Source organism: Solea senegalensis, linkage group LG1 (assembly GCF_019176455.1).
Source record: "Solea senegalensis isolate Sse05_10M linkage group LG1, IFAPA_SoseM_1, whole genome shotgun sequence".
NCBI lineage: Eukaryota > Metazoa > Chordata > Actinopteri > Pleuronectiformes > Soleidae > Solea > Solea senegalensis.
Window position 1 is genome coordinate 31142672 of NC_058021.1, and position 71474 is coordinate 31214145.

The following is a 71474-nucleotide window of genomic DNA, read 5'->3' on the forward strand; positions in this document are numbered from 1 at the left end:
TCATCTACCTAAGCATTAAACACAGATGAAACGATAAAAGTTGTGCTCACCCTGCTCATAATCGCTGATGTTGTCCTCCTCACATCAACAGAGCAGCTGTTTGTGTTCAGCCATAGTGAAGACGTCTGTGTTTCTCCCACGACTCTCTGTCCTCTTGTCGCCAAAACATGTCAGAAGAGGAAACGCAAACAAGTGCGCAGCCTGTGCTAACTAGCTGTTACCCCGCAACATATTGCGACAAATAGCTGGCTTCTTGGACACACTGGGGCTAGCAACTTGAGCTAGCTCACGGGCTCTCGCGGAGAAACTTCTCTCCCAGTTGCGCAAGCTCCGCGGTTTGTAATTTCCCTTTCGCCGACCGGCAAAACCTGTTGTTTAGTCAAACAAGCGCAGAGGATTCGTGCTCATTAGTGTCCTATCTTCCGCGTTTTCTCGAGAAAAAGCCGTGGGTTTCCTTGTGTTTCCAGTTAAAGAAGAAGGTCCGAAACACTCAAGCATCTTCAATGCACTTGTTGCAGTGTTTGCAAAGGGGGGCGGGGCCTAGAGAGGTTACGATAGAGGTGAGTGGATGACCATAGCGTGACCAGTCTCCTGACAGCCAATGACAGCTCAGGAGATTAGTCCTTGACCGGGAGGCCACGCCCACTGTGGAACGCGCTCCATTGAAGACGAAGAAGAAGAAAAAACAACAGGTTAAGACGAGACAATACAGCTCGTCTTCACTTCCTGCGCCTCTGAGACAAAAAAAGACTGGGCATTCCAGTTGTCTCCCACGTGTCACGTCTCTGTGACATCACGCCTTAATGTTTTGGATATTTCTGTTGAGCAATGCCCATCCCAAAATACCAGGAAGACAGCATGATTTAAAGAGTGCTGCTGGTCTTTACTGTCAGACAAACAGACAAGAAGACACTCAGAAAGAAAACATGACACATGTAAGTGACATATGTGTATGTATGAACACACACACACACGTTTTGTACCAAAGTGAGGACATAATGTATACACTAACCTCTTATTCTAACCTTAACCATCTCAACTAAGTGCCTTGCCCTAAACCTAAAACCAGGTCTTAATCCACAAAAAAGCCTGTTGAAGTTATGTGGACCAGCCAAAATGTCCTCACAAAGATAGGTTTGTTTGACAATTGGTCCACACAGCCTACTACAGACATGTACACACACGTACTTGTATTTGTTACCTCTGGCATAAACAGTGAGCTAACCAGGACCCCATGGAGACCAAGACCTGGTATCAATGAGGCAGAACTTCAGTTTTGAAGAATTGGTTTAAGTTTAGGGCTAGGTTAAGGTTAGGATTAGGCATTGACTGGTTAGGGTTAAGGTCGGGGATAATTCTTTGTTTAGGCTGTCAGTCAGTGCAGTGTCCTAAGAAGAATAGCTGCACAAACCTGTGTGTGTCATAGTATCTGTGAAGACATTTAAAGGGCTCCTGAATTTAAAGACATTTCAGGATTAGGTATTAGGTATTTAGGGAATGAAGCTAGGGAATGCATTTATGTCTATTAGTGTCCTCACTAAGAATGCTCTACAAGAATGTGTGTGTGTGAGTGTGCACACATACATACATTCATACATTCATACACAGACAGCTCTTATTTTGTTATTGGCATTTTAATGACATGTGTTTCTCAGTTATAGTCAAAATGTTACTCACAGTTACGTTTGAGCTCATGAATATTTATGACAATTATTCATCTGTAATAAGAGCAAAATATATTTTAGTTGTTGTCTACATATACATGCATATATACAATCTAGGCTACATTCCATATAAATGTGTATATACTAAAAACTATTGTGCTGCAAAGATTAAAAATCCAGAGAAGGTCGTGTCATCATCTTCGTCAGCGAAGAGCCCGTTGAACAGCTCTCCTCCAGCCACCTGCAGCCACACCTTATCACCCACCTCCAGGTGCAGCACAGCGCCCCCTGAGGCCTGGTCCTCGCTGCTCTGATAGTTGTCCATGGTGTGGATGATCCTCACGCCGTTCTTCATGAGAACCACCTTCACGTTTCTGGAGAACACGGTGATGTGGTAGGTGAAATAGTAGGCGCCCGTTACAGCACACGTGAACCTCCCCGTTAGTGGGTCGTAGTGATTCTGCTGGTTGTAAATGATCTTGTCAAAGCGGATCGGTGCACTGGCTGCTGGGAGTTTAGTCACCGCCGTGAGTCCCACAGAAAAAGCACTCTTATACAAAACAGACAAGTCTCCCTTCTCACCCTTATCGCCCTGTTCCCCTCGAGGTCCCCTTTCCCCGCGATACCCAATGTTGCCCTTGTGACCTGGGACACCCATGTCCCCCTTAGGGCCTGGCCTACCAGAGGGGCCCTGTGGTCCCTGAATTCCCCTGTCACCTCTAAGACCAATCTCTCCCTTTAGACCCACTGGCCCCAGATCACCTTTAGGCCCTTGAGGTCCAGGCAGTCCAAGCTCTCCCTTATTTCCTTTCAGACCCAAGGGTCCTTGGACTCCTTGGGGTCCCAATTTCCCAGGAGGGCCCCGTTCTCCATTATCTCCCCTTTTTCCTTTGAGCCCCACTGGGCCAACGGTACCTGGAAATGACACACATGTTTATGATTTATAAATACAACATCATCATATCTACCTACCTACCGTTCTTCACCACTGGACTTAAGTACTAAAATGCTGTCGCTGTACTTTACTGTAGTATTTTTTTTCCTCTTACTTCCACTTGTACTTCACTGCATATTTTCGATGAGTTTAATACTTTTACATTTTCACGTTTTGTGAAATCTATCTATCTATCTATCTATCTATCTATCTATCTATCTATCTATCTATCTATCTATCTATCTATCTATCTATCTATCAGTATTGTCAGGTACTTACCAGGTTCCCCTTTGTCGCCCTTGTGTCCATTACTGCCTGCTGGACCAGCTTGACCCCTTTCACCTTTTTGTGGATCATTGATAATCATAGTGTTATAAAAATGTGAAGCTGAAGGTTAAGATGTTGTGGTGGAATCTCTTTAAACTCACCTCCATCACCTTTGTCACCTCTCATTCCATCCCGTCCATCTCTACCGGGGCTGCCATTGTGCCCGGGGTCCCCCGGTATGCCAGGGTGTCCGCAAATACACGGTTTTGTTTGGGCTTGTTCCTGCGCAACGCACCAGACCACCAACAGAAGGAGTAAAAGAGCAGCCCTGAACATGATTTGCAGCATTGTCTGTCTCAAAAAGAACCCTCTTAAATCCCTCAATGCAAAAGCGTTTACACTCAAAGTTAAAGCAAGGGCATGACTAGCGTCGTGACCAGGTGCCGCAGTTTATCCTCAAAGAGTCGAGAGGCAGTGGAACAAAACACGACAAGCAAAAAAACACGAATAAGATGGACAAGGACTTTGGACGAGGCTGACGTCAGTTCTGTCTCAGCCGTCTCATTGGTCTGTGTTTTCCGGCTTACTTATTGAGTGTGTGTCAGTTAGACATCTGGACACTTTGCCAGTTTGGTCGAGGCTAATAATAAGCTGAGTCAAAGTGTATGTGAGGGGTCAGACATGCGAAAAGGTCAAAAAGTAGTTTCTCATGTTTTACCTTCCTGTACAGAGAAAAAAAGCCTTGAGCCAATGATTATTACAGGCTGTCACAGCAGGATGCTTCATTTTCAAGGTGTTTTACACTGAATGTCGTATTCATCCATTCACACCATGATGATGCTGCATCAGGATTAGTCAGACGTTCAGTTTCTCGCTCTACGACACTTGACAGAAATGAAATCCGGCATTGTAATGTGCTCTCTTTACAACAACGAGTTTTAGGGCCAAACTTAAGGTTGTTTTTATTTGAATCTTTTGAGAATAAAGTCATAATATTATGAGAATAAAGTTGTAATATTATAAGAATAAAGTCTTAATCTTTCGAGAATAAAGTCATAGTTATTATTCAAGCAAAATCTCAGATGATCAGCTGCAAACCTGTGTCAAGATGAGAAACGTGCAGCATTTTGTGAAGTTACATTTTGATTGGGGGCTTCACAAATAAAGAAAAAGCTTAATATTTTTCTCACATCAGCGCCACATTATCTTTAGCATCAGAGACTTTGAAAAGATTGTGAATGAAACTGAGTCTGTTTGGAAGAAAGAATCACACAAGACCTGAAGAAAATCATCTCTTGTGGACTGGAGGAGGAAATGTCTGGTAGTGGTCGACTGCAAGGATAACGCTGGTTACATCTGCGTGCTGCTGCTATTTAATAACAATCTCTTCTCTTTGGCCCTAATACTCCGTCACACTTTACTTGCTGGATGCTAATGAAATGTTAATTCATGCATGCTTTTCTCATGCGTCCCTTCAAATTGTCAACACTAGTGACCCCATAAACTGGATCGCTGACATCAAACGTGACCTTTCATGGTCTGGAGCTCAGCTCGCTCTTACCAGAGTGACTTTGACAAACATTTCTGCTCACCTCGCAGATGTTGAAAAAATGATTTAATTTTAAAAGCAGGTATAAAGTTGTATGGATGAAAATCAAGTGTCCAGTCACTTTTAAGTGGAAGCTTTTGTGGCTCTTCATTGCAGAACAAATGCAAGCGTACAGATGTTAGATTAACCATTAAACAGCCAGACTTAATACCTTACTCAAGGTCACTTCAGAGAGCCAGAGGTGATCTGGCTTCAGTAAAGCCTCTCTGGTTGATGAACTGTCATCATTAAGCCACACTGCTGCCTCTTTATTAGATTGTGTGTACAGTGAGTAGAGGCAGGAGGGATGGGCACATCATGGGAGGAGCTGGGACACTAAATCAAGATAGTAAGTAAACACCAGACACCCGTGACTCCCCAGCTCTCAAGACACACCATGTTTTACACAGACACCATGTGAATACTGTATATGCTCACTTCATTTATTTTTTATACATAATTCCTCTCACAAGCCTCCAGATATAAATATATTCAAAAATATAAACATGACAATACATAAATGTGCACATTCAAGCAATGTCTTCATACATGTTGGCTACTGCACATGGGGTTTTGCACAAAACGGACACGTAACGGAACGACGTCAACTCACAAATAACCGAAACTCATTTGTAATTTGAGGCCAATGTGTCAGGACCCGGTCTCTCTAGTCCCAAAAACCAGGCACAAACGTGAGGTTGATTTGGTTACAGAAGATACTGCGACGAGTCTTCACACAGGACGGTGGAGACGTCGTCAGAGTTTTTGTTAAGTTTAAGGCAAAAATAATGACAGAGTAACAGGAAAAAAACGGCTGAAACGATGACCTACGATGTAAAGAATATGTACATACAAATCATTAGCATACAACATGCTCTAACAGCGGCGTACAGTATTCAGATTTAAAGTATGTATAACACGGATGGCTTGTTTTTGTGAGGACATTTAGATCTACAGTTTTCCCGTAAGACTAAAGTGATGTTGAATGACGTTAAGCTCCACATACTAAAGTGAATAGAGAAAGTCGGGAAACAGTCAACAAAGTTAGAGGGCTTGAAGAAGGCGATCTACAGCATCTGACATCATTATTTTAGGGAAAAGCAGCAATTCCAGGGAGGTTGAGGTTAACATGGCAGGTGCTACAAAGGACAGGAAGGTTTTTTTTGGGGGCTACAACACTCGTGGTATTAGTAGAAAATAAGGTGTGGAAGCAGAGGAGCGAGTTAGGCAGGAAGTGGTCTACATGATCTGACGGTGCATACCGTAGCCCGTCATACCAGCCTGAGAAGCACCGCGATTGCTGCCCATCTGAAGACCGATCAGACTCTGTCCTTGGCGCAACTGCTCGTCGGTGAACTCCCTTCGATAGCCCTGGGCTTTCCTGCAGATTTTAGACAATGAAAATGTGAGGAATAGGAAATAAAGTTGACACAATTATGTTCTGTCGTCTTTGTTTTTACCTATTGAACCAGTCTCTGTCCCCTCTGTAATGACCATCGTCCTTAGTGACCGCCACACTCCCAAGAGCCATGAGAGTCCTTTGCACTGCAGCCATGTCCTTACCTATGGCCAAAGTAAAAAAGGTTTATGAATGCAGTGATGACTGCTTACCTCTGCAGAAGATACTGTGACAACTCTTTACCCTCCCACAGGTCCACGGTTTGAAAGATGTCAGTGGTTGTCACTCCATACGCTTCTGCTGCTTGCAGGAAGTGAGAGATCTTCTCCATTTGCTTGAAGGCCATTTGAGTTTCTGGAATCTTCTTGATCGGTTCCTTTCCCCTTGCATGCAGGCTGTTGATGAGTCTGCAGAGGATCTAGACAAAGACAAAGGGGAACAGGGAAAAAGTGAAGCCAAGGTTTTATTGTCGACAGCTCAGATCTGAGGAGAATTGAGACAACGGCTGACATCTGAAAAGTTAAGGCATCATCGCAGGTTTTGGCAAGCTCTGATACACACAGTATAGGTAGTAAGACTTGAGAGAGCGTATCCGGTCCAGATGCCTGGCAGCCTTGGTATCTCGGGAGGGAACCTTGAAAGGCGCCTAGTTTGGGTCTTATCCTATATTATGTCTGTTAATAATATATAGCAGGTCTGGGTATAAGAATATGTGAGAAATTAAACTTAAAGATGGCTGAAGGTTTAAAAAATGGGAGCTAATGTGCAAAAGTCACATAATAGACTGTTCTTTAATTTTGTTCCTAAAAACAAGTGGAGCTAACTCTGTGGTATATACGGGGTTATATGGTTATGTAGTTGGTGAACATGAAAATACAGAATTGTCTGTAGTTTGTGCTGGAAGAAAATGATATAAGGCACTCTATACTGCACATTCTCTGTTTAAAGCAGGCTTAATACAATTTAAGTCACACAATGGCCACACCTACTGGCAAAGCTTGAACATGCACATTTTCCAGTCTGCCCTTCTTCCTTTATCATTATAAAAAACATTTATTAGAGTAATTAATGCAATGCCAGGAGAAATTACAGACACACTCAGAGTCACACATGTTAGGAGTTCAAACTTCAGTGTCTGCTACAAATATTAATCCAGTAAAATGGAACATAGACTTCTATTTATCTATCAATAACTCCTCTGCTTCAATGCATTACACTTCAATAATTACTAGGCACATGAATGTGTTTGCTTATTTTATGACCCCCTCATGTGGAGGATAAATCAGTAAAAGATGATGATGATAAATTATAGTCTCTTTAAATCTAACACAGTTGTTTGGTCTGCACTGATGCACTTTAAATTATTCATATATATATATATATATATATATATATATATATATATATATATATATATATATATATGTAACAGCAGCTGCAATATTAAAAAGAGTCTCTGCAGCCCCTCACCGTTCCATCCATCAGCCACTTCTGGAAGTTCTGTTTGCCCGACTGTGGTCTCTCCAGGTTTCCTCCACACTGTGCCACGATCCAGTCCACCAGCTTCTGCTCCAGGTCGGGGTCGTACTTCTGGTCGATCTTCTCCTGCACCTCCCGGCTCAGGCCATAGCTGGGCCCCCTGTTCGCCATGGCAGCTTCAGCGACACGAGCAGACCTACAGAGAACAATAATGAGATGCTGAAACAGCACAATTCTGACAAAAAAACAACAGGAGAATGAATTAAGAAGAATAGAAAAAATAATAATAAACTATTTTATTATTCTAAATAATAAAAAACAAACAAAAAGCCAGGATGTCCACCTGTCTCTCTCTGGCTATAGAAGCATCTTTGGAGGCTATGGTGAGAGAGAAGGGTGTGGTCTCTGGCAGCTGTCCCGAGCAGGGACAAGCCCCCTTTTATTGCTATGGTAACAATTAAAACCGTTTCCGGCAGCCTGGTTCCATGTGATAACTGTTTAACCTACACTAGGCATAAGTCACAAGGACAAACATTAAATAATCAGATATCCTTTTTAAAAAAAGTTTAAACCTCTTGCAGTGGAGACCACACTGTTGTTCTATATTTAGCTCTGCGTTCATTAAATTACGTCAGTCTTCTTTGCCGCATATAAAGCTCTTTCTGTCCCTTGTTTTGCTTTTGTAAAAATCAAATCAAACAAATTCTAAAATGAAGTAGCGACAATAAATAATGTTGCGTCACGACGCATTCTGCAACGTGAGCGTTTTTACAAAAACCAAAAAAGCAACTGCGCAAATCTCCACACAGCAGCGACTGCGACACAAATTAACATTTAAATATGTTTCCATAAAAACACAACACATGAATAAAGATTCAAATATCACTCACTGCAGAGGAGAGCGCGGTGAGAGTGATCCGGCAGCACCGTGAGCTGTGGAGGGATGAGGAGGATGAGGAGGATGAGGATGCTGCTCTGAAGCGTCCATGAAGCGCAGCACAGGCGCGTCAGGGCAGCCTGGTCTCACTGTGTCCGTGTGTGTGCGTGCGAGCAGAGAGTGGCTCGTTTTATATGCCAGCTCGTCCAGGAGGAGTCCCGAGAGACAGACAACACTTACACAGTATGTGACCTGACACCGCTGCCGGTCAGTGCATGGTCAGGTGGGGGCAGCAGGAAGTGACCCCCACTCACACACACATAATAATGCAATGTTGTTGTTTTTCTAACTGAGCTTTAAAAATAAGTTTTTTTGTGATTTGAAGTCAACTGGACTTTATCCATAAATGTCAACCCCTTAATAGAGACTTTGAATTTGTTAAGCACTGTATATAAAGCTTGATTTTAATTTATATTGTGTGCTCATTTGTTTTTATTCTTTATTTAGAGTTTGTTGTGTTGTATATTTTGGTTCATTAAAAAATAAAACTTTTAATTCTATCAAGTTTGCCTCTTCATTATCCAAGACTGCAAGTGTACCTGCTAATGTACACAGTTTAAAATGCTATTAACTACATATAATGAAAGTTGTCATGTCAATGTATGAAGGTTGTGACAAATTAACATTCTGGGAACCAAAAGAGAATGTTCTCTAAAGTATAAATGTTGTGACACTAACACTGACACAGACACTGAAAGAGCATTTCCTGGTAAACGATGACACAAGTTAAAACAAATCTAGTTTTAGGAAGAGGAGCATCACATGCCTTTTTACGACATCTCTACAGCTTGCACTACAAATGTCACACTGTATGAACCCATAAATAATGATAGTAGTTTTGACACAGAAATGGTTTGAACAGATAGCTCAACCATAAGTTAAAGGTCAAAGCCGCAGTTAAGCAGACATGACGGAGTTAAGTGGTCGGCTTCGCCCCATTGAGCACAGTGCAGCGAGTGGTCAATTACATGTTAATAATCAACAGTCCAGTGGCTCCATTCAGCAGGCCTCTCTACAGGCTGGCAGGTACATGGAGTCATGTAACAGAATGTCCAAACTTCACATGACTGTAACCTACAACCCGGAATGATTTTTGACTCACTGTATGTAGCTAAAATTCATTGTGATATCCTCATCTATCCGTTTAAATAAACAAAAAAAACAACAATCTAGTTTAAAATGTTTCCCCTAATACAGCTCTCAAATGTATATGATTAAATGGTAAATATGTACAATTCTGTAGTTGTTTTGATGCATTTCAATATCTGTCAAAATTGTCCTTTAAATGTCCAATGTGTAACCTTTAGGAGGATTTATTGAGAGATAACTGGCAACTAATTTGCTGATGGTTCTAGTTTTGAATCTCATTAGATGTCACTAATTAACACTTCATTCATGCTGTTTGTCTATTTATGATGCAGTGTTAGTCGATGCAACAGACTGAGACCTGCACTCTAGTGTGCATAGGTTTTATTGGCCAAACTGGGTGAAAAGAGATTTTTTAAAAAAGGCACAGGAAAAAAACTATGCATCTAATTAAAGGGGGGAGGTGAAAGAGTCAAAACAGTAAGAACATTGGCGACAACAGCAATGGCAGAACTATGGCTGAGGAACATGACTGTAGATTTAACAGCCTGGAACATGTATAGATGCAACCTGAACAAATAAGGGAACAGGGTTACACTGTAACAGCATCTGAAACAGATGACATAAAGAGAGAATAACAGAGATGAATAAAAGGTCATATTTGGCTGAGGAACGTGCCATTGTTTGGTTTTCTTTTCCATTGAGGGTTGACTTAAACACAGTCCTTCTCTTCATAACCACTCAAGCTCACTCCCTGAACCCTTTCATATCATAGTCGTCAGCTTGTCTATGAGATCATCGACAGTGTAGACCATAAGCTTGATGTCATCCTTCTCAGACATGCGGTGCTGGCCATGTCGCCGGAGGATAACGTCCACATCAGGACTGAGGGCGCGCTCTGCGATCTGCAGGGAGATGTGCCAGGGTACGTCCTCGTCTCTGAGCCCATGAATGAGCCGTATGGGACAGGTGATGGGGATAGGACTCTGGAGCACACAGTGATTTTCTGCCTCTTGCAGAAAGTCCATACTAAACTTGTAGAACCCCTCCTCTGAGTGTTTGGTGGGCACCGTCCATGCTCCTTTCTCTTCAAACTCCTTGCGTGTCTGCAAATTCAAAATGGCCAAATTGCTCTTAGAAAATGACAAAACTGCAAACAAAATAAAATAAGATGTGTAGAGTGCTGTTTGTCTACTCAAGATATGAATGTTTGAGCATCACATACACATGTTCATCGACAGATTGCAAACATACAAGACCAACTCACACAAGTGACATTATTCAAATCCAAAAGCCAGTGATCACAGAATATGATAGAGATAAAAACAACAAAGCTGCTGGTGCCCTAGGACTGTATGTAATGATATTATGGGCTCCTACCTCCAGAGGAAGAGACTTGAATGATGTGACAATGTGATCAGCGGCAGAGGAGATGCCCACTAGTGCAGCGATCCTCTCTGGTCTTGCAATGGCAGTCAGCAGCATGAGCCAACCACCTATACTGGAACCAACCAGTATCTACGAGGACGCAAAAACAGACTGAATCAGACTGTAATCAAAGGAATAAACGTAATTCAAATGCATCTTTACAAATCTTCCAGTGTAATCATGACAGGGACACTGATAACATGGTAGCACAGTGCCACCATCTGGCAATATGGAGGAATGCACACATAAAATTGCCAGCATTTCTGGAAGATTTTAATTCCAAATTCAATAGAACTCAGTAGAGCAAATGCACACTTGTGTCATACCTGTGGCCCCTTTGTTAGCTCATCCAACACAAAAAGGACATCTTTTTTCCAGGTACCGATAGTTCCTTCTGAGATCACACCCTCCGACGCTCCGTGTCCTGTGTAATCAAATCTGGGAAAACATAAAAAAATCATGATTATCAGTATTAGAGCGTAAATGGCAAAAGACAGGGATAATCCTATTATTTATTATTTTTTCCTATTAGAAATGTCTGACATTTGTAGTTATACAAACTAAAGGTACTTCCCTGTGTGGCTAGTAGGGCAAAAACAAAAAAGCTGATGTGTCAACACATCGACATCAGTGGCGCAAGTCGTAGCATGTTTTTTTCCTCTCTCCAGCTGGAGGATAATGCGGTCGGCAAAACTTATGTGGAATGTAAAACTGTTTAAACTGTCAATATTATTCCTCATTTAGACATGTTATTCAAATGCCTGTTGTTTATTTAAGATAGAGATGATTGAATCCCATTTTATGGATTCAGGGGTCAACCAATTTATGAAAAACAAATAGGCTGGAATACATTCATACAAGGATGTGCCTGATCTTTAGTTCACTGGTGTGGTGATGTCATGGATGTGGTGGGTGGTTTCAAGGTCACCCTGCTTATGTATTTGATTTGAGTTCTTGCCCAACTTGTATAAATGTGTGCAGAGGTTGAATTTTTACAGAGAGGAGTAGTGTTTCTCAGTTTTCAAATAGTGCCTGTATCGTAAAGGACAATGGTCAAAATCAGTGGATCAGATATTGGAATTTGTTTTAAAATCTGATATGATGCATGTGCCAGTGCCACTGCTATCATGTGACCAGAACATTGAGTGGAGGCTATATGTCTGGTGGGAATTTGCTTCAATAAAACCTGTATGTATCTGCAAATATAGTCACATTTAAGTGTTTATGCTTGAGGGACTTGAAAGCAGCATATGTGGGGAAAAAAGAAAAAAGACACACAAATGGAATTTCCTTTTATGGAATATAGTTAAAATTTGTGATATTTTTTAAAGGAAACCAGGTGAATGTCACAAATTAGTTTATATAATTTTCTTCCTGTATCGTAACAGAATATTTTTTACTACAGGAGCATTATGTTTTTGAATTGCTGGTTACGAGTCAGTGGTAAACAGACTGATATCTCTGTAGTTAAGATTTATTATTATGAGATGAGCGAGTTTTCTTGGTCATTGTTTGTCTTGTCTTCTCCTTCAATAAATCTTGATGCAGCGCCGCCTCAGGCGAGAAAGGGAATACGTTATTCAAAAGGTTTGGTTCCTTTCACTAAAGTGTGAAAGTGTGAAAGCAAACTTGGACTGGCTGAATGAGTACCCAATCATACAGAGTGTAGAGGACTATTAGGTGTGAAAACAAATTAAGACAGAAAATTCAATCTGGCACCAGGGTGTTGGAGATGAAGATGAAATTATTCAGATTACACACTGTGCAGTACTGTCTGCATGTATCTCTCTGTGGCTTGTGAGCCAGATGCGGCTCTTTAAGCTTTAATTGGTGGCTCGAATTGCAGGTTATAACAATATGATAACATTTAACTGTCAAACCTGGCAACACAGCACGCTTACAGCATTGTTTACAACACTGGCTCACTTGACCGCAGTGCACGCTAGCAGGTTACAATAGCTCCACAAGCCAGTAATAAAGAAAAGACAAAGACCAGATGAAGAGACACACTGCGTTGTAAGGAATAGCGATTTTGAGGAAGTAGCAAAAGAAAATCATCAACATGAAGACGCCGGAGAGGGGACAAAGAGACACACGTATCTTCTCTAACTCCAACCATCACACAGCTCTGCCCTGATAATCGTGCCACTCTGGAAAGTGAAATTATTGAGCTGCAAACAAATGACAGTCTCTTAGTTGAACTTGGCAGGTGTTGGCCACTTCTGGAGTTTGGTTTGTGAAGCAGGCTTCCCCACTTTGAAACCACTTGTACAGAAGTGTATGTCTTTGTTTAAGCACATGCACCTGTGAGACAACATGAAAACTATCAAGAGGAAACAGAGAAACTGGCTGACACACGCTCACCTTGAATGCCTCAAGGTGATTGAACAAACTACAAATATGGCTCATCCCAGAATTTAAGTAAACATGGTCTTAATTGAAAATGAATTGACTGTGTTGTCTCTTTTTTGTGGGATGACCAGTTTATATGTACAAAGGCTCATCTGTGTGGAGGACTTGGTGTATTTTGCTCTGCCAATGTGGTTCTTGTTAGTGAGTAACATTAGTGAGGTTTACTACTCTAGGTGATGTGTTTTGGTGCCTTACCTTAGGCAGGCGTGCCCTAGTGACTTGCAGAACTCTTCCAGTGCCTCAGCTTTCTGTCCATTCATGTTGGAGCCATATCCTGGGAGGAAGACCACTCCTGGGTTCTTCCCTGTCACTTTTCTGTAGGCCAACTTTGGCAGTTGTGGTCGTGAAGCATACTGAACTGTGGATTTGTGTCTTCTGTCTCCTGGTGGGACAAAGGTTAAAAAAAAACAAAAAAAACATGACTATCAATATGACAAATCTAACAAATGTTAATAAGTGACTCTCTTGATGCTAACGTTTGCCCAGATGCTAACGGCATATTGGCAATGAGGGTCTTATTCAAACAAGCCAGTCATTCTGACATGTTAACTTAACATAATTAAACTTATATATAGCCTTATCGTCCTGAAATACATCGGAATTTGACGCAGATGGAGCAAAAACGGCCAAAAAACGTCAACTATTATGCGACCATTTTTAAGACGACGCAATGTGTGTGTGTGTGTGTGTGCCACACCCCCCTCGTGACCGTTTAAGCGTCGTTATTTGAAACTCACGCGAACACAAATCAACTGTGACAACACAGGAGTTTAAAACAAACCTTGAAAACGCAGTGGCGACAAAACTGAGAGCCCTCCATTAGTGGAAACATGCGAAAGTCCTCTGCGCCAGCACCTCAGCGAGATAGCTGCCATACTGCTAAAAGATCACGGAGGTAGTATCGCGAGAGTTACAGGAGTCAGTGAAGCACTTGAAAGCATCACGGGGCTTTAGTCGCATAAATGTAAATTATATCACATAAAATAAATGTATATAATTGACTTACATGCTGCAGCTGATCAAGGTGGAGCTCATTTTATATATATTTGTGCAATGTTATGTACAAATCCATCATGTTTAATAAAATAATCCAATGTTTTCTAAGCAAACTCTTAATCTACTAAGTATTTCTATATCCATTTTAGGTGTGCTTGTTTGTGCTTCTATTACTTCTGTAATGTGCAAAACAAATACAGTAAATTTAAGTTGTCTTTACTCTTTAATAATCAATTTTGCATTATTGTTATTATTAAAAACAGCAGTTCACACAATCAGGTGATTGTAACTCTTCCTTTTTTGTTGTTGTTGATCATAAATTAAAAGTAAAAGTAAATTCATGCTGGCCTCATTTGAATGATCAAACAGTGACAATAGTTAAGTATTTATGGTTGTGGTGAGGAGGGCTAGATCACATTCTATGTAAAGCCAAATAAATATTTGTATAACGGACCTGATGCCACAAAGAGCCTCAAGTGGACCTCTACACATCTATAGACAAGTATTAACTGAGATATGTGTGATTATAGGGCTGTTATCCTCAGAGGAGCCGCAGAAACTCCCTCTGCTGCTTTTGTCAAGATATCATTTATCAATTTAAACAATATTTAGTGCTCTGCCAGCTGTGAGTGCATTCACAAGTGCTTCCGATGAAGTATTTAACTTTGAAAAAAGTAGTCAAATGGTATTATTTGGACTTTCTAAAGCTACTCCAAGGTGAAATCTATTAATTTTGAAAGCCTCCTCACAGTCAGTTCATCCTGGAGTGGGAAATATTCCCAACTCAAGTTATCAGCAAACCTAGACCAGTAGGCTATAGCATTTTTGTAAAAAAATGGCTTCATGTCAATGGTAAAACACACAAAAGATCTAAAATTATGTCAACTGCTTGAAAACAAATGCTTCTACTGCATTGGTTAGTCATTGGAAAGTGTTAAGTATTAATGGTTGTAGTGAGAAGGACTTATGCTGCTTTCATGTTCTATCAGAATTATGGTAAATACGAGTTCCTGACGTGCAAAATGCACATGAACGCTCCCTCAGGTCAAATTTGGAGATAATTTTATAAAACCCATCTAAAACCTTTTATAACTGTTATGCATCTTACCTTTTCTAACTTTCTCTATTTGTATTTCCATGTTGCTGAAAAGAGTACTTAGTATTATAGTTATTTATTTAGGCTGTTTTAACTACAGTAAACATGTGACGAGATGTAAATGTGTTGTCATATGTGTGTTTGAGATAAAAACCATCCATCTATATCTTTTTTATTTCGAAATCAAATTAACTATTTGTCCAAATATTCCCCCAATTTAAGTTCTCGTTCAATCTAAACCAGAGAGATTAAACAGCAGGGGGACTGTGCGTGTGTGTGTGTGTGTGTATATTCTTTTAAGTGTAATTGACAAACAAACAGAGCTAGTATCCTCTGAGTGGACTAGTTTGACTGTGACAGTCATGTGAAGTGTCAGTTTTGTTACATGACTCAGAGCGTCACAGGCGGAAGGTCACGGAGCAGCAGAACGGAACGGAAGCGGGAGTAAAGAAGCCTGCTGTCCGCCATTGTGGAATATGGTGAGGGATATTCCAGTAAGACACTCGTCAGTTTCACATTGACTGACAAAAAAACCCAAAACCACCGTCTGTGGCTGGATCGCACGCACTCACAACCGACGCCCGAGTCACCGTTTCACACCGCCGTGGGAGAGGCACATCATCGTCGTCGGCTGTTTTGTTGGAACACGGGAGGGGAAAAAGAAAGCCTCTGTTTTGTAACATTAACAGAGTGATTGGACAAAACCGAGGGACGAGCCAGGAGAGCGGTGAAGTGCAGAGACAGAGACACAGAGAGACAGACAGAGAGGTAGGCAGGAAAGAGGGGAAGCCGTGGACAATCTCACTAACAGCGATCAGTGTCGGTTCCTGGAGGATGTCTGCGACCTCAGTGGATCAGGTTCGTGTTCTGTCAGCGGAACCGTGCCGTGGATTTAGCTGTACAGGCGGAAAAAAGGGAAACTTTTAGCGACAACAGTTTGATCCGGTTCGGACTGCCGGATCAAACAGGCTCCAATTAAAGTGTTTGATGGGTTTTTTTGTGGTAGCGTTTTTTAGCCCTAATGTAGGCCAACTGCACGTACTGCCTACCCACTCCGGCTTTAGCCGGTTGCCAATGCGGCATCGTTTACTGGATGTCACCGCGTTTGACATCCGGTCAATACCGCGAAGCAACCTGTGAATGTGAACATCCGGGCTGATGAGGGCTCGCGCCTGCTCTTATGTTAATCCGTGTTGTTCTCAGAACCAGGCCTTGTGTACTGACATGTTTCCTTGTTTCCTGACCATACTCTCATTTCTTTTTTCTCTCTCCCTCTTCTGTCCATTATTTCAGAGACCTAAAGGACAAGGAAATAAAGGTGAGGATTCTGTTTTTTTTATTTTAATTAACTGTGATTTTTATTAAGGGAGCAGAAGTTTGTATTTAAAATGTTTTGTCCGTGCCACTGGCATTCACAGACATTACAGGGGCTGGGGCTCAAGTGAAAAGAGGCACCACTCATAATTATTCATTGGGGGAAAAAATACAATTATTATTCATTATTCATTATTCATTATTTCAATTGAGAAATTATGCTTTTGTGCCACATACAAAAAAAAATAACATTATGTTATGTTACATAATAACATATGTCTTTCAGAAGGTCCTTACTTGGCCACAGGGGGACAGGATAACTGTGCATGTCTATGGTCAGTGAAGCTGTGTTTCCATTGAGTGGAACCGTTCAGTTTGGTACAATACAGAAATTTTTTTTGCATCTCCATTAGAAATAGTACCAAATTAACTAGTCCCAACTGTTCCATTTTTCGGGAACCCTTCCCTTGGGCTACCACAGTAATGGTACAGTAAATGGTCTGTATTTATATAGCGCTTTTCTAGTCTCCGTCGGCGTCGCACCGATATGGCACCACATGACGTATCTCACTGATGTGGCCATGGAGCACAGCGCACACCCCGTCTAGGGCTTTACCATTCTATACCGTACCGTACTGTACCAAACCAAACTGTACCATGATGGAAACACAGCTAAATAGGGACAATGTAGGGGAATATCACACAGTAACATCAAACCTTTGTTATATTGCAATTGAAGATGATTATACTTTGATAAATTTTAAACAGCACGGTAGTCACAAACTAGGAAAGGCATTTTTTCAGTAATTCCAGGACCTCATGATTTAATTTTCACTCAAATATGTATCTTGGTAATATCTGTGAAGGTTCTCAGTCATTCAGGTCATAGTCCTCATATTCAGGAGTTATCTGTAGGCAACTGGACTTGCATGAGTTAAGTTAAAGTTGTTTTCACTTCTCGTCCACTACTCCTCTGATCAAGCAAATCCAGTTGACAACTCCTGAAGATACCTTAGTAATATTTTTGTTCTGAAAGTTTACTGATACAAATCAAGAGATGAGTATGGACAGAAGGGTTTGCCTATTTATGAAAATTAATCTAAAGAAAAAACCGTAAACCCTATTTTTTAAAGCATGCTCTTACACATGTCCTTTCACTAATATTGTGATTCATAATTATTTTGTTCAGAATGTTTGTCACATGAATTGTTCATATAATCCCATGCCTAGTCAGTGCTGGCTGTTATTTTGTACAATTAGCTCGGGCTGCAACTAATGATTATTTTCTCAATTAACCGATTAGTTTTTGGTCCATAAAATGTCATAAAATTAGGATAAGGATAATAAGTTATGAATTGGTGTTTCCCAAGCCTCAAAATCAGTTAGAAAAATATAATCAACGAACTGCAGTTTTACATATTCTATATATTGTACCATATACTATGCTATAATGTTCTCTTTCTCTCCATCTATAGTGCAAAACGGATCAATGCATCAAAAGGATGGTGTGAATGATGATGATTTTGAGCCTTATTTAAGCGGCCAGACAAATCAGGTAACAGTGCATCATAATGTAGTCTGTGTGACAGTCTGTGTTTATGGTCTGTCCTCAAGTTCATAATCAAAAACTGCAGTAAGGCAAGATCACTAGAGAAACAGTTGATTGTTGAATTTCACCCCCAGGATATTAAAATTCTCATGTTTTGCAGTTGCTGTTCTCTGTCCTGAACACAGACCAACAGACTTATTTCATATGCGACAGATGAATTGAGGCAATCTCCCCATCTCTGAATCTCTTTGTCGATAATGACATGTTTTACAGCATTTATTGTCTGAAATTCTGTTAGACTATTTCCTTTTGTGGGTTTATTTGCAGCATAGGAAGTTTTTTACATCAGTGTGTGGAACAAGCCCAAACAATTCCTGCTTACTGTACCTTTTAATTACAATGTACAGTATATCTGTTATCTGTCTGTATAGTAATATATTGTCCCTTGGTTTTTGTTTGTTTCTTTACAGAGTAACAGCTATCCACCAATGTCTGACCCCTACATGCCCAGCTACTATGCTCCATCTATTGGTTTCCCTTACTCTCTGGGAGAGGCTGCTTGGTCCACAGCAGGAGACCCTCCAATGCCCTACCTTACAACTTATGGACAGATGAGCAATGGTGAGCCGCACTTCATCCCTGATGGTGTGTTCAGCCAGCCAGGAGCTCTGGGGAATACCCCTCCATTCCTCGGCCAGCATGGCTTCAACTTCTTCCCTGGCAATGCAGACTTTTCCACCTGGGGTACCAGTGTCTCTCAGGGACAGTCCACACAAAGCTCAGTCTACAGCAATAGTTATGGTTATGCCCCCAGCTCACTCGGTCGAGCCATCACGGATGGACAAGCAGGTTTTGGAAGTGACACCCAGCTCAGTAAGGTGCCGGTACTGAATAGCATTGAGCAGGGTATGGCAGGGCTAAAACTAGGTACAGATATGGTAGCAGCTGTCACCAAAACTGTGGGGTCACCTTTAGGAGGCACCACAGGTATGACCAGTATGGCAGCCAATAACCTCCCTCCTTCTGTCAGCTTGGCAGCACCTAAACCTGCCTCCTGGGCAGCCATTGCCAAGAAGCCAGCCAAGCCACAGCCCAAGGTCAAACCCAAAGCCAACATGGGGATGAGTGGACTCGCCACCATTCCCCCGCCCCCCATAAAGCACAATATGAACATTGGTACTTGGGACGATAAGGGCTCACTTAATAAATCCCCATTAGCTCAGACTATGATGCCCCCACAGCCTCTTGTGCAGCAGCCTCTCCTAGCCCATTCCCAACCCTTACTGCAGAACCCTTTGTCCCATCAGCCACAACACCTGTCCCATCAGCCTCAACACCTGTCCCATCAGCCTCAACATCAGCCCCAGCACCAACACCAACACCAACACCAACACCAACACCACATCACCAACACCAACACCAACCCTTCCAGCTTCAGTCTCTCCAGTCCCCCCACACCCCAGCATCTTGCCCCTGGCCCCACATCTGCACCTCCCCTCAGCCTGGCCCCCCACATAACCCTCATCAGCAACAACCCCAGCACCCCGGTCCACCCCCCAACCGTTGGGTAGCTCCAAGGAACCGGGGTGAAGGCTTTGGACTGAGTGGGGGAGTCCCCCTTAGTGCCTCCCCTTGCTCTGGAGAAGTGCATCCTGTGCTGGAGAAACTTCGTGCCCTCAACAACTACAACCCCAAAGACTTTGACTGGAACTTGAAAAATGGACGTGTTTTCATTATCAAGAGCTACTCGGAAGATGACATCCACCGCTCAATCAAATATTCTATCTGGTGCAGTACAGAACATGGCAACAAACGCCTGGATGGTGCCTATCGCTCACTGGGCAACAAGGGACCCCTGTACCTGTTGTTCAGCGTCAACGGCAGTGGGCACTTCTGCGGTGTGGCAGAGATGCGCTCACCGGTGGACTACAATGCCTATGCAGGTGTCTGGTCTCAGGACAAGTGGAAGGGCAAGTTTGAGGTGAAATGGGTTTTCATCAAAGACGTGCCCAACAACCAGCTGCGACACATCCGGCTGGAGAACAATGACAACAAGCCAGTGACCAACTCCAGGGACACTCAGGAAGTGCCTCTGGAGAAGGCTAAACAAGTGCTTAAAATTATCGCCACTTACAAGCATACCACCTCAATCTTTGATGATTTTGCACATTATGAGAAACGTCAGGAAGAGGAGGAGGCTATGAGGAAGGTAAGATAAACACACGAGTGAGTCATGGCATTTGTAAAAAGCTTGTTAGTATTCATGAAATACTTCAGGTCAACTTTCACTTTATGATAAACCATCAATGGCTGATCTTGTTGCACCCACTTTTAGACTAAGATTGTAACATCATGTTGCTGAATGAACAGACTAATAAAAAAAGGAAGTACACAGGGGACTGTCAGCGGGCTGATATGCCACCATTACTCATAAGCAGGTTCAGGAATCACTGATTCCTCATCAGCCATCTTGTGCTGTTGAGATTTCGATGATGTGCCCAAGTGGATTTAGATGCATTGAGGTTTCTTGAAATAGCCCACATTCCTAGCATTCTCTCTCTCTCAGACAAAGGCAGATGTATGCTCTGATCTCCCTTTGAACACCAAGCCTCTCTGCTCTCCACAGGCTCCCCGTGCTTTATTAGTCTTTAACAACATAAGCCCTTGGCCTGCAAACTGGCTGCAGCATGCCTCAGAGTTGGCACGGCACGGTACGGCTTGCCTTAGATGTTCTGAAAGTGTTGATTCTGAAAATGTTTCCCAGCAAAAAAAAAAAAACATGATAGCAATACTTGATTGTGTTTGTCAGTGCACATAATTCTGAAGAGCGCACTCAGAGTGCAGGCGTGCTCCCTCAGAGGGTAAACTAAATATGTTCCAATGGTAATAACAGTGGTGCACCACAAATGTTTGTCTAAGTACTCGAAACTCTGTGGGATGCTACTGTGGAGGAAAACGGCATCCAAGGAGAGAATAACATGTTGTCATTGCAAGAATTCGGCTGCATCTATTCCTAGATTCACCATTATGCTAATCTAATTGCGCCTAGAAAACCCTCATGACCCGCTTCCTGCTTTTTTCTCATTCCCCCTCCACTGGTGCTTCATTGATGCTGTATTGACTCCTCATTGCTGACCTTGTTAATATGCACTGGGATGCTTTCTCATAAATATTTCAAGTCAATGTTTTCAGGCTTCTGAAAACAACCTGTCAGTAGAAAGCCTGTTTCATCCTGCATGGTGCAGGCATTGTGTTGTGCAGCTTTTTGTAGCCTTGACCTCACACATGACAGCATGGGCCTGTCTGAGGCCTCGTCCTACTTTGCCTGACAAGGTTAATTGTTCTCTATTGTTTGGTCTTGTCCCTTCTGAACTTTTGTGAGCCTTCAAATACAGAAAACCAGCTCCCATAGTGTTTAAGATCACTTTGGATATAAATATTGTTCCAGGATTTTATCAGCAATTTAGCAAATGATACGATGTATGAATGGATGTACTGTAATAAGGTTTGATCCTTGCACAGGATTATGGTTATAGCTGTGTTGTACCAATAAAGATGTAATTGGCTTTATCTTTGCACTACAATTGAGTTTCACTACTTAAAAATCAGTCCTAATATCAAGTTATGTGGTATGGTTTTGTGTGGTATGGCGCACAGTCTTGTTTGGGATATTTTTCCACCTTAAAGGTTTATTCATCTGTGATCCAAGGACAGTTTTGTCTCTTCTGCCTGTTAATATCAAGTAATCCAGGACACTCCCTGGATTACTTGATATTTGAGGTGTGTTATGGTTACTCAGGATTTTGAAGATACTGTACATTGTGCTGTGTGAATAGTTGCAGTCTCATGCCTCAAGTGTAAACACAGCTCCCAGCGTTTGGTTCCAAAAGTCTGAGACAACTTTCAAACAGGATACTCTCTTGATATATGGTGTCTTATTTATGTCAAGACTCTAAAGAGAGAGAGAGAGAGAGAGAGTATCATTACTTAAGTGCTAAGTGATTGATTAGTTTTCCAGCCAGCATAATGTTTATCTTTATAGCTACATTGACAACGGTAGCCAAAAGGGTCTCATCTAATTTGATTTTACAACATTTAGTTCCATATGCAAACATTGTGTGGGTCTTCCACTCTGAGCTTTAAATGAAATCACTGAAAACAGGTTTCGAAACGAGTACTTCCTGTAGAAAGAGGGATGTCCCATTGTTACTGTGTAACTGTCACAATAGGCAAAGTTACTGTTTGTATTGAGTCTTAACTTTCACATTTTGTATTATTAGTTCGTTTTAATACCATTTACATTCACATTCAAAGGAATGTGAACAGTTCAACAGTAACAAAAACGATCTCGGGCTGTAACAGCATTCTCTATTTTAAGATGATAATTGAATTCTTCTATTTATAGCTCAAAGAAATCCTCAAAACAAATATCAATACAAGACAAGTGGAGGATCACTTTGCAGAGTAGTGCAAACTCAGTGAGAGCAGTTCATGACAAAAACGTTACTAAAATCAATCGCCTTCATAAACAGCTTCTGGTCATCTCCTGGAGGTGAGTCGCTCTCATGTTCATCCACTGATCATCTCTCTCTCTCTCTGCTCTTGTTTTCTCTTCCCAGGAGCGCAATAGAAATAAACAGTAACCTTCAAGCGAGAGCCGCCTGCTTCAAGTGCAACACTAACGATGTAGGACCTTAAATAAAAATTTGCCTAACCAGGAGGGGGAAGAAGCAACAATCTCTTGCAATCTCTTCCCTACCGAAGACGACAACGTATCTGAACACTTGAACACGACAATAGATGGACTCATCTGTATCTGTTGACCGGTGGCGTCAAAACCCTGTGTCTCCCCGTCTCACAAGAAAAATGAACCCACTTTGAGAACTCTGTCTTTTAAGCACTTTCAGTCCTTCTAAACGGCCTGTACCAGTACCCTTAACTCTCTAACTCTGTTACTCTTTGATTTTGTTTGTGAGCGACTAACTGACTAACCCCCGAGGAGTCAGACCAGTTTTCACCAGGCTTATTTGTAATTTTTTTAATGCCTCAAATGTTTGGGATATTGGCGAGCCTCACTGGCTCCCGAGGAGAATTAAATCTGATATTACGTTTAAATTAATCTTGTACTTGAATTTGTGTTTTAGCCATGTGACGGAGGCTGCGTGTGATTGACAGGTGGGATGAAACAGCCACATTCATGCCAATCACTGGATGTATCCTCTCTCTTTCTCTCTCTCGACCTGTTCCCTTCCTCTCTGCATCTGTTTCTATGTACCAAAAGATACAGTTATGCAGTGGGTTGGCACGCGCCGGCCAGTGCACACCTTTTTGTTTTTCGTTTGATTTTTCTCTCGCTCTGTCTTGTGATTCTGTCATTCTGAAGTGCATTTGTCTGAGGAGAAACCTGCTGCTCTGATAGGAATCTGACGTTGATGTACTCGACTGTACCTCAGGCTCAATCAGACTGTCTGTCCTCAACAATTCTTAGCACTTTTGGGAAAACCCTCCCACACGACCACCCCTCCTGCTCAGCTTGAACGGGGGCTTCCCCAAGACGGCAAGACATCAACTGCAAGAATGTGACAGTTTTCTCCTCTAGGTAACTCGCAAGCTAAATAAAAATTACCCATGTTTAGCGCAACCATCTTGTTTTGTGTATTTCCTATGTATGCACTACATCTATGCTTTACACACAGAGGATCATACACACTGATTAATTACAGAAATAAAACAATAATAGCCCCTAGGCCACATGGTTGGTGTAGTGGTTAGATACAATGGTTTTCTCTGGGTTCTCCGGTTTCCTCCCACCTCTAATATCGGACACTCTAAATTGACCGACGATGTGACAGTGGACGGTTGTTTGTCTCTGTGTGTCCCTGATTTTTTGTAAATGCTTGCATTTAGTTTAATTTTTATGTTAGTTTTTTGTGTAATGGAGTTGGGCTGTAATTATTACTCAATTAAACCGATCATTAATTGATTACTGAATTAATCGTCTAACTATGTTGATAGTCAATTATGCGGTTTGAGTGTTTTCTAAAAAATTAAAACCAGTTTCTGTGATTTTTCAGCTTCTTAAATGTGAATATTTTCTTTGTTTCACATAACAAAGAAATCATTAAAACCGAATCATTTTGATTTGTGGACAAAACAAGATATCTGTGAACACCGTTCATCATCATTTCCAGGTTTGACAAACACTGATCAATATTTTTCAACATTTTCTGACATTTTATGGACCAAGCGAAGACTCTATTATTCGAGCAAATACTCAACAGATTAATCAATTATGAAAATAATCGTTAGTTGCAGCCCTAATATGGAGTATTTGCCAGGTGCAGGAGTCAGAAAGTTTATACTATGTATTATGACAAAAACCCAGCAAAAGATGCCATTTTAAAAAAAACATAATTAGGACAAAATGAACAACCATCCCTGAATCAAATATAACAGTCTACAGAAATGTGCTTCATACTGCTGAGGTTGGATGTAAGTGTGCAGTTAGGTAAAAAATATAATGTATAATATGAACATATCAACATGAATAATATTAATAAATAAGCTTAATGAGACATGTCACATTGTTAGTGAGCCCAATGTCAACACACCCAATAACAGACAAAACCTAAGCACATTTTAGCTACAATTTTAGTTAGTTTCATAAACACACAATTCAGTTTCAGTCAGTTAATCTGAAGTAACGGAAATGTTTTTTCAATTTTAGTTTTCGTTAAACTATAACAACCTTGATTGGCACCAGCGACCTCAGTGACCTTCATGTGGTGGATAAAGTGGTAGACAATGACCTTTCTTCTCTAACAGCCACTTTATTAGTTACACAGGACACACAATGAGGTGGCAGGGGTGACACACTGTTTCCAACCAGTCTGCTCATTCTCCTCTGGCGATAATGAGGGATTTGTGCCCAGAGAACTGCTGCTTTCAGACTATTCTCGGCAAACCCAAGAGATGCTTGTACATGGAAACCCCCCGAAGATCAGTAGGTTGTGAAAAACTCATGCCTGCATGTCACGTTCAAAGTCACTTAAATCACTATTCTGAACGTCTGAAGCTGGTTGCAGTGTAATTGTCTGATTATATGAAGCGGTTGAACAGCCGTACCTAATAAAGTGGTCGGTGAGTGTATTCATAAATGTGCTTCAATTAAATTTGTGCATTAATCATGGAGACATCGTCTTATCTTTAGTGGTTGTTTCATGTGTTGCAGCAGGAAGGAGGGAGTAACTATGTAGTTTAAATAAACAAAGGTGTAAAATAAATGTCTGCTGTGTGTGAGGCGGCTCCGCCTGTCTGCAGTTACTCAGTTATCATCACAATACATTTGCACACAGTTGATCGTAACAGCTAACCATTATGGACTTGCAAACAGAGACTGAAATAAGTAAGAAGAGAAATAACTATAAGACAAATGAATAAAGTATTCAAACGTGATGACACATTTAGGCCAGAATATTTCATAGAAAATCATTTTACATTTTTCTCTACCTTTAATATTCAATTACTTTTATTTATTCGGCATTTAGTTAGTTTTTTTTAATGATATCAGATTATAAAAACATGCAATTGTTATGGATACGATAAGATTCCTGTTGTAGCCATTTATCAGTTTGTCAAATGTCTAACATTATTTATTATATTTTTTATCATTCTATTATTTTATAGTCATAATGCTATTGTCTCTTGTACACCCCAACATTTACAGAACAAACAGTTTACTACATATTTATTATTCATTACACTCCTCATCTTTACTATATTTTTTATTCTATGTATATTTCTGTGTCTTGCTGCTGCAGCTGCTACACTCTAAATTCCCAGTTTAATAAAGTACAGTAAAGTATAGTAAATGTATTCTATTATTTTAAATAATTTTGAAATTATTCAGTAGCATAGTAAAAAAAAAAAAAGTAAACTGAAGAGGAACAGAAAACCCTTCTTGTTTCCTTCCACAGTAATCGTCTCATGATCCTTCAGATTTAACAGCTCCACCTCTGACTACAGGAGTAAAATAAGGTTTAAGGTGCATGAAACGACTGTATTATGGCCTTTGACCTTTATATGGAGCAGTGGATCTACAGTACAAAGTACAAAACAGTTAGTCACAGGTATACATCTGGAACTAAAACTTCTAGCATTTCACATATGATTACAACATGTCAAGATCTAGAAATGACATCTATGTAGTATTCCTGAAACTAAAGAGGGGGCTAATAAAAATGTGAACCCCAGGGGACAAAATTAGAGGGGCAGCAGCATTCTTACAGCAGTAGTTTACACAAATTTATCTCGCGAGCCCAATTGTGCCTTCTGGTGGACTGGTTCTGGCCCACGGGCTATATGTTTGACACCCCTCGATTTAGTGTCCAATTGACCTAATCCCCAAATCTGCATGTTTTTAGACTGTGAGAGAAACTGGAGAACCTATAAGTGCTAACCACTACATGCTTAGAACATATTTATTTATTAACACATGACAATTTCTGAAAATGATTTGGAAAAAAAGGAATAATGAACAAACATGTTTGTATCACTGATTTAATACGACTGACTGTGAAGTGTACATAAAAGGCCAATTTCTGATCCATAAACTGCAGACAGGAGGTGATCTGTGCATGTTTTGTATTTAATTGTGTGTACTACATTCAAAGGATTTAAAGAAACTACTATATTTGGTGCTGTGTGATAAAAAAAAGTACTTGTACTAGAAAAAAGAATTATTCTATAGGATTTGTACCAAATGGACTGAGTATATACAAGTGACGAGATCTGACTTTGTGTAAATCTACCCTCTTTTCCAGATGATGGTTAGAAGGTCAGAGGTGGTGTGCTCCCCTCTTCTGTTCTGTTCTGTATATATAACTAAAAATATAAGTACAAATCCTGAATCTTTACAGCCTTCTTCATCCACCCTTCCCTATCTCAAGAGAGAGTGGACGGGCACAAATGAAGGAAAATAACCGACAAGGGACCAAAAGAATTTGCCTTTCTTAATAAAAAAATAACAAAGTAAGTACTTTTATGCAGCTACACGTCTGTCAGTTACTGTATCATTACCAACAATATGTTTCCCAGTAAATCTGCTTTTCTCTTTTAGCGTGTCTGTCCACCAGAGGGCGCCACCACACCACGTTGCGCCTCACGTCCTCAGCTGTAAGACTACACTACAAAGCCCTCTTTCTTCTCGTGCTCTCCAACTCCTACAGACACAATTACACCAGGATGATGAGAAGCACTTGTTGTGCTTTCCACAGCTTTTGGAGCAATTAATGCCAGCTCACCACGCTGTGCGCTGAGAGGTGGAGGAGAGAGAGAGAGAGAGAGAGAGAGAGGGAGTAAGAGGACGTGAGCGCCGAGTGACAAAAATCCCCCCCTTTATGTTTGTCGAGGAGGACGAAAGAGCTGTAATTATAACACTGGAGGCCTCGGAATGCGACTTCATCTCCTCTGTGTGTTCATTTGTGCATCCATCAGGGTTTCACAGGGAACACCACACTCCTCCTGCCTCCATTTGTCTGGGAACAACAGACAAACTACAGCTATTTATTCACAGCACACGGCTCACACAATTACTAGTTATGTGCGAGTGTGTGTGTGTGTGTGTGATGGTGCCAAGATGTAGAAACTCTTAAATGTGAAAACTCTGATATAATGAGGGCCCTCTGATGATGTGGTGTTGATTTTATCACCCTGAACGGATGAAAAGTGCACGTTATTTTTGCCGTAGACTTAAAGATGCAGTACGTAACCTTTGATGAATTCTCTTGCTGGTGTTATTATTCTGCTCCTGTTTGATTCTTTGTCATATTGTTTGTCTGCCACATCTTTGATCTGAGAACAAACAAGCAAATATTATCAGATCTGACTGAGGGATTGTTAGCGCATATACACCAGCATGGCAGGGGCGGGCGGAGACAAAAAAGCATTACCAGGTCAAACTGACTCGTCGAGTGAGGAGTCGACAAGTCGTGTGAGGAGTTGACCCGTCGTATGAATAGTCGACGAGTCTTGCGAGGACTCTTCACAAGAGTTGACATTTCGTGTGAGGAGTTGACAACTTTTAGTTTTTCTTCATTTTAAATTGTTAATACACTATTTTTACATTTACAGTAAATTGTAAATAACTGCCAGATACTGAAAGTTATTCTGGAAAAAATGGGCAAAAGCACTTACTCACAGGATCATTTTCTGATCCTTTTTACGGTTCAAATCAGCAAAATGACATTTTGAGGCTTAGGTGTTAAAGTAATCATCAGCATTGTGTGAATTCATTTGGAGTGAATGTTCATGATTTAAAGTTACGCACGACTTGTCATGTTGTTTTTTTACCACGCACACATCAAAGTTAGTCGCTAATAATCTTAATGCTACGAGCTTTTAATTTGGCCCAGATCCACGGTGGTCAAAGCCGTTCCAAGAATGTGCCAAGAGAAGTTTTTAATTCTTTTCCCAAAAACTGTCAAGAAAAAAAAAAGTGCTTCCGGAGAAGTGAAGATGAGCGAGGAGCAGCATCTTCTGCCTTTGAAGTTTCAGTCACACTCATGACTCATCAACACATGGCTCAAGGCAAGGTTAGACTGAGTCTCAGCACTGGCACTTCCTCAGTGTTTCTGAAGGTTTTCAGACTCTGGGCCATGGTGTGTCACTCACACACGATTAGTCCCACTGATGAGGACGTTAAGTGACGTGCGGTCGACGGACCTGAAGTTGTGAGGAGCATATTTCTCTTATTCTAATGAGACACTTTTGATGTCGGAGGAGAAGTTACTCAGCAAGTCTGCTAATTTAATCAACAGAGTTTTTGAAAAAAAAGTGGTTTGGACGAAACAGTAACAGCAAGTTTCTTTCCTGCCCTTCTTTTTCCAAGGTGTCTCTGTTGCCATGGTTATATCATGATGTGTGAACTGAGTAGAGGCTGAGCATTTTTTTTTTGTTGAACATGATATGATGATGAAAATCTAAATTGAAAAGACTTTGTTATTATGCACATAATTATAACACAATGATTTTTTGGAGTTTGGCGAATAGGTGTCGTCTATGTGGCTTTTTTTTTTCTTTGTAAGGAACTTTATGACTTTAATTGATATATTTCACAGATTAATGCTGTAATTTAATCAAAATTTTCCACCCTATATTGTTTTATTTGTATTTGTAGTTTATTTTAAAGTTAAAACTGGGGTTTTAAACTCTTTACTCAATCCTTTTTCTATTTTATTCCACCCTGTATCGTCTTTTACTGTTTTATTTGCGTCTTTTGTTTAATTTCAAAGTTATAACAGGGTTTATACTTTTTTACTTCCGACTTCTCCTTTTTTATTTCACCTTATGTTGTTTTATTGTTGTATTTTCAATTCTTTTCTTATTTCTAATTTTTATTTTGAAGCAATTTGAGCTGCAATCCTTGTATGAAAGGTGCTATACAAAGTTGATTATTAGTATGATTATTATTATTACACTTAGTAAAAAAGAAAGGTTCTAAGATAAAGATAAAATGACAGCTGTTATTGTGCCTGATGCCCACAGAGAGGCGCCATCTCTAAAAAAGGACACATTTCTTTCTATGTCCTGTCAAATTCAGTTGTGTGGCTATTGTGGTAAAAACACAGGGAAACCATTGAATGTTGCTTTTTAGTGACAATTCCAAACAAAACTCAGGCACTAAATAACATAAAATAAATAAATGAATAACGATAATAAAAAAACGAATAATAGAATATTTTGACTAGAGGTTATATGATTTACAGATTATCTGTAGACTCTTGAAAATGAGCAGCTCTGAGGCACTGGACGCGGAACAGTGTCCATACAACGATTTAAAAACAAATGAACTAATCTTACAATCGTTCAATCACCAGTGAAGACGGATCATCTTTTCCTGCTGCAGCGACGCCTCAACGACTGAGTCCTACACGGACAGACTTGCAGTGGACGTGGTGATGAGTTACAGAATATTAAAGTGCAGTGTCTAAATATTGTGGAAAGGAATGATTCTAATTTTGCAAAATGTTCAAAAGATGGAGGTCAATGACTTATCTAATTTTATCCAGGAATCCAGGACAACGCTGAGATAGAAAGTGGTAAAGGAACAACGATTCTCTAAAGTTCCTCTTAATAGTTATCTCGTTTCGTTTTCGTGGTCTTTTAGAACCATGTAAAAACGGAGAGTAAGTCAAAAATAACCACATGGCAGAAAAAGGCTGAGGAAAACCACGTGCGCTGGCATTTTCACATCTGAAAGGTTAGAAGGGAAAAGACACAAGAAAAAACTGAAGCGACTTTAACAGTCGTCTCCAGAAATGTCTCCAGTGTCCACTGCTGTCCACTAACCTCGCGTGTGCCTTACTTTTTAAAGCCTCTTCACATATGTTTACAGGCGCTGATCGAGTGCCACGTGAATGTATTATTATAGGATGGTGGAATACTACAGAGGTGAGACAGTGGGCCATAAAAAGCATAATAATAAAGTTTTTACACCAGCCCTGTTGGTCTCTTTAGTGGCCAGCTCTGAGTGCTATTTGCTTGAGGTTATTGTCCAACAGTTGTGCTACAGGAGGTAAAAACACTGATGGTCCCAGCTAGTGAATAGAAAACAACAACAGTATCCTTTTCCTGTTTCTTCCAGCTTCACACAGCATCTCTGGAGCTCAGCCAGAGCGGTGACTTTTTGGTCACATTTGGCTCAAACCTCTGTTTAAGAAGTGTGGAGGATTATGGAGGACGGTCACTGTGTACGTTCACAATCCAGCAGAATTGTTTATCTGTCTCTGAGCTCTGCTGGCAGTTCTTTACACCTCATGCTCTGGTCATCTGTGAGACTGTCCTGTAATCTGGGTTTTCAAGGTTTGGAAACATCCCAGAGCTGCTCAGTTAAATTAAAGGATTATTTTCTGGAGCATTTTTTTTAAATTTTTTTTTACTGTATTGCTTTAAAATCCGATTGTAACCAATGAATAAATGCGTCGTCACAAAAATGAAACATTTCAGGTAGCTGTGGAGCAGACAGGCCTGTAAAAACACCATCCAATCATATTATTAATATTATTAATTGATTCCTAAATGAATCGTCAACTATTTTGTCTTTTTTCAAAGACATTTCTTTGACTTTTTAGCTTCTTAAATGTGAATATGTTCCGGTTTCTTTGCTCCACATACAGTAACAAAGAAATCATTAAGTCAAAAATGTGAAATAATAACTGAAGTTGTCTAAATATTGAAATGCACTACTGTTTATACGTTTACATCAACATGTGGACCCCCCTCAAACTTCATCCCGACCGTTGTTGCAGCTGCTTTAGCCACAGTTTCTTCAGTTTACCTTGCTCTTCCCTGCATGCAGAGCCTCGCAAACCTCCATCAGACTGGATGTGCCGCGTCTGTACACGGTCACCTTCCTGTGGCTCTCTATATTTCAGGCTGTTGTCGTTAATGTTAAAAAGGTCAACCGTAAAGTCACAGGATGGATGCACTCTGGAGCGTTTTCTTCAAGGACCTCTTTATATCTGGACACACCCTCCTCCCCTCCATGATGCTGTAGCTATACTTCACCGTGGTGATGAGCTTTTCCTCCGTCTATATCCACATTTATATATCCATATCTGGGAATTATAGCTTCAATGTCATGTGACAGAATATCAGACAGACTGTAGGACACATTGGAGATGCCAGTGGGCACACGAGGAGATGCAGATTTTAAATACTTTAGCTCATCCGCTTAAATTTACAATATCTCGTGAACAGCTCACACACGGTCCATAAAGAAAATGGGCTTTTTCTTTCACCTACAGGTGAAACACAGGAGCTGCATTGTCTCACTTTGTGTCACTTGCGTAAATCGATCAAATTGATTTAAACTCACTGATGGAAACAGTTGAAACCTGAACTATTCCTTTAAGACCAGTTGTTCTTATAATCCGATCAGATACTGTAAATAAAAAGCTACTGTTGCCGTCATAAGTCCTTGATATTTATTTGATTTATGAAGCGTCTCCAACACTTGGGAATGCGAATGTATTTTTTTTCCTCTACATCTTCATCTTGAAAACTCTATATTTGTTGGACAAATGAAATGTTTTTCTATTGTTAAGAGCAAAATGTTCAAAGCAGCAGGGGAATCATTTAAGGTGCAGGGTCATTAATCTGTTCAAAAATGTCTCCGGGCAACAGGAGGCACGATCAAACCAACATTGATGCCAATCGACGGACGACGTGAGAATCTTTAACAAAACAAGAAACATACATGCAGCAAAAAAAAAAAAGGATTGTTCTTTAAGAAGCTTTATAATGCACTGGTGAGTGAGTGCATGTGGACTAATGGACTGAACAAATATGACGTGTTTCCACTTGTGCTAATCGACTCCACTCGCCTTGGCACAGCACGGTTATTTTGCTTTTCCATTAGCGATAGTACCTGGTACTTTTTTTAGTAACTGCTCTGAGGCGATACTATGCGTGATGTCATCAGACTGCCGTGCACTGATTGGTCAGAGTGTTGTCACTGGAAGAGACACAAGAATCACGCCGAACAATGCCGAACTGTAGTTCAGTTAAAAAGACTTACAAATCCTGAAAAAGTGAGTTAATCTTCAACATTTAGCATGGAAATGTCTAAAATCTCATCTTTTTACAGAGGGGTCTGGTGCGTTTAGTGACAGCACTGCTGAAAGCCGGCGGCCAGTTCAGTTCATCCAAAACAAGTGCTTTAAGGCCCTGGTATACGTCCGGGGACATGCTGCACGTCACATTGCGCGTCACATATCCCTTGCATACTCTGGCGACAGGGTCCTGTAGTGTCTTGACTTTACCATCGGGTGGCGGTACTTGTCTGGACGCGGGGATCAGGACACATTCCTACCAAAGAAGAAGAGAACGATGCTACAGCTCCCTCTAACACGTCTGGTTCGAGCGGCTCACATACTATCCTTGGCTTCTTCTGCTGTTTAAATGTTTTTTCTGCTCGGTGGGCGGGGCTTGTACTCCACCTACTGGTGGGGCGGAAATGAAGTTTGCACATGCGCTGTACACGCGCACCATGGACCACAGTATACCAGTATTACAATAGTAATAATAATAATAATTCAATAGTTTGTGTGTACCTCGTATAAAACATGGCGGTTTCATGATGACCCCGCCCACACTGAGGAGGTACATTGAAGTAATGGAAAACCAACCAAACCCTGTAGAGTCGAGCCGAAGCGAGGATGTACCATGTAGTGGAAAAACACCAATATGTGCTACAAATGGTAAAGCAAAGAAAACGCACAAATTCCAAAGGCCTCTTGTGTGGAGCGTCATTATTCACTGGAGAGTAGGTCACACACAGTCCTGCTTCTGCCCTCAGGTTTCAGGTTATTGTCAATCCACGCTTTCATTTATAGAAACATAAGTGCAGTGAGAAGGGGGGGAAAAAGGAAGGAGGGAGAGAGAGAGTAATGAAAGAGCATGAAGGTGAGCGTCAAGGAGACCGAGAGGACAACGGCTGTGTTTTTACTCACTCATTTTTTATCTGTGTTTATTATGGGCTGCCGTACCCTTTTAGGACACTTGGCAACACACCGGCACCGGGTCTCATAAATATGAATCTTTTAAGTCTACGGAGCGGATGAGTGAAATATATGAACTGAGGGAATGAGAGAGCACAGCGCCGCTCCCACGTCTGCACTTCATAGCCGGACTGCAGCCTCTTCTATGCTGTGGTGATGAATTCAAAAGGCTGGAATGTGTATTGTGCCGGTGGACGGAGAGAGCATTCAAGCCAAGGTGTTTGCATCACGGGGGGTGGGCCGCAGAGTGGAGAGGGGCTGAAATGTAATGCATTGAAAATGAAATGAAAAGGTGACAAGGGATGAAATGTGACATGTGGCTGCTGGGGCCTGGGAGTCACCTGTCGAGACTCTATATTACGAGTGTGTGTGTGTGTGTGTGTGAGTCTAAGTGCATGACATTGCATAAGTGCAGGCTGAGTGGGTCATGTGATGCCGGCTGCCTCTGCTCCTGTGACTTCCTCTTCCATCCTTCAGTCCGGGGCCTGATGGAGATTAAGGGCCATTAAAGGCTCTCTGCTGCATGTGCAGTTTCTATTGATCACACCGACTCAACCTACTGTAGCCAATGATCCGATTACAAGTGTCGTACCCCACCGTCTCTGTCCCCTCCCCCCCTTCGTCGTCTCTCCTCCTCCTTGCCCCACCCCTGCGCGGCTCTCGACTCTCCGTGGAGGGTTGTAGCTGCTGCCTCTGCTGATGTCAGCAGTGGGGTTTACCCACAGGGCCCTCGCACACACCCACACACGCCTCTGAATATCTGCTCGCTCAACTGTATTTTTGTCTTTTTACCCATTCCTCGCTTCTGTGCTCTCGCCATCTCCAGTCCCATCCGAACACAGCGGGGTCTGTGATGAACCTCAGGTTTTTTTTTGTTTTTTTACAGGAGAGACGCGGTGAGGTTGTTATTCGCAGAGCTAAATGAGTTGAGACAGTCTGGAGAGGCATCGGCTCAGACCTTCCAGACCCCCGACCTCTCTGAACATCACCCCCCCACCCCACTAGGGGAACCATCTGTGACACCACTGTACTTATAAACACTGACGGAGGCTCAGAGAATTCTGCCTACTACACTAATGCTGCTAATTCAGGGGGATTCCGACTCAAGGGGCAGCTTATTCCCTGTCGTTTCAAATTCCATCGTTTTCATCCACATCACGTTGGATGGATTATCATGACATTCAATATAATAATCCCTTTTTTTTTTTTTTTACATACAAGTCAACACATTTGTTTCAAAACCATAGAAATACTAACTAATGACATTGACACGTACTTTGTGTTTGGTGCCATTCTCACATGCACGACTAAGACTGCAGCGATGATGAACGCTATCAGCTAATTATCCCTTTGTATAATATGTCATATATATATATATATATGTTTGTATGTCATACATATGCTTGTGTGGTTGTATTATTGTATGTCATGTTTATGAGTCGCACAGTTTACACAATTATAATTTGACTCAAACTTAGTCATGTCACGCTTCCTATTTGGAAAATAGTTGAGGAAAAGTTCAACGTGTGAGTCCAGAGCTGCAGCTGTGTGACGGTCACTAAACTGAGTGGTTAGCGCTCTTGGCTTTGTAGCAAGAAGACCCGGGTTTGCGACCCGATTGGAACAAGGGCCTTTCTGCATGGAGTTTGCATGTTCTCCCGGTGTGTGTGTGGGTTTTCTCCGTTTCCTCCCACAGTCCAAAAACAATCAGTATGTAAATTAGGTAAATTGGACACTCTAAATTGACCATAGGTGTGAATGTGAGAAATGGTCGTTTGTCTCTAGGTGGCCCCGTGATGGACTGGCGATCTGTGTACCCCGCCTTTCACCCTATGTCAGCTGACATTGGTACAGCACCCCGTGCGACCCACATAGAAGATAGATGGACAGACAAATACCTCGAGGACAGTTCAAGTTATATATTATATTAGTGCTCACGCGGCACAGATCTGTGGCACAGGTGCACCCTTGGTAAATGTGTAGTGGGAATTCCTTATATGGACATCCTGGTGGTGTGTGTTCTTATGCATTGTTGAGTCAAAGTAACGATTAATTCTTTAACAAAAAAACGGGAGTAGCGAGTCACAAAATAAAACGTTTTTCTTCTATTTTTGTTTTTAAAAAAACAACGAGTCAACACAACTATAAAATGTGATGTACTTCCAAATTTCACAAATTCAATTAATCATTTTTGGGAAAAATGGGAAGAAAAAGAAATAATTTCATCAGATCGCCTGTAGGTTGTGCTGACAAGAAGGATATAAGACACATTCTTATAGCCTGTGTATATGCGTTTCTATATAACGGTGGGGGGGGGAAAGCGACCTAAATAACTCTGTGTTCTAAGGGTTAAAAAAAAAGAAAGAAGCAAAGTCATATGATGTGACAGAACTGGGTCTGCTGCCAGTCACAGCTGTGTGATAGGACTTGTTCTCTGTCCTGGTTCTCTCAATCAGCTGCAGCAGTGAGGGATTCACAGGAAGCAAAACAACAAAGAAACAACACACACACGCACACAGAATAACTGGAACTACATCAAGTCTCCACAGGATCACTCACTACAAAGGCAAACATGTTTGATTTACTTACACACATATATATATGTATATATATATATGCTAAAGTGGACTATATAATGTATAATATGCCCGTGTGACACTTTGATACCCTGCACATTACTTAAGGCCAGAAACAGGAGGTTGAGGACGGTTGAAAGCAGCTTCACACTGTGGATGAAAAGCTCGCTGTGATGTGCATCCAAGGAGCGAGACCACGAGAGTCCAAACTCCGGAGATCATAAAAAAAAAAAGAAATCTGGCAACAACACAATTAAATAACACACCTGCATCAGTGCAGAAATCATCTGGCTTCAAGATTATGTAAAGAAATCAGAGTTTTGTGTGTGTGTGTGTGTGTATGTGGGCTTTGATATTGTGCACACAGGCTAGGTACAGGCACTGACCTTCACGGCTACCGCAATTACATCATAGGCAGTTCCTGCCTCTCATGCATATTAATACAGGTTCTGGAGGCATCACCCAAACCTTTGATTCACTGGGATCTGAGTGCGCCACGGCATGACCCGCGTGTGTCTGAACACAAAGCATTTGCAGTGTTAGGGAGAGCGTGCACACACACTGTTCTCTGCAGGTGGATGAGACGCACACACTGTGGGTCTGAGTGCGTGTGAGGAAGAGGATTCGACATATCAGAAGCACACAGAATTAGAGCCAAAGGTTAATCAGAATCCTTCTCCCCCATCTCATTCTGCAGCGCTAGTATTATTATTGAACTAAATGGGGTCGCTGTCATTTTAACACAGTAGGACAATTTATTTTGGGAGCAGATATTTTTAGACTCAGGCAGCGGAGGCTGGAGTTTTCTTCTGTGTTTTCTTTTGGTTTGCAGTTTGGTTAAAACATAGAGAGTTAAGGTTCCTGCTACTGTAGTGTTGTCCATTTCATATTTCCACACGGCTGTCGGAGCAATGACCTTTTCTGCCAGTAGAGGACGTCGTTGTTACAACATAAAGCCAAAAAGTGGTTTCCAGCATCCACACACCACATTGTTCTGGATTAAAATGATTCACAATCACACAGATATATTCTTCAACTATATGGGGGGGGGGATTGCAATTAAATGTTTAAACGTAAAACTCAAACGCTGTTGGAGTTTTCCTGTGATGCCATTTTAAGATTTTTTTTTTACTGGGCTGCTCCGCAGAGATCTTATTTAAACCTTAATTTAAAAACATAATTTGATGACTCACTATCCGAATTAGTAAATGCCTCTTTGCATGTGAAGCCAAACTGCTCTGTTTGCCATCATTCCATAAAAAGGCCCGAAGCAGCATTAACTTCTCAGAGCTGTGAAAGAGCTTTTCTCACCAGGGAGCCAATCGGGTACTAACCATTATATGAATTGGCTCCAGTCGCTGTTGCTGCTGCTGCTCTGATGGTGTCATGCCTGAGCATAAAACAAATAAATAACGTGTGAATAATGAAAAGATTTATTTCATTTCTTTAAAGCTCAAATTGAAAGGCAAAACTCAACCGATCTGATCGCCGCCGTCGCCACAGCAGCAGCAGCAGCAGCAGCAGCAGCAGCAGCAGCAGCTTTTCTCTCATATTAAATCTCTGTAATGAGTAAATTAGTGGCTCTCCATCTGTGACATTGCAAACTTACAGTTGCACATGCTGACTACATTCACACACTCCTGCTGGGCGTGTTGGTGTAGAATAAACACACAGATTATTTCACACACATTTACAATGCACGCCAACAGAAGGGGGGCGGTGTGGCGTTTTATAGTTTGCATATAGACTGTAATTCACACACACGGAAATGTTGGCATGGAGAAGTCAAAAATGGACAGGTCTTTGAAGAGTTGCTATTGATCGGCCTGCTTCCCCCCCCCGCCCTCTGTGGTTATATTTCTTCCTGTGTCATGAAGTGCACTGTAACATATATCTCTGAATCACTGCACATTTGTCATCGATTTACCTCGCCCCGCACTCCCACGTCCATGTTTTGGCGTCGAGGTAACGTCGAGCTTCCTCAAGAATCTCTTGATACTCTTGAGGAGCCGTCAAAAAAACAAGCTCCCCCTGTGTCTCTGAAGACTTTTCCGTGGCCTAGATTCAACTCGAAAATTTAGAGCACATACTTAAAAGTAAACAACACTTGCTTTTTATTTTATCTGTTGTGCATAAACTGGTCAGGGTGGAAAAAAAAGCAAGGGGCTTTCAAAGCAAAAACGTGCGACAGACACCGTGTTGTTAACTGTAATTAAAAGATGAGCGAGCACATTGTTAAGCATACATTTGACTGAACATACAGGCAGCCTAAAGGAGCCTACGAGTAATTGCAGGAAAAACTAGCAACCCGTAATTATGGCCTCAGTCATTAACACTTTATCTGGGTGGAATAAAACATATCAGAATTTAAATTTAAATCACCAACTCCTCGTTATTCCTCCCCTTTATGTGTCTGTGTGGCTATATATAGATATAGAAAAGATAGGAGGTATAAAACACAATCACATTAACACACACACACTTATACAAAGCAAAACACAGGGATTCTTCACGCGCACACACACACACATTTACATATCATCTGCAGCCATCTGTTCTAAATGATAGGTAATTAAGTCAGGCCTCCTTTTGTCACACTGGCTGCGAGGCTGACGTGTACTGTAGAAGCTCTTCAAGCAAGGAAAAACGCACGGGAATCAAGGACTTCACAAGAACAAGAGGACAGCAGTGAGTGAGTGAGTGAGTGAGAGGACAAGGAGGAAGTGATGTTTGTGAATGATGCTGTATGAACCCGGAGAGGCAGCAGAGAGAACCATTATGATGATAGGAGAGAGAAAAACTGGAGATGATGGAGAGGACATGCTGGGTCAGAGAGGACACACACATATATATAAATGTGTGTGTGTGTGTGTGTTGGAGCGTGCCGTCAAGCTCACCTACAGTTTTCCCGATCAAGGTCAAGCTGCATCTCACAGAGAAGGCTTTGCACCATGTGGGCTGGAATAAAGGAAAAAAGGTGCAGCTAATATTGGCGCTAGCACGTCCGAAAATAGCATGCTACATGTTTATTTTACTTCACACGGGTTTCACATTGTGTGAGAATTCAAAAAAAAATAACCACGTTACAGTACAGCTTGATGTCGGAATGTAGGAGTTGATACTGGTCAAAAAAAAGAAGAAAATAACAAGTGCAGACTGTGAAACATGGAAATAAAAAGCAGCAACAATGCTTCAAATGAGTCGCTGAGGTTTAAGGCCGCACATAAATGTGTTAAAAGCTGAGCCTTCACTATAACTGAAATAGCCCAAGAAAATGTGACAAATACACGTGATGTTTACATTAAAATGACATTTTTCGTGTAGAAGCCTTTTCTTAAATCCTCTCTCCTCCACCTTTTTTCCAGCCATACATGCTACCAGTCTCCCTGATATCCAGGTCTGTCTCGGTTACGGCGGCACGGTGCTATAATTAGCCAGGTATCTCCTGCAGTAACGACGAGTGGGAGAGGAGCCCTGCATATACCTGCTCGAGCTGGAGACGACTCCGGTGACAGAGCAGCGGAAGCAGCAGCAGCAGCAGCAGCAGCAGCAGCAGCAGAGGAGCACTGCTTCTCATCAAATGGGATAATTAGTAAGTGTATGGAGATGTGATAGCAGGCAGGAGGTGACAGAGAGCACAGGTTTGTCTACAAGCTCATTTCCTCTGCTCAAACAGTCAAACGGTCGAAGCTGAGCGAGCACACGAGGAAAAAGACATGAAGGGAACAAAAATATCTTTGTCAGAGGTGAAACAAGCGGGAGAAAAACAAAGTGTCAGGCATTAATAGGACAGAGGAGGATCATAAGATAAAGGATGGATGCAAAAAATGATCAGCAGATCAGCTCAACACACTTCAGGGAGCATGTGGTGTGTATGTGTATGTGTATGGGTGTGGTGCAGTGAGGAAACACTGACAGATAAAACCTGATGCAGCAACTCTCTGCTGTAGGAAGTGTGTGAGAAACAGAGAGAGAGAGGGGGAGAGAGAGAGAGAGAGGAAAAAGTGATATGATCAATATCTTGTAGATGATGATGATGATGATATCTAGACCTCACATCTGCAGTCAGCAGCATCCCCTCGACCCCGCAGTGTCCTTCCCCAGACGTCTGCCTGACATGTGTGCACTGGTCAGCGGGACACAAGCACACTAATGCATCTCTCAATCACACACACGCACACACACACACACAAACAAACAAACAACAACAGACGGCTGCTGTCTGATTCCACACACGTATGACTACAGCACAACATACATACACTACAGGTTATGGTCGTATAAAATTAAAATATGGAGACACATAAACCTGTACTGGCTTTTCTGCTAAAAAATAAATAAATAATAAAAAAAAAAGCACCTTAAGCTTTGCCTTTGAAAGGTATTTTTAGAAGCAGCAGTGGCAATAATAAGGGTTTTAGGCCAAATATTTCAAAAGACTCAGCAGAAGGTGATTTACAGCTTTATTCAAAGGGAGCTTTCAAATCATATAGCTTCACTAAAATGATTTACCATACGTCATGTCATTTTTACACACACACACAAACACACACATACATACACCCTGATCGGTTTGCAAAGCTATATTCTTTTTAGACACTTTTCTTTAACTTCCCTTCATTCTGACAGCCTAAACAAAGCCCGGTCGCTAACCTTAACCATAACCAAACCACAGTGCTCCAGGATCTCAGCCCTAAGCAAATGGCTATATACTCATTGTGCAGTACATCAGATGCACTTTAATAAATAAAGATTCATTGAATTGAATTAAATTGAACCAGGTCTTGCAGAAATTAGGTTTCTGTCTCATTGGGAACGGGTTTTGGTCTCCATGAGGACGACTGGTCCTGACAAGGTCACTGACAAGGTGTGTTTATGAAACAGAAGGTTAGTGAAGAATAAATACACACAAGTACATTTACAATATATATGTACACACACACACACACAGACACACGCATGCTGTAAATGCATCCATTCCATATTAATATTATGTATAAACAGTAAGTGATACACACACACACACATATATATATACTGAATGTATACAATCAACACAGGGCTGCAAATAATGATTATTTTATATATATCATATTATTTCTCTATTCTAAAATGTAAACTTTAAAATGATGACATTATATCAACATATTAACTTGAGAAGAGAAGCAAAGAAACAGGAAATGTTCAAATTTAAGAAGCTGGAGAAATAGAACTTATCACAGCCAGTAAATTAGTTATCAAAATAGTTAGTGATTAACCTAGTAAATTATAAATTAATTGACTAATTATTGCAGCCCTCAATCACTAGTGATTAGACAATGATTCTGGTTTATGCTGAGGTGTAAAATAAATAAATAAAAATAAAACATGTGTTGTCACCAGAACAGCGCGGTCACATGTTCATCACACGAGGCTGCATCGATGACAACAGAGGAAGTCACTCCTCCATGTGCTATTGGGTCTAAATGTTGAACTGAACTCAAACATCAGAATTTGGGACGAGAGGAAGCGGAAGAGGCTGAAAAATGTTTCTGCTCGTCCGTGGTTTTTTCACAGCAAATATCACGCTCCGTAAAACTGGCTTAGTCACACGTAGAGAGAGAGAGCCGAGGGTGTTAGAGGAAAATCAATGGCTGGATTGCAGTGTAAGGTCCTCTGGGTGAGGTAAACATATTTTGTTGTACACTCTGCCTCAGGAATGTTGCAGAAATGCCCCCCGAAGACGGGAAAAAGTGTTCAAAAAAACAAGATCGCGCACACACACACACACACACACACACAGAACAAATACGTTATTGATATTTTTGTCACTAAAGGTGTGATTACCTACGATGTGACTGGTTGGAAAAGGCTTGAACCCACGTGACCTTCATCCCACAAACTCACGGAACGTACATCCCAGTTCTAATCTGAGAGAATCTCACCCAAAATCCTTCCTTTGAATTATTGAAGAGAACCACGGCAGCTTCACTCTGATTATCCTGCGATCGATCACGCCTCTGACGATCGATCCGGCCAATCAGAGGAGCCGCTGCGACCGTGAGTGCGGCGTCGAGTATTGTTCTGCATTGTTTACATTGACACCACTTCGGCGAGTGTGTGTGTGTAATAGCTGTGTTTATGCTCAGGACAGGCGCGTGATTGCTGATAGACTGAGACGCTCCTGTGTGTTTTCCGCTGTCTGGCGTGTGTCACAGATAATTCCACCTCTTTGGTTGTTGTTGTTGTTGTTGTTGTTGGCAGGACAATCAAGTTCAGCAGAGATTTCATAAAGCCCAAGGATGTGATTAACAGCTTTTTCACGTGCATTGGAACATACTGTGCTTCTTTTTTTTTTTTTTGAGATTGAGACAAAGAGAAGATGTGAGTATCTATAAAAAGATAAAAAGCCATTTAACATTTCATAAAAAAAACTGCAAGAGTTTGTACAATGTAGAAATGTCTGAACCGTGGCTACGAAAGCCTGAGGGAGCTGATTCAAGCGCTCACACTCAAGTCAATTCATTTCCCCTTCTTTCCTTTTTTTCGCAGGAGACTGGAAGTGACAGCGACTTTAAGTGATTTTTCTTTTACAATTACATGCTGAAAAGTGAATCATCACCTAATAACAACTCTCACTGAGTGGAAAAAGAATGAAAACAAACATATTATATATGTTTGCCTGTAACCCTGCAGTTATACAAGGCACAGATGATGATTGCAGCAGGCGTCGGGCTATTATTTTGCAAAAATGGAATGGTTGACGTGCGATTGTTTTGCAGAATCACACTTAAACCTGCACTGCTATGTTTGTTGCTATACGGCACACCCATGAAACATATAAGATGACGTAAAAGGCTCAGATTCTACCTTTAATTTCTCCCGTGTGCCACTTTACAAATACCTGCACTAAACAACTCACTGCTGTGCTGTTGCATGTCTCCACACACACACACAGGCTTTCTGCAGTGAGATGGATGTATCCACATGAGCCAGATGATGGCACTCTTCTCACTGTACCAGGCTGCTGGATGCACCCCCGCCGCCGTGCTTTGACTACACGATGCAGTTGGCCTCATTTTAATGATTTAAATCACTTGAGGTCTGCTGCCACACATTTTAGAGGCTTGACTGAATTTATCCTGGTTGATAGAGATCAATGCCCTCAGCCCCGGACGTTGCCAGACTACAGTAGAGGGGAGAGACCTCTCCAGCTGACATGATTGGATACAGCTCTCCGCTCTGATTTTACTTTTGATCCCGCCGCTCTGACTCTGGCCCCAGGGACACATGAGTGGAATGGAGCGGTATAGATAGAGCAGAATGCCACGCAGTCTTTTCTATCTCGCTGGTCAAGTCAGTCCTTTTTTATCCAGATGCGGTACTGGAGGAATGTTGAAATGTGAGGGGTCCTCATAATTCATATCAGACATTTGCATGCTCTGCACAAGCAGGAATCAAAAGCAGAAATAAACACAATGTGTCATGTGCTGCCAGCTTCCTAATGTTTTGATCCTACAGAAAAGTATGCACATACTCGCACAGGAGTGTGAAGGGCAGAGCGTGCTGGAGGCAGAGGAGGAGATGATACAAGTGTATCTCTGCAGAAGAGGATCAGGGGCTTACATCGTGTTAACACACTCAGCAAATCACATACGTGATCAAACAGCCCACAAACACGGCGAAAAGGTCGTCGTCAAAATATCGCTTTTTATCATTTTACGCCCTCACTCGGTCCTAAAAACACATGGAAGCGCCTCTAAGCATATATACTCACCATCCCACATGTGTGATCAGTCGTCACAATGCAAAGCTAATGATTTTTCCCAGAGGCTCGCTCCCCGTGATTGGGCACGCTCAGTTAATTCCCCATGTTGACCCAGAGCCCGCTGCACTATTGATTATCGGGGGCGGCAATATGTGCGCGTTTCACCAGTGAGCCACAAGGGGCACAGCGGGGCTGGTGAGCGCGGCGACAGAGGGCATCGTGGCGTGTGCCAAGGTCAACTGAAGGACGTTAGCGAGTGCTGCAGAATTAGAGCTGGGAGCCTGAGCCTTTCCCCGAGCGAGCGAGCGAGGGCCGTGCTGCAGCGAGGGGAGCAGAAAATAGCACAGCTGAGGGAGACACACACACACACAGATAGAGAGAGAGAGAGAGAGAGAAAGAGAGACATGCAGGGGGGGAGACCAAGCTCCATACATTTCACTGTTCACCCAGTCACCTTTGCTGTGAAGAGAAACCACCAATTTGTGCTGCCTGAAAAGTTTTCAGCGTCAGAGGAACAGCTGAGAGGATTTCAGTACACAAAAGGCAGGAAACACTGGAAGAACATTTCACGTTGGCGTCACTTTTACAATCATAAAACGTTTTGTGTGAGTGTGAGTGAGATAAGATAATCCTTTATTTAATCCCATAATGGATATAAGCATTGTACAAATGTGCACCCACACTATGTGTGTGTGCGCGTGTACTTGTATTTGTTACCTCTTTAGGACCTTTTCTGGCATAAATACAGACATGTCAGGATCACAAGTCCTTACGGATTCCAAAACTTGGTCCTAAAGAGGCAGAACCTTATTTATGAGGAAATGGTTAAGGCTAAGGTTAAGAATTGTGGTTAGGCTAGGATTAGGATTAGGCATTAACTGGTTAAGGTTAAGGTTAGGGATATGAGGATATGAATGAATGGAAGTAAATGCAGAATATTGGTGCGTGTGAGTGTGTACAGGTGTCTGAATGGCACATTTTTTTTCCATTTCAAAATAACACTGACATGCGTCAAATTATTTTTAATTACTAAAGAAAAAGTGTGTCACATTCAGCGGTGTTTATTAGCAGAAATTGAAGATACTAGGCCACACTGTGCTGTTGTCTTGTCTTGCAGTAAAACTCCCACAGTCCAAAAACAAACAGTGGTTACATGGACACACTAAATTGTGAGAGTGGATGGATGTTTGATGTTTGATGTGTTTGCCCTGCGGTGGACTGGCGACCTGTCCAGGGTGTGACCCCCATGTCAGCTGGGGTCAGCACCAAACCCTGGCTACCCCGCGACCCAATGTGTGGAATATAAAATGGTAGACGGTGGATGGATAAACATGCCGCCCATGAGTATGTTTATGTATGTGTAACTACGTTGGTGCACCCTTGGTAAATTGCAGTGAAAATAATATACAATAACTCCTTATATGGACATCCTGGTGTTTATAGGTCACATCTTCAGGCGTTTTTTGTGTTCTTATGTGTTGTTGAGTCAAAGTTATGATTATTTATTTATTTATTTAACTAATTTCTGCTCAGGTGTGTTTATATAGTTGGTGAAAATGGGGAAAAAACTAATTGCCTATAGGTTGTGCTGATATAAAGGATGTGAAACACTGCACATTCTTATAGCCTCTGTATTTACGTTTATATGTGGAAAAAACAGCCTAAGTGCTCCGAGTTCTCAGGGTTAATGGAAACAGAAAGATGCTTTGTGGCAATGGAAGAAAATAAAACGCTGATATAATTTCAGACACTATAAGGAGGAACTTGGTCGTGATTTATACCCGAGTGCACATAAAAACAACACCTACCAGCAAACAATCAGTACAGGACTTAGCCTCCACACACCTGATTTACTTAGTGGTTGCTCGTATACATTTGTTTATGCATTACAAATGAGGTAATTATACAGTTTGGGTTGAAAGTTTTGATCTGCCAACTCTAACTGGAAGTGGACTACATGATTATCCACCAAAAAATGAAGTAAATTGGAATAAATGGAAACATTAAATGTAAAAAAGGTATTTTTCTTGATATAAGTCAACCTTATTTTACAAAATATTGTAACAGCAGCCTACTTGAAAAGTGTAAGATTACTTTACCCTATCATATACCAAATTTTGTGCCTCATTCCTTTATTGTTTCCCTTCTTTCACTCTTTTTTTTCCACAGTGTCATCTATCATGGGAAATTTGACCCACATTGTGTAATTGAACGATCAATAGCGCCGTGATCGCGAGGGACGTGTCCAGGCCCAAACCCCGGCTACCATGACTAATTGAGATCTGTTGTCTCAGATGTGTGCGGGGACTGCGATATGTCCTCTACGGACCGAGACGCACCAGAACCAGTTCAGTGACTCATGTGAAGGGGAAAAAAAAAGAAACGCCGCCGAGTCACATGGTGTGATTACTTTCGCTTCAGAAAAAGTTGAGGAACACAAGCAATTACTATGCAGATAATAAGATTTCAATTTCACCATTAAATTACCTTTTCCCTATTTCAATAAAAAAAAAAAAAAACTGCTGTAATTGGAAACATAGTTTATGCAAGTGTATAATTATTTTGGAGAATATAAGGCTTGGTGCTTTTATTGTTTAAGGTTAGACTGGCAACATTAATAAACACCTGTTTTTTGGATCTGTATTAATCTATTGATGGATGAGTGACATGTAAAGTGAATGAGGCTTATATCTTGTGACGTTTAACTCTTAAGAGTTCCTATAGGGACATTTTGTGCCATTCCGTTTTTGTCAACACTTTGTTTTCACCTAACCCTCAAAATGTCCACCTGGACTTTTTCTTTCCTTTTGCTTATTTTAACCATAAAAGGACCAGAAAATGTCCTGTAACTAAGTGCTTTTGCCCATTTTTCCAGAATAACGTCCAATATCTTTTTAATGTTTTAACTATTTCAAATTTGTTAAATTTGAAATTTGTACAGTATACAACATATTTACATTAACATTTTTTGAGTCTTTGTATCTCAATGAGCAAAAAGTTCTTCCCACCATCTACTCTCTGGCGACAAAGACACTGATTCACTGGCTTCCTGAAACAGCGCGAGTGAAATTACAGTAATAACCACATATTGGTTTTAGACGTGCGACTTCTCAGCTTTCAGAAACCATTGGAATTTTTCTGATAGCAAACACATTTGTGTAACTACACTGATGCAAATGCATCAAATGGCTAAGCTAAGCACAAACTTACTAATTTGTTCCAGCAGCCGAAAATGTCACCTACCCAAAAACAGCTGTAAAAACATATATTAATGTTTGTTTTCACTTTAAAACGAGTCAATCTTTTAAAACTACTTCAGCCTGAAATATACATGTCAAATATGAATGATTCAGTTGTTTCTGTTTCTGCCAATCATTGACCCATCTCAGGGCCACATTTTGAGTTGTGTAAACATCTCAAATCTCAAAATTATTATTAATATTTCAATATGTACATTTCAGGCTGAGGTAGTTTCAAAAAAATGACTCAATTAAAGTGGAAACAAATATTAATATATATTATTTTTACAGCAGTTTTTGGGAAGGTGACATTTTTAAATTAGTATGTTTTTTTAAATAGGAACTATCAAGGGTTAATCTCCCCTGGAATTATCCATGACTGTGTGTGGCCAACACAACGTGGATTTCCGTGAAAAGGCAGCTGTTAAAAGTGAATTGTATTGTAGTTTTGAAAATGCCAACAGCCATTACTTAGCGTGCATCACAACAATTAAAAGTGTCCGGGAGGTAAAAACAGAGCCTGGACTCATGGGTTTCCATTGTAACATGTGCAATTATGATAATGAGACCAAAATGTGAACAATCTATCCTGCTCAAATTAGGTAAATATGCAGAGAGACCTGCACGGGTTCAGTGGAGAAAATGCAGAAACAACTGTGACAACTCACGGCATTTATTAGAACACAAGAATTAAATCTTTCTCCCTGATGATCCTAAAGTTTGAGAGATGAACACAGAACACAATTCCTCACTAATTGTAAGAACCATTTTTTGTTTTTGTTTTTGGAACCTCCCACCACTGAGCAGGAGGACGTGCTCTCCTGATAAGCCTCAGGTTAATGGGAGAATCATACAGTTGTTTAATGGTTTGTTATGTTTTGACTGAATAATTTTGTTTAAGTTAGATTAAAATGGAATTGTTACCACTAAATACTTGAATTTTGGAACTTTTAGCATGTCTATACCATGACTTTTTGCCAGTGTAGATTTTCCTGTATCATTTACAATGTGACTGTTTTAACGCAGAAATTATACAGTTGAATAAAAGATAGAAATCATGCACACAATACAGCTAATAGAGTAACATGCATAAATAAGTGTTTTGTGGGTCTTTTTTTTTTTTACTATGTTTGATAATTGACTATTTTTAAATGAATTATTTAATAATTATTAACTATGCAACAGTTGACAGCACAAGTTTAGGATCTAACTTCCTTTATCCATCACTTGCGTGAATTTCAAATCTTCAAAGAACATGAATAACGCCATATATATATATATATATATCTAAAACAATATTCTCATCTTATCTAAAGATGTTAGCAGCGAGTAAATGTCAAGTGTCGGCCTTGGTCGCAGCAGAGGTGTGTGTGTGTGTGTGTGTGTGTGTGTGTGTGTGTGGGGACAGTTACAAAAGCTGCATGACAGGAAAACATGGCCGGTGTGTTAAAAATTCACCTCTGGCTTTCACATTCTGTCACACGCTGCACCTGAGCGAGGACCAGGAATTACAGTGGCCGTGATATACAGCTGCACGGGACACATGAGGGGCCCTCTGTGTGTTCACATCAATGCCAGAGATCTACTGCGATGCTTTTTTTTTTTTTCTCAGTTTGGATTCACTGTCACAGATATCAAAGTCCCCTTCACTCTCACTTCTAATAATATCGATTCCCCTTCATCACGCGTCTTCAATGTAAATTGCTGGCCGCGACTTTTCCCATCGACCAAGCCAGACGATGAGGGAAATGTTAGCGTGGCAACAGTGAGGTTATTGATTTAGAAACTGATTGATAAAAAAAGGATTTATCACTTTGCAGCAGCCATGATAATTAATTGATATGGACTGACGCGAGCTCTGAATGCTGATCCCTGGCAGTGGAGATGTAAAGCGTGTCCTCAGAAGACTAATATTCCTCTTTGGCAGCGTTCAAGAAGTAAAGGAGATAGAAATGCAGATATCTTGTGTAATTGAAAGCCATTATGTTAATGCACTCTACCTTGTGTATTATTCATATTCAAATGGACATGTTTGAGCTGGAAACATTTCAAAATCCTCAGCCTTGATTGCAGATCGAGAGTTAGAGAACGGCTGATTTAAATTATACATGTGAAGAGCGAGGGACAAGGACTCGTCTTCTTTGTCCATGCAGAAGTTTGCGCAATTTAAACAGCGCATTATCAAGTTCAATATTTGATGTTTCCACGAGTGCAGTTAAGAGGAGGCAGATGAGATCCTCTTGTGCTTTGTTGTAAAAAAAATGGAGATTCCTGCGTGCGGTACGGTGGCGGCACAGTCGGCGCTAACAGGCGAGTCACTTCAGTGATGAGGAGCTGGGGGGGGGGATTTACAAGAACAGCCATTAGTTTTTTTTAAACTGAGATAATAATGTTGCTCTTTCGGTGTACGACATGAGCTCCTCATGTGATGTCCACTTCAGAGGAAAACCTGTCCTCACACAGACTGCTGAAAGACTCCAGCACCTGACGCACAGAACTGTCCGCACCATTCTCCAAACACAGAGGTCGCCGGGCGGCACAGATTAAAGACGCTCTACCCTTTAATTTCTCTATGATTGCCACTTCCTTCCCGGCGCCCTATTGCTTTCTCAGATCACTAAATCATTTCACTGACTCGCCGGAGCAAAAGGTGGCCTCTGCAGAAGGGACCTCGGCTTTGTGGCTCATGGGAGCGTGGGCAACACCTCTTGGTTATATTTATTTCTCTCTGGGAAAATATCAAGAAGGTTGAACCTTGCTCTCGCTGACCGCCGGTGCAGCGCAATCACACTGTGTAAAAACACCCTGTTATTAACTAGCACCATCTCCTATTCATCAGTGGATAGAATGAAAATGCCTGTGCGTGCGATTGGATTCTGGATCCTGCTGCAGAGCATGGTTGTACTGTGAGGAGTGTAATGATTTTCCTTTTTAAATACCAACGAAAGGTCAATGAAAGGAAATGTATGTATGTATATATATATATATATATATATATATATATATATATATACATACACACACATATATATAATGTACATTTATATATTCAGGGGTAAATTGAGATATATATATATACACACACACACACATATATATAATGTACATTTATATATTCAGGGGTAAATTGAGGCACTCGAACTACAAAGATGTAATCATCATTTTTCAAAAGATGTGTAATAATGAGAGTTAGAGGACAGATGTGTGTCTCCTGTGTTAGGTTTGCATGTGTGTAAAGTCCCAGTATGTAAGAACTAGTGACATCTAATGGTGAGACTGCAGACTGTGATAAACAGAAAAGACTCTCCTCTGCTCACACCTACCTCTTTTCTGAGAGAGTTCAGGAACGAGGTTGAACTCTGTATTCTAGAAATCATGTCATTCTTCTCCTTTGGTAAAAAGGTGGTAAGAAAAAAATGTTCTTCTTCAATTTCTCCAAACAGATCCTGTACAAAATTGTAACTTTTATATTGTGGTATAGCCAGAGGTGAAAAGTAATGAATTACATTTACTCACGTTACTGTACTTGAGTAGGTTTTTTGTGTACTTAATTTGTAATTTTACTTTTACTTAAATTTAAAACAAAAATTCACAAACCGGAAACTTGAATGATGAACGATGAGGACAGGTGAATGACGGGGACAGGTGAATAATGTTGAGGACAGGTGAATTGGCGTTAATTAAGGTCCCTGATTGAGTGACATTTGTGACCTTTGACCCATGTTGACTGATACATTATGTGTTTATATATTTCATTTTGACAACTCTTTAATTTGTAATGGTTTTCCTTTAATTAAAAACAATTCATGTCAGATTCATGTCCCCTTGTCCTTTTTACACGACACAAGAAAGAACCCCAACCTTGTTAAAGAAGTAACTCTTTTACTCTTAACTTTTACTCAAACGCTACTTTTTTACTTTAACTTGAGGACATTTTTAGACCAGTACTTATACTTAAGAAAAAGTGTTATCAAAGTACTTTTTCTACCTCTCGGTGTAGCCCAACTTGCTCAGCCAGTATTAGAAATAGGAGGGAAAACTGAGGTTGACTGTTGTGAAAATCAGTCTCACACAATGAAGCTCTCTCTCTTTTCAATAATAGCGATTTCTCTGATAAGAATGAACAGGTTTGAATAAACTCTGTCAGATCTCCACTGATAATGTTTCACAAGGACAGAGCTGTGAATGCACTTTAGATGTACAAGCAGTTCAGTGAGGAAAGGCGGGACGTTGCTGAAATGTAGGCAGATGTCAATAGAAAAACAAATTATGTAAAACCAACTATATACAGAATCAAAGGCAGGAAAGGAGCTCAAGATAGAAAAAAAGAGAGTGGGAGAGAACATTAAAGAGTGAGAGAGGAGGTAGGGATGGAGAGGGAAGAAAAAAACAAAGCCATTTCTCCACATGCTTTCCTCCAATTTGCCGAAATTCATAATCCTCTCTCATCTTTCCCACACCCAAGATCCTTTTTTCCCAGCATCTGTAATTCTAAGGACTGAACAAATCCCCCCGTTCACTATAAAACTCCATTGTTTCTTATCACTCTGGATGTCCATGCTGCACAGATACAGTACAATCTTTTTACACAACAACAACAACTGATACCTTAGTTCTTCGTTTTTTTTGGTTTTTTTTTAAGCTCCAGCAGTGAACAGACCAAACGTGACCAAACGTGACCAAACGTGACCAAACGTGACCAAACGTGACCAAACGTGGCACACAACACATTGCGTAGAAGGCTCTTTTCTTTGGAGCTAAATATACAGTTACACTCGTGTTGTGTTATTTTTTTTAATGGCTTTAGTGCACTCATGTTGCATCGGCTCTCCAGGGTAGATTCTTTCTCTTCCCTTCTCCTCTATGGCCCTCATCCCTCTCGCCTCGGGGCACTTGCAGGCCTGCCGAAAGATATCACCCCCGCATCACTGGAGACATGCGCACACACACACACACACACACTCACACACCCTCTCTCACTGCTAAAATAAGCTGCTCACCTTCCCCGTGTATTGTTAGCCCATCAATCTTGCTTTCAGGTGTCTTTTCTGTGCCATCAGGCTTCTTCGGTGCTTTATTAAAAATCAGCACAAATGTAAAGGCAGCTCACGTTTAGCATCCGAGCTACAATGACTGAAAACATGCACATTTTGCTCTTTTATTTCCTTTACAGTACCATATCTGTGCACAGGGACAAAAGACGAGTGAGTGCATACGAGTGCTGCAGCCGAGCTCCTCCATTACATGAAGCTCCATGCAGCTGTTCCAAAATGGCTGCCTCTGTGCTTCCGCTTGTGTCTGGTGTCAGAGGGCTGAGCATGGGAGGATATATGTGCTGCGGCGGTGGCGGGTGCATACAGATTAGGATTAGAGCGCGAGCTGCAGCAGTTGAGGCCTTTGTCATTAACAGGCGGTTTAATCAGGGTCTGTCCCGAGGCTCAGCGGCTCGCCTCAGGAGCCCCAAAATCCACTGAGGGAAGAGGAGGGAGAGATAGAAGGAGAGGAAGAAACAAGGAGGGTAAAAGAGGGAGGATATAGGCAAAACTGGGGAGGAGGAGGAGAGGATGAGGAAGACAGAAGAAAAAAAAAAGGAGGACCCCATAGTATCATTGGGAAGAGGGTGGGGGAGGTGGTGCAAGGAGTGTTTTTCTGCATCTCCATGCTCTGTACATCCTTGCAAAGATGGCTGCTGGATGTGGCGCGCTCACACACGTGCTATTGATTTAGCTCCGGCCCGCCGTCTGTGTATTATTTAAATGTTAAGATGTCAGTGTTAGTAATCGCCGGCTCCATTAAAAGGTGGGCGGCGCGGCCGCGGCCACAGACCTGCAGAGAGAGAGCCCCGGCAGGTGGATGAATTATTAAAGAGAGGACGAGGGTGGTGGGACATTCTCCACCGTCGTCCTCGCGAATGTCATCCCACTCTGCTGGGAGACATGCAGGCACGGGCTGGTTTGACAACAATCGACAGTGACTTCCTGGCAATTTCCAGAATAATCTGCAGCTCCAGCCCTGCCTGCCTGCCTGCCTGCCTGCCTGCCTGCCTGCCCTGCCCCCCACAGATCCACCAGCTCTTCCCACCCCCCACCTCGTGCCCCGGCATCCTCCATGGCCCTCTAGCAGCATCGATAATAATGTGGACAGGAGGGGAGGCATTTGATTTGCTGAATCAGAGGATCCCATCTCACCACCGTCGCCACCGTGCGCACGTGTGTGTGTGTGTGTGTGCACATGTGGATGAGGAGGAGACGGAGTGAACACACACACACACACACACACACAATCAAATGGCAATAAAGCTACAACATTTTTTGCCATTTTGAAAACTCTACATTTCAGCAAGTAATGTCGCTCCTATAGAGATATATTAATCAATAACAATGATTAACAATCACAATTACTGACACCTAACGCCATTAAAAGCCTTCCAAAGTATCAAAAGTCTACACACCACGCTCTCTGCACTCCATTTATGTTCTCCGATGCCCATTATGCTTTTATGTTTATGAACTTATCACGCTGTCAGAAATAATTACAGCATCCTCCACACCCTTTGCTTGTTTTTATGACACTCTTCCTTGAATGATGTCGGCATTAAAACACGAGACTGTAGGTCACCGACAGTCACACGTGTGAATGTGCAGAAGGGAAACTGGATCATAACGGGGCGCTTTATTCAGAGGATTTGAATTAGAAAAATGCAACAATGCATTACGTTATATGGCGTGTATGTTAGGGAATCGACTGAGTGTGGATGTGAGTACAATTCAAGCTGCCGTGTGGGCTGGTTATTATAAAAATAGTTGTCCGATCAGAGAGCGTTTTCCTCTTCCAGTCAAGTTTATTAATGCAACACTTCACTTCACAAATCCATCGACACGTCTATCGAAATATTTAAAATCCATCATTTATTTAGGACGTGTGGCTTTGTTTGGAGCATGAAATCATGAAAATGATTTGACAAAAACCTGGTTTAATCAACGGTTAAGAAAGTAGACAAATGCAATACATGTGTGATATAAGGACGACTAATTTAAAATCTCAGAGATAATGGTGTGTTCATTTACTGCATGTTCTTTAGAGACTTCAATTCAGTCTGCATCATTCTATTATTTGGCAAACTAGTCATTTTTTTTACAGTTATATTCATCATGACATTTGGGTTTTTAATAATGGAGCGAGTATATGGAACAATGGTCACATCGCATGCTGCCAGAATATCTACAACATCTTCACAGGAACCTCTGACACGCTGACAAGACGCGTCAGTGTTGGGGCGACTACCACGAGTATAGCTATTTCCCCGAGAAATGGGGAGTCATTTTCTCGTCTTTTTTGAGATTCTAGGTCTCAGCACAGATAGACATAATAAGATGTAAATTGGCTGAGGGTAGATATGGGGGCTGGGGGGGGCTGGGGCTGAAGTAACATGAACAGCAATTAACTATGGGAGAGACAAGTGTGCTCGTCTCCATGGACGTGAGCGTGAGCTGCTCCACCGTTCACAACATTCTCCACCAGGACACGTGAAGAAACATGACGGGAGCAGAAGGACAGCGTGAGACCACTGTTGACCGCTGTTAATACTCGTGCTTGTTTTACTCTTATATAGCAAATTTACCACCATTGCAGTTTCACTGACATAATACTTGAGCAGCATACACTTAAGAAGGGAAGCTTTTAAGAAGATATTTCTATTTATGTGCACCATTTGGTTGCATTAGCAACTGTATCAGAAAAAAAAGTTTGGTTTGTCTCACAATCACCACTTTGTATATACAACCTACATATTTTATTGTTTGCATTGTAATCAAAGCGTCTAATTCAGAGCGAACAAAGTCAGGGCGTCACAATTCCTGTGGCTCTTGGGGCATCCAATGTGGGCCACGTGGTTGGTGTAGTGAAGTGTTAGCACTCTTGCAGCAAGAAGACCCAGGTTCTCCTTCCGGGTCAGAACAAGAGCCTTTCAGCATGGAGTTTGCATGTTATCCCCGTGTGTGTGTGGGTTTTCTCCGGGTTCTCCGGCTTCCTCACCCAGTCCAAAAACATGCAATATGTGGATTAGGCAAATTGGAAACTTTAAATTGAGTTCGGTGTGAGAGTGGGTGGTTGTCTGTCTATGTACAGTATGTGTCCCTGTGATGGACTGGCAAACTGTCCAGGGTGTGACCTATCGCCCTATGTCAGCTGAGATTAGCACAGGGACCCCCCTGCGACCCTCATGTGGAGGAAAAAGTGGTAGAAAATGGATGGATGGGCATCCACCTTAAAAGGCCTGCAGACTTAAAGATAGGGTGGGGTTGGGTTTTTATTGTATTGCTTAAAATGTTCTTCACAACCTGATTGTAACCAATGAATTAATGTATTATCACAAAAATGAAAAACGTCAGTCAGCTGTGGAGCGGAATGTCCGGTAAAAACACCATCCAATCCAATAAACTTGCAACCTGATACAGTTGTTGTGTATCTGCTGCTGGTCTACCTCTCTCTCTTCTGTCTCTACCTCATCTCCCTCTTGTCCTTTCTCTCCCCCCATTTTTCCTTTCACCCCAACCTGTCAAGGCAGATGACCGCACATCTCTGAGCCTGGTTCTGTCAGAGATTTCTTCCTGTTAAGAGGGAGTTTTTTCTCTCCACTGATGCCTAGTGCTTGCTCATTGTGTGAACTGTTGGGGTTCTCTGCTGTTGTCTATGTACAGTGCCTTGAGATAATGTACGTTATGATTTGGCGCTATACAAATAAAATTGAATTGAAAAATTGAATTGAGTACTCGTGCAACTGTGTTCTTTGTGCGTTCCTGTGCTCTGGAGGCGGAGCTTCAGAAGGAAGTCTGAAGAAAGGGGCTCGACCTCTTGAGTTTTGGTCAAACAGTTTTTCCAGGACCTCCAACCCTACCTTTAAAGGACCTTGTGGAAATGAATTGCCGTGGCCTCTCAATGAGAGTGAGATCATATTGCTGTAAGACAAGTGTTTGGAGGGGATTCAGTCATCAAATCAAATCTAGAAGAGTGTTTCATTCCCAAAAACACAAGTATACGCTCGTATACTTGTGTATATACTCAGTGCTTTTCACGAAGGGGCCGATTAAAAATGCTGTTCCTCCTCTAACAGATTGAGTGAGGGAAGTTGCCTCTAAGTTACGTAATGTCTCTGGTGGGTTGGAGCTGCAGCGAGGCCTGCATGTGAGTGGGGGAATTCAATGAGTGAGTCATGTCTTAGAGTGCAGTGTGTCTTTAATCCTGGAGGCTGGCAGCAACACGGAACAGCAGGACTGCTGTATCAGTCGATACGACACTCACATCTTTGTGGACGGCGAGTGATGAGGGTCATGTAACGCAGCCTAAAATACAAGTGTGGAATTTGTTTGCTTTTATTGTGTGTTTTCTTTTGAACCTGAGGTCAGACATCATGAGTTTTAAAGGTTATTAATAAAAACGTATCTTCTAGACCAAACACAGCAACTAAAGCGGATTTTTTATATAGCTCACAGCTATTTTAATGACACTATTAGGGATTGCACCATACCAGCGACGGTCTTTGTGTACTTTGTATTCATAAAACTACTCAACGATATCGCTGCACCAGATACTGCGTATCTTGTAGTGAGCTGAGCAGGTGTGTGGCAATAAGATGAGGAGTTTACCTAAATTCTAAAAGAAAAGACAACCAAAAGAATACAGAGTAGAGTATTTCAGCATCCCTAGACAGTAGCCACACTCATGCTGAAAATGTGTAGAATTCAACTGATGTTGTAAATCAAGTGAGCAGTCGACTCGTTTTACTCGTTTAGACTTCCATTCAAACAGTTCTTCACCCTCCGTGCAGGAACTGCTACTTTCACCACTACTTACTGTAGGCTTCACTTTTCAAAGCGGAAGACCACGTCTATTTATTATACACAGGGTGTAATTGCAAGCCACAAAAAAGAGGTAGCTTTAAACTTTTGCTTTATACTTTCTGTGAGCAATTTGACAGGGATTAATGAGGCCTTCGAGGACAATAACCAACTCTCCTTGATACTGAACATCTGTGTGTTCCCTGCAAAGCTGACCAAACGTGTTGAGACATAGGACATGTACGTGTTTGTGTCAGTTTCGCAAAGTTGTCCTGGTGTCCGAGAGATGTGTTTAAGTGTCCACAGTATTTCTGCTGAGGCTTGTTTTTACACAAGCACACTTTGCATTACTGTGATTATGTGACGGTTTGTGCTATCGGAGAAATTCCAGCAGTTTGTGAAAGCTGATAAGTTGCACGTCAAAGCCAACGTGTGGTTATTATGGTAATTTGACACGTGCTGTTGCAGGAAGCCTGCGAATCAGAGTCTTTGTCACCAGAGAGGAGAGAGTTGGAAAAACGCCTGTACATAAGTTTCCATTTTTTTGCCTGTTTTTAAGTCATTGAGACAAAGACACAAACACATGTTATTTTAAATATGTTTTAGGTGTTAAAAGGTTAAGATAAATGAATAGTTGAGTGTTGAGGTACTACAGCTGTGAAGCTTAAACACACAGCTTGTGTATTGTGGCTGACGCAAACACCCAATTTCAACGACACATCTCGGCTACAATGACGAATACTTTCACTAATAAACGTCCAGCATTTCCTCTGCCCACTGTGATCGCCGGTGGAGTGAAAATAATATTAATTTGGTCTCATATTCAATAATGAAACTGAATAAAACTAGAAAATGAATTGAAAGTGTTGAACGTGCGATAATGAAATCACGACGCCGACCTGACGTATGATTCATCGGTCTAGTGTTGCAGCGGTGACATCTGTGGGTGAAATCTGATGTGGAAAACTATAAATCAATACCTGTGCTGTGGGGATTTATAGTGGAATTACTTGCTTGAAGCAGAGATCCAGTTCTTCCAGATAGAGGTAGAAATGGACAAGGACTCGAGAGAGAGAGAAACTCCCATAACAAGCTGCAATCAAGTTCAGCCACTTCTACTTCGCGTGGTGATTTACAGCCTCGGCCTCGTCCTGCGGTCAAGGCTCTTTGACGTTTGTCATATTGCCAGACCTCAGTTTTATTTGTTTGTCGTGCCGCATCTTCAGATACACAGGAATCTCGATGTGGGGGGGAAATGGGAGGAAGAAGAAGAAGAATCTGCGATAAATAAATGATATGAAAAAGCTGCGGGCTTTGGGATTCCTGTGTCGTTTCTTATTCATGTCAGGCACTGAACCCTGCTCACCTGCCCCAAAAGTTCAAGTTCAGTTGTTTGATGTCAGCTGCCTCTGCTGGTGTGTGTGTGTGTGTGTGTCTATCTCTGACGTGACAGTGTGTGTGTGTGTGTGTGTGTGTGTACATCATCTATGTAATTTAGTCCTTGTAAATGTATAATTTGGTTAGCCCAACTGCTCTCAGAGTCTGCTGGAATGCTGCCAGCCTCACGCTGAGTGTGCGTGTGTGTGTGTGTGTTTAAATGTGTGCGACTTCACTGCATTTACACTGTATCCTCTCCCCTCGTGCTCCTGCGTGGCTTCTCACGTCAACACACTTCAACCTTCAAGCCGAAGGTTGCAGCTGACCACCATCCTCCTCCTCCTAGTGTCTGCAGCGTGACAGCGACACACAAGTCCTCCTGCAGCTCGGCGGCGGCAGCAGCAGCAGCGGCAGCAGCAGCGACAGCAGCAGCAGCAGCAGCAGCAGCAGCAGCGTCCCCTGCTTCCACTGTGACAGTGTGCAGCGTGTGTTCTGTGTGTGTGTGCGGGGCCCACCCCCTGGATATGTGGACTCTACAGTAATGTAATTGCAGCTCTCAGTATCTGCACAGTGCCGCGGTGGTGGCGTGGTAACCTAGATGGATGGGGAGCAGCTCGCAGCGCTCGGCTTAGGTAATCAGCTGGAGTGCTGGCATGGGCAGAACAACACCTGCTGCTGAGGGGAGTAGCCGGCGCTAATTGCGTGAGAGTGATGGGGGCCCAGTCACTGCAGACGCCACCGACGGTTCAGCCTAATGCAATTAGCCACCATGTTCTCCTCTGGCTAAAATTGTATTACGTGTTTTCTTTTTTTACATTTAATTTAGCCCGTGCGAAATGAAACGGTATCAGAGAAGCGAGATAATGAGCGCAAACTGATATTGAAATCTGCACTGTGTTGGGAGGCTATTAATGAGACAATGAAACACTGTGGCTGACAACATGGTATACTGTGGTAAAACAGTTTAATAGTGTCATTAGAAGGATTGAGCATTGTTTTACTGCTCTGGGCCGACAACATGGCACTAGAAGCGTCCTCTACTTCCTCTTCTCCGGTTTCTTACGCCTTATTTCTCCGCTTTTAGTTGTTTCCCAATATTGATTGACTATTGATCACCAACGGGTTTTATATTCTACATTTACGGACGGCAAAACCCATCTGTTGGAGTGCATGTTTATGAGGGGGTTTCTATTGATCTCCCTCTTCCGCGCTCTTATCCAACATTTTAATAGAAACTACTTTCGCAATTAATATTAATATTTCTGCAGATAAATATTCATCAACACTCTCGAGTTTTACTCAGTATCTGGTGCGCATTTAACCAACGTATCAAAAAGAATTTGGCAGGTTCACTGCTGTGTGGTTGTGGAAGGTGATGGCAGGGTCTCAGCCCCATTAGAGGGAGCTTCTTTCAGACTCCAGTCGTCTAACTCTGCCGAAGTAAAAAGCAGTGCAGAGAGACAAGCTGCTGCAGTGTGACTTCGCTCCTCGCTCATGCTTTGATTCATTATTCAGCACCCAAGAAGTCATCCTGCAATCCCACAGCAGCACAGAGAATCACGCGCGCACACACACATGCAGTAGAAGACACAGAAAAAGGCATGCACACACAAAGAAAATCAGTGCACACTCACAAATCTGGTCTTTGTAAAATGCAGAAACACAGAAAACTACAAATTTACAAACATCCGTGCCTCTCTTGCACATTTAAAACATGAGCTGACACACTTTAATAATGTGAAGACATGAAATCAGAAGCACAGACACACAGACACACACACTGCCCCCTTCTGCCCGTACGTCTGGCCTGCACACTGCATGGAAATGTTTCTCCTAATGACTCCGTAATGACAGCGACTTATGTCCTTACCATAGTTGATTTGTTTCCTGGGTTTTAAGGGTAGATTATTTCCATGGTACAGACTTAGCGTAAGCCGTTCAGAAACCACAAGCACTGCACTTCAGCCCCGGTTTGGGATTTTAGCCAGGTCTAATCAGATTAAAGCACTGTCCCCCCCACCACCACGTCCCCACACTTGCTTCTCCTTTTTGAAACAACATGCCACACCGCTCTCGCAGTCCTGCTACATGGGCCCAAAGAAGCGGGGCCAAAAACAAATTGCTTTTAGTGGAGGCTGACAAGGAGTTGTGTAGAGAAAATAAAAGGTTGTTTGTAGCAGATTAATTCTCCTTCACAGGAGAGCCTGGGCTGCACGGCTGCCGCGTGCATTCTTCCCCCAGTGACGGGGAGAAGATAGCTTCTTTGGGAAAGCACAGACAGGAGGAGCTCATTGTTACAGACTTAGGCGGAACGGAGGATACTTTGCGAGGCGGCTGAACACCTAAATGAACTAGCAACATCCACCAAAACATATCATATCTAACATACAGTAATGGCACGCTGCTGTCGTTAATTCAGATCAAATTAGGCTGGTGTTATCCTCTTCTCACAAAAGACATTTGTGCTCCTCTAATAAAAACAGGCCAAATAATCCACAGACTCCATGTTCTTCTGCAATCCCTGCAGAGCAAATACAACCTCAGACACATTCTGTCCTTCAGTTTTCAGCTATATTATAAGCAGAGGAGAAAACAGCTGCAGAAATATAATAACTCATCATAATACATGAAGGCAAAATGATTTTCCCATTGTCCGCAGGTTTATAGCAGAAGAGTCTTGACTTCTAACCTGTGAAGGGCACTTGCTGGCCTGACCTGGATCCTTCAGCATGAATTAAGTGAACAATAGACGAGCCGGGCTGAATGATGGCCCCACGCGCCTTTGTGCTGCTGTTACAAAACAACTCCTAAAGGGTGGCCTAGATGACACACTCTCTCCAGAAATCGATCACATTTACTCAGCCCGTGGGCCTTCTAAAAGCTGGATTTAGGAAAAAAAGATGTAAAATGGGAAAAGGAGGGGGGGGGGATGAAATGAAATCCCCTTCGCATTTAAAAACCAGAATGGAACAAAAGTGAATAAGGGTGGGCGAAAAGAGAAATGCCTCGGTCCGGGTCTATTTTGCAGACTCCAACACGCGCTCATGCGGTAAATTTCATCAGTCGCCCTATTGATTTTTAACCCTGGAAATATAAGAGCAGAGAAGTTGGGCAGAGAGATATCCACGGATATTTGGGTTGGTTATCTAGAGCTCCCCCCTTTGTCTTTGTCTCTTTTTCCCTGAGAGCGCGTACAAACCACCGCCGCTCTCTCAAATGTGTGACAATAACTAAACACAGAGACATGAGCTGATGAAGCTTTGACATTAAGGCTGTGTACTGGCAATAATCTGATTATATGATAAATATAATGGCGATACCATTTATCGCGTTTTTCCCACCCCCCAAAAAAATCTATTTTAAGAAAAACATATTAAAAATAACACTTATATACACAAACATGAGTGGAGTGGAAAAGAAGGGGAGAGAGTGAAATGCCTGAAAGCCTGCTGCCAACTAGTGGTTGGAGGTTTAAATACAACATATAGCCACTGTCAGAAAGTGTTTCAAAAATCAATACAGTATCACACCATGAAATACCACAATATGTTAGTATTTATATTTTCTTTTTTCCCCCCTAAGTGGACAGGTCAGTGTGCCTGACTAAAAAAATGATCGTTTAAATCGTCGCGTTTCAATGTCAAAACACAAACAAAAATAAAAGCTTAGTGAAATCCTGGGCACCTGTCAAGAGCCGGCCTGTAAGTGGAGTCTAAATGGAGGTGCCAGCCTTCGGCTTAACTGTGCACAAACCCCACAGCATTTCCACGGCGACAGTTCTCCCCGGCGGCCCCCGAAAGCTTCAAGGCCCAATCTCTGTGACAGGCCCGTCTCCTGCTAATGGGTCGCACAGCCATTCGAGTGCAGAGAAACAAGGGGCAGGGGAAGATCAGCGGCTCTGTGGGCTGGATCGCTTCACTGTGAGGGGTTTCTTACCTTCTATGTGCTGCTGCTGCTGCAGCGGCAGCGTGCAAGCTGGAGGCGGCGGGGTCTGTTTCAGAACTGGCATTAAAGAGGACAGAAGAACAGGACGGTGCACTTTAATCTCCGAAAACACAAAGCACGAGTCACCGCTCTGAAAGGGACTGGGACACACAGAAGCCATTGAGTTTGTATTCCCTTGAGCGACTAACATAAGACTAATACAGACACGACAAGCTAATATACAGTATATATATGTATATACACATATATACATATATATACGTGTATGTATATATATATATATATACATATATATATACATACATATATATACATATATATGTATGCATTCCAAAATGTTCAGTAGCTACAGTGCTTTTTGTACTGAATAGATTTTTTTTACGAGTTTGAGATCAATGCTGCCCTTTTGTATAAAGTTTCATGATTCACTATTGATATTGTATATACAGACAGACTATTGTAGTTTAAGATGACCACAGGTCAAGTTTGTGTTCTGCCTTTAAAACTGCATGAGAAGACACAAAGGAAAGGTGTGTGTAGTTATATATATAGTTTTAAGAGCTATACATATATATATACATATATATGTATATATGTATATCTAAACGGATATTAGGCCAATTGTAGAATCTCTTTTATACACGTGCGTATTAGAGGCACAGAGAGGTACAATTTAAAAAGCCAAGTGACCTTAATGCGGTGCAATCTGGGTTTATACGAGGTCAAGGTTGAGCAAGGGTGCCATCAGTTATATCGCTCGACGTCCAAACCGCAAACCGGTCCATCTGCTCCGGGGTCAGACCTTGCTTTCCATCACAAACGCGTAGAGAACGACACGTCGAGTGGCGTCTGGGCCGTCGCCCCGTCGCCCCCCCCGCAAATAAAGGGAAGTGATTTCATAATGGTGCCCTATCAGACCGCCACGCGTCAGGGTTATCTGTATGACAAAGCAACATTCCTATTCTATGCATTTTCATGAGTCAACTAGGAAAGGTGGATAAAGGAGAGAGGGTAGCGGTTGGTGACCCCGGGGGTCAGGGGGTAGAGGGCTCCAGCTGGTCACACTACCTCCTCATTGACTGATTCCACGTCCGCGCCGTTGTGTTCGGCACGTGTCCATTGTTCTGTGGCTGCATTAAAATGCATAGATTCCTGTCAGCCATTTCGCTGCTAGTTGACCTTATTAGTTAAGGTGGATACATAAAACATGAAGTTTGGGATCATTAGATATATGCATTTAATTTAAAGACATGACGGCTGACTGCGAGGGTTTCGCCGCCACGTCTGAAGGGACGCTCAGCGTTCACATCCATAAAACACAGTCTTGTTAAGCGGCTTGATGGCAAACAAATTCTAGATGTGTTTAAACAATAAAGCGTGCTATAATAATGCCTCTGAAAATTTCGTGGTGCTTTATGAAATCTCCAGGCAGCCTATTGTAGGTGCTCGCCACCCTGCCCCCACTCGCATTTTTCTTCTCTGCACGCTTCATGCCGAGCACACACAGACATACTGCAGCGAGCAGGAGGGAGCGAGAGAGAGGAGGACAAAAAGAGGGGGAACAGGGAGGAGAGAGAAGAGGTGCTGATACTCAGTAATTGAGGGGCAACCCTGTCACAGTTGACCTGCAGGAGACCAGGGGATAAAGTGTATTCCATTTTCTCGCTGCTATCCTGGGACTGACAGCCTGCAGAGTCCCAGGTCTGACAGACCTAACTGAGGGCTGTCACCCTCAGCCAACCTCTCATAGCACATAACACCCACTTCTAGTTTGCACACACACACCAGTGCATACAGGAGCCAATTTGTGCTACACTGACCAAATAAATAATGTACTCTGGGTGATGTATAATCAAATGTGTGCCGGGTAAGATGCTCACACTGTTATGTACTATGTTGACTTAAATTTTTATTTTCTGCCGAACAAACTGTGATACTTCTATTTTTAACATCGATTATCCCAACAAGGTCCTTTGACTTTATTAGGACATAAACATGTTTTAGGGGGAAAAAAACCATTGCTTATTTTAGAGACACTCTTCCCTTGTAAAAAAAAAAAAAAGGAAAAAATTAAAAACAAAGTACCAACGCTCATCACCAGAAGCGCATCTCAAAAAAACTGGGGCTGATGCGCTGACGGATAAAGGGAATATATTTAGACCCTCAGTCGCTGCCCTTTGTCTCTTCCTGATTTGCTCTAATGTCGGAGCCTAATCCAGCAAAGGCAGATTAAATGTGTATTAAAATCCTTAAAATTGCAGTATTTTAATACCACATTTGCATGTGGGGAAAAGCAGCGGAAGCAGCTTAGGGAAGAATAAACCTCGCAAACTGCGTCTCTGCTGCAATAAAGATGTCGAGACATGCGCGCAAAATTGTGTTTTCAGGAAAAAAAAGGTAGTTTTACACTGATGATGATGAATTTTTGTCAGAAAATAAAAGGAAATCATCACAAACGCTGCAGATTGTGATGTGTGTGTGTGTGTGTGTGTGCGTGCGTAACTGCGCTCTGTGACCCACATAGCTGGGGAAAAAAAAACATTCTTCCGACTTTACTTATGTTACTTTACTAAATCAATAAAATATCACTTTGCCATTTTCACTGTCTTCGTCTGTGCACAGATTTCTCCGCCTCATACGAACTCTCGAGTGGATTAGCTCCAAATAAGTACATGCAAGTGGGCAGAAAGAACAACGGAGCTGGGTTTTCTGCCTCACAGGTTTCCTGCACACTCTCCAAAATCACTTTTTCTACAGAGGGAAAAAAAAGGAAGACTCACAGTGACCTAGAAAATAAAAGAAAAGAAACTACAAAACGACATGAATGGTAGATGAGACATTAACACACACACACTCAAAACAAAAAAAACACATAAGACTACACTCAGTGTCCGCTTCTGAGCACCTGACCCAGCAAGTGTCCTCTCAATGACAACATGGCTGCCGCCATAAGCTGTAGCCCTGGACGCCATTAATGACACGACGCTCCTTCAAACAGCCCGGCAGCGTGAGCGTGACCTGTGTACACGTGCACTTGTGTCCGTTACTGCTTCAGGACCTTTTCTGGCATAAACACCGACCTTGTCAGACCTACTGCTCCTGCAAAACCTGGTCATAGTTCTGGTCCTAGCGAGGCAGAAGTTTATAGCTATGGTTTTCATTGTGGATAGGTTTATTGTTACCGGCGTTAACTGGTTATGGTTAAGGTTAGGATTTGGTTAGGGCTGTCAAAATGAATGGAAATCAATGCGCTGTCCTGAGAAGAATAGCAGTGCCGACCTGTGCGTGTGTGTGTGTCCCATCTGCCCTTTCAGCCAGGCAAGCAGCATGAAGCTGAACTCTGACCCTTAGGATTATGGTTCTAGCATGTGCCAGTGAGCAGGGTGATGAGATTGACCTATGTGGGCTGCTGCTTTCTGTGTGTGTGTGTGTGTGTGTGTGTGTGTGTGTGTGTGTGCTTGTATTTGTTCCATCTTTAGAACCTTTTTTGCTGGAATAAACACCGACCAATGGAGACCAAAATCTCATTTCTGAGTACCTGCTTAAGTTTAGGGCTAAGATTTTCTATTGTGGAGGGTTAAGGCAGGGGTGTCATTTTTCATTTTTTGTTCAGGGGCCACATACAGCACAATTTGATCTCCAGGGGGCCGCACCAGTAAAATAATAGCATAACAACTATGACCAACAAGAAGTCAGAATTCTTGTTTTACATTTAACGAAGTTTTTTTTCTAAAAAAATGGAAGTGCAATTGTGAGAAGTGAGAAAAATAAGTGCAATTTCAAGAATATTATGCCTAAATACCATTTACACGTCACACTGGATCTATAAAGGCAAAGATATTTAGTCATACTGTAGGTATCTGGAAGTGAAAAATAGGCCCTCAGTTTGACCCTCCTGGATTAAGGTCACGGTTAGACATGAAGTGGTTATGATTAAGGTTTGAGGAGAACAATTTTGAAAGAAATCAATGCACTGTCCCAAGGAAAATACCTGCAATAACCTGTGTGTGTGTGTGTGTGTGTGTGAGACTTCTTTTGCAAGACTCACCTACCAACAACATATGTTGGTAGGTGAATCCCAGCCCCCCACACACACACACACACTAATGAAATGCTGCCTGCGCCGCACACTTTTCCGGACAGATAAATCAATGTCTCACTCTGCTATTGTGTATATTGCTAAATATTGTTGATACAGGGAGTGAAAAAGCTCTCAGTTTTTCCACATCCAATGTGTGTTCAACAGCGACGGTTTAGATCCGTTAATACGAGCACCTCTCCAGTGAGTGATCTTATGCGCGTCTGAGGATAGCCAGCTATCCTGAGCTCTGACACAACCAATCACCGCAAAGCCAGCTTGATTGCCTTGGCAACCCCGTCACCACATATTTTATCCGGCGCGCGCTCCAATCACCGAGCTCCACGGCCCCTCCAAGCTCCTCCCACAGGGGGCTGGGGGGCGTGGGGGTGGGGGCATTGGTGCAGAGCCTGCTGCATGAGTGGATGCTCTAATCTGGATCCAGTGAGGAGAGGATCACTAATCCCAGATTATGGCTCCCTGGGATTAAGACATGCTGATGCACAGGTTCGCACTCACCTCCAATCCCCAAACCTCTCAATCTGCTTCTCGGCTCTGAACCTCAAACCTCATCCAGAGAAGTCTATTAAAGTTGAACTGCCTGAAACGAGATGTCTTGTTAAAGGTGTTGGCATTTCTTGGTCTGAATGATTCCAAGATCTCCCGCCCGTCCGCCCGTCCGCCCGCCCGCCCTCCGCCGGGCTTCAGATGTTTCTCTGCAGTTTGATGTCATACTACAAGTGTACCAAATGATTTGTGTGTGTGTGTGTGTGCACTGGAGTGTTAGTGCCCTGACAGCGGTGAGTTAACGGAAATGAAAGTTTCTCACTGTCACCACTATCTGACTGAGCACAAGTGATGGGCCACGTCAGGGAGGGAGGAAAACAAAGCAAAGCAGACACTCCACCTCGACGGGATAGCAAATCACCGCGTTGATACCGGCTACATGACATATATAATAAAAGTGCGGGACAAAGGGGGGAAACGGCTCAGGCAAGACAAAATGCGGAACTTCATGGGAAAATGTTTTGCCACACATAAGAAATCAAATCTCTTCTGACAGTTATTCTCAGAAGTGTTTGACGGAAAACCACTTTTTAAGTGAACAAAATAAAAAGAAAGTTTGGGCCGGCAACACATCCACGAGACTGTCAATCCAGATTTACAGCGTAGGGTTAAATTATTTCTGCACAATGAGACAAAGAGAGGACAGAGAAAGAAAAATGGTAGTAGTGTATGTGTGTGTGTGTGTGTGTGGGGGGGGAAATAACTGCTCAAATATTGTTCATTACAATAATTCATACATCACACGGTGACGTGTGAATTAGAAGCTCGGAGTCAACACGCGCACAAATAATTAAGTTGAAATATTAATGATGGAATGTCCTCACAAGTGTGCCGCTCATGATCAATTTGGGTTTAATGAGTCGTTCATCTCCATCCAATCGCTGCTCTTCCTCCCGCCAGAGGAGCGGAGCGGTACAGTACACACGGCCGGGTTCCTCACGTACAGTGTGTGGATAAATGTGCAAATGATCCCCTAAACAAAATCAATTCATCCTGCACTTGTGTTGTGTTTTTTCTTCTTCGCACAGCTGAGGAACCAGAGACAGTGAGTGTGGAGCGCGGTATAGTGCAGATGATGTGGGGTTGTGAGTAGTACTGCACAGATATTGCTATTGAGATATGATTCACAATTGGGAAAAATGTCATTTTCACTCACATCTGTCAATCTTCTGGTTCATCTGAAGAGCAAGAAGATTTCTGGGGAGCAGAATTTAATCCTAACGCTGTTATGTCACACGTTTTAATCTCAATCAAATAAATTGCAGTGTCTTTTCATTTGGCTCTTGCACTTTTGGTCATATTGCAATTTAGATTAGTTTGTGATTAACGGTGCAGCCCCAGTAGTGGTGAGCAACAGACAGACGTGGCATGAAGGAATGAGAGTGTTCATGTGGTCATATGAAGCAAAAACTACAAAAGATCACTGCATTTGAAGGACCCCTCTGCTCCGTTTGAAGCTGTGTTTTTGGTTAAGACTGAAAAATCTCAGCCTTAAAATGTCTGTCTGGACCAAAAAACGTGCAAATGTGTCGTCTTCGGTGTTAAAGAGTTAAATTTCACAGAATTCAAGGCCTAAGCACAGACTGCTCTGACTGAAGTAAACAATCACATAGATGTATGGTTTTTGCATCCATGTCGTTGCCGACTCACTGAGTGCAGTATAGTTTGCCCGTGGGGTACAGTGCACGACACTGCATGTGACAAAGGCTTCTCTACGTCGGACAGCGGTGGCATCTCTCCGTCTCTCTCTTCCTTTTACTCGTTAGGGACTTGCGTTTTGAAGCTGATTAGTCCTGACCTGAGCAACCTAGTGCTGCTATATCCAATCAGCCTAATCACTCAAACTTCTTCCAACCCTCCTCCCTCCACCTCGCCCCACACAACCACCTTCTTTACGCTAATGGGCTTTCCCTGCTCTGGTGACTTAGCACTTAAGAGGTGGGGGGTGGAAGGGGGGTTCACAACTTCAGGATGTTGAAACTTCTTAACCGAGATACTGCTCGTCCTTCATCCCGCAGGCGGCTGGGTTATTTCTGCAGCAGCACAGTTATCCTTATTTACCCGTATGAGCTGTGGCTAACCCGGTCGCCAGCATTGCCTTTTGTGTGAATTTGCATCACCTCCCAAAGGGCAAGCAAATTAATGAATATTCACACTTAATCTATAGCCCACGGCGGCCATTATTCATGAGTTGTTGCTGGGCTTTTTTTTTTTGTAGTGGCTCGCACATGTCTCGGGTTTTGTCATCACAAATCATAATTCCATTTTCTCCGTACTTCATTTTCTTTTCTGCCACGTGCAAGTGACGGCTGGAAAAATCACCGTGCGGAAGCAAGTGACAAATGTCTTTAGCACCCTGCAGTTTTAAATCTAACGACTAATACAGAGCCCTATCCTTGTGTTTCCGAACGCCTGTGACAACATCCCTAATCTAAGACTGCACCCCCCTGGTTCTCACTAGGTCTTTCCGTCTCAGGCGAAGACTCCGCCGCTGCAGAGAGCTCGGAGGAGCGGCAGCAGTAAAGACATCAGCGAGACAGGTGCCATCTTGAATCATGGCAGTTTTTCTCAACATGCAAACTAGACTTCGGACTCCTGATTTGGTTTGTCTGTACGCGTCAAAACTCCCCGATGTTTACAACGTCAAAACGTACGCTGTCACATCCGCGCATAGCGGCCAGAAAACAGAGCAAGTCTCTGACAGCCAATCAGTCATTAAGCTACCGAATAACCCGGCATCAACACACTCCATTGTCCAAGCCAGTGAAGAGGACCTCTAAAAGGTTTCTGTGTGAAGGAAGGAGAGAGTGAGGTGACAGTTTAAAAGCTTTTCTTGACATTCACCAAAATGGTCCTACCTTCTTCCACACAATTGCACCGGCATGTCAAATTGCATTAGCGATGCACAATGTTTTCACAGACACAAAAAAAAGAAGACGGAAAAAAAGAAAGGAAAAAAAAATCACAATAGCTGTGAAATACAGCGCATTGTATCGAGTTGATGTTTGGGGCTTGTTCCATATTTTATGGGGGAAATAGTGAAGGACTCTTCCACAATAAAATAAAACTGACACTGCAGCTGCAGGAGAGGGGGGAAAAAAACTAAAAAAAGAAAAAAAAACAGACTGAAATTACTGGCGGGACGAAAAGAATCATTAATAAACCAATTAAATATGAAAAAAGCCCACAGTTTGATCATTTTAGAATCATTTGGTGTAATCAAAACAGTCTTTCAGCAATCACTCACGTGTAATCTTAATTAAACATACACCGAGAGTTTCCCCTTTGTTCTTCCTCTCTGTCAAACACTTTCAAAGGGAAGCTTTGGAAAATAAAGTAATTGCACTACTTTTTTTTTGGTCAAACATGAATATTCAAAAATCCCCTGAATGTGCTGGGAGAAAAATAATTAGGAGTTTATTAGCATTTGTTTATTTGTCCATGCATGAAACCTCTTAATGAGAATGTATTAACAAGCTCTCGACTCCAGGGAAGGGGAAATTCTCAGCGCTGAGAGGCCTTACATGTTAAAGAAAAAGGGGGGAAATGCATTCTTGTATTGACAGCTGAACTAACTAACACATGTCTCGTGGAGTATGACGCGTCCTTGGCACAACCTCTACACGTGGAATTTGCTCCATGCATTGAAATGTAAAGAGAAGAAAAAAAAAATACCAGCACAGGGTAATTATAACACATACAGTGACTTGACATTTGGGGCACAGAGTAGAGAGGGGAGATAGTTGGCCTTATCAGAGGCTATAATGAAAGGTCAATGGCCTCCTCAGTGTTTACCTCCAATCGCGGTTTGGAAAAAAAGCATCTTCTTCAGTCTCTATTGAAAGATAACACAGCGTCGTTGTCTGCTGCAGGTGAAACAAACATAGTTTTTTTTGTTGCAAGAATTTCTTCCATAGGAGGGTTCATTTGTGGAGCTTACTATTACAATTAACTTACAATTCAAGATATGCTAAAGCTGAGTGGCATCACACATAACAATCTGAACTCCCTTTTTTGAAGCCTTCATATTTGGGATTTCAGGGGTGCCAGGTTTTCACAGACATCACCTGCAACCAGGCACTGATGGGACGATATCAGCTGTCAATCCACTCACAGGAGCCTTGCTTTAACATCTCTTTTCTTCTAAATAGCAACAAATGCCAGTTCACACACTCAGGAAAATGCATATGCTGATTTTTTTTATATAAGGCCTTGTTAGGTAAACTTCCTATGTTTATTTCTAGCATAAGCAACAACAGCACCAGGTCTACCATACCACTCGCAGAATGAAGTCAGAATTAGGTAAAACTGCTTTCTCCTTCTACTGTATGCACCATGGACATGGATCGAACTGCAAAACATAATTTCACTTCAGACACTTTCTTTAAAACACATTGAAA

At 42.0% G+C, this 71474-nt stretch overlaps 5 protein-coding genes across 6 annotated transcripts in view; 1 reads left to right on the top strand and 4 right to left on the bottom strand.

Annotated features, from left to right (window-relative positions):
• The window catches only part of spata13 (spermatogenesis associated 13), a 16617-nt gene extending 16057 nt beyond the window's left edge, over positions 1 to 560 (bottom strand). The window contains exon 1 of the mRNA XM_044029795.1: positions 51 to 560. Coding sequence (XP_043885730.1) covers positions 51 to 59 — 9 coding nt within the window. The 5' untranslated portion in view covers positions 60 to 560. The remainder of the gene's footprint in view (positions 1 to 50) is intronic.
• Positions 561 to 1615: 1055 nt separating this feature from the next.
• Positions 1616 to 3378, bottom strand: c1qtnf9 (C1q and TNF related 9). The gene is made up of 3 exons (XM_044036869.1): positions 3027 to 3378; positions 2878 to 2940; positions 1616 to 2579 (listed from the first exon to the last, which is right to left on the bottom strand). Exons 1-3 carry the CDS (start codon positions 3211 to 3213, stop codon positions 1816 to 1818), a joined length of 1014 nt encoding a protein of 337 aa, XP_043892804.1. The 5' UTR covers positions 3214 to 3378; the 3' UTR covers positions 1616 to 1815.
• A 1497-nt stretch (positions 3379 to 4875) lies between these two features.
• tagln3b (transgelin 3b) lies at positions 4876 to 8387 on the bottom strand. Of its 2 annotated transcripts, none has more exons than XM_044035008.1 (5): positions 8222 to 8387; positions 7323 to 7527; positions 6096 to 6270; positions 5914 to 6016; positions 4876 to 5834 (listed from the first exon to the last, which is right to left on the bottom strand). In XM_044035008.1, the coding sequence occupies exons 1-5, from the start codon at positions 8317 to 8319 to the stop codon at positions 5693 to 5695; spliced, it is 723 nt and encodes a 240-aa protein (XP_043890943.1). In that variant the 5' UTR covers positions 8320 to 8387; the 3' UTR covers positions 4876 to 5692. The 2 variants fall into 2 exon arrangements, with proteins under 2 accessions (XP_043890943.1, XP_043890952.1); XM_044035017.1 differs by lacking the exon at positions 8222 to 8387 and adding an exon at positions 7675 to 7720.
• Positions 8388 to 9721: 1334 nt separating this feature from the next.
• Positions 9722 to 14087, bottom strand: abhd10b (abhydrolase domain containing 10, depalmitoylase b). The gene is made up of 5 exons (XM_044048477.1): positions 13976 to 14087; positions 13390 to 13576; positions 11109 to 11220; positions 10735 to 10872; positions 9722 to 10460 (listed from the first exon to the last, which is right to left on the bottom strand). The coding sequence occupies exons 1-5, from the start codon at positions 14067 to 14069 to the stop codon at positions 10119 to 10121; spliced, it is 873 nt and encodes a 290-aa protein (XP_043904412.1). The 5' UTR covers positions 14070 to 14087; the 3' UTR covers positions 9722 to 10118.
• A 1898-nt stretch (positions 14088 to 15985) lies between these two features.
• On the top strand, positions 15986 to 23790 carry ythdf3 (YTH N(6)-methyladenosine RNA binding protein 3). The gene is made up of 6 exons (XM_044036690.1): positions 15986 to 16144; positions 16580 to 16604; positions 18076 to 18155; positions 18620 to 19505; positions 19562 to 20358; positions 22769 to 23790. The coding sequence occupies exons 1-6, from the start codon at positions 16121 to 16123 to the stop codon at positions 22790 to 22792; spliced, it is 1836 nt and encodes a 611-aa protein (XP_043892625.1). The 5' UTR covers positions 15986 to 16120; the 3' UTR covers positions 22793 to 23790.
• Positions 23791 to 71474: the final 47684 nt, after the last annotated feature.

What these genes read in the sequence shown, in the direction of transcription:
- c1qtnf9 (XM_044036869.1), bottom strand. Translation starts at nt 3,213, where the DNA reads ATGCTGCAAATCATGTTCAGGGCTGCTCTTTTACTCCTTCTGTTGGTG. An exon ending in AGGTGACAAAGGTGATGGAG is followed by an intron (nt 2,941 to 3,026) that starts GTGAGTTTAAAG and finishes ATCCACAAAAAG; the next exon opens with GTGAAAGGGGTCAAGCTGGT. An exon ending in GGGCGACAAAGGGGAACCTG is followed by an intron (nt 2,580 to 2,877) that starts GTAAGTACCTGA and finishes TGTCATTTCCAG; the next exon opens with GTACCGTTGGCCCAGTGGGG.
- tagln3b (XM_044035008.1), bottom strand. Translation starts at nt 8,319, where the DNA reads ATGGACGCTTCAGAGCAGCATCCTCATCCTCCTCATCCTCCTCATCCC. An exon ending in TCACCGCGCTCTCCTCTGCA is followed by an intron (nt 7,528 to 8,221) that starts GTGAGTGATATT and finishes TGTTCTCTGTAG; the next exon opens with GTCTGCTCGTGTCGCTGAAG. An exon ending in GACAGAGACTGGTTCAATAG is followed by an intron (nt 5,835 to 5,913) that starts GTAAAAACAAAG and finishes TAAAATCTGCAG; the next exon opens with GAAAGCCCAGGGCTATCGAA.
- abhd10b (XM_044048477.1), bottom strand. Translation starts at nt 14,069, where the DNA reads ATGGCAGCTATCTCGCTGAGGTGCTGGCGCAGAGGACTTTCGCATGTT. An exon ending in AGCTAACAAAGGGGCCACAG is followed by an intron (nt 10,873 to 11,108) that starts GTATGACACAAG and finishes GCGTCCTCGTAG; the next exon opens with ATACTGGTTGGTTCCAGTAT. An exon ending in TCAAGTCTCTTCCTCTGGAG is followed by an intron (nt 10,461 to 10,734) that starts GTAGGAGCCCAT and finishes TTGAATTTGCAG; the next exon opens with ACACGCAAGGAGTTTGAAGA.
- ythdf3 (XM_044036690.1), top strand. Translation starts at nt 16,121, where the DNA reads ATGTCTGCGACCTCAGTGGATCAG. An exon ending in TAAAGGACAAGGAAATAAAG is followed by an intron (nt 16,605 to 18,075) that starts GTGAGGATTCTG and finishes CTCCATCTATAG; the next exon opens with TGCAAAACGGATCAATGCAT. An exon ending in CCTGTCCCATCAGCCTCAAC is followed by an intron (nt 19,506 to 19,561) that starts ATCAGCCCCAGC and finishes CACATCACCAAC; the next exon opens with ACCAACACCAACCCTTCCAG.